The sequence below is a fragment of the Rhea americana genome, unplaced genomic scaffold (genome assembly GCF_003343005.1).
Source record: "Rhea americana isolate MKP2758 unplaced genomic scaffold, rheAme1 scaffold_85, whole genome shotgun sequence".
Taxonomy (NCBI): Eukaryota; Metazoa; Chordata; class Aves; order Rheiformes; family Rheidae; genus Rhea; species Rhea americana.
In genome coordinates, this window is record NW_028187034.1 from 3,378,753 (window position 1) to 3,450,153 (window position 71,401).

General features: G+C 43.2%; 2 protein-coding genes across 6 annotated transcripts; both read right to left on the reverse strand.

The window, feature by feature from the left end:
• Positions 1 to 5,341: 5,341 nt before the first annotated feature.
• On the reverse strand, positions 5,342 to 27,473 carry TOM1 (target of myb1 membrane trafficking protein). 3 transcript variants are annotated; one of them, XM_085323404.1, is made up of 16 exons: positions 27,329 to 27,473; positions 19,602 to 19,686; positions 17,836 to 17,914; positions 17,549 to 17,698; positions 17,301 to 17,435; positions 16,826 to 16,972; positions 15,690 to 15,806; positions 15,057 to 15,190; positions 14,322 to 14,355; positions 13,834 to 13,942; positions 12,721 to 12,841; positions 9,808 to 9,883; positions 9,279 to 9,341; positions 7,475 to 7,534; positions 6,840 to 6,876; positions 5,342 to 6,737 (listed from the first exon to the last, which is right to left on the reverse strand). In XM_085323404.1, exons 1-16 carry the CDS (start codon positions 27,378 to 27,380, stop codon positions 6,589 to 6,591), a joined length of 1,548 nt encoding a protein of 515 aa, XP_085179530.1. In that variant the 5' UTR covers positions 27,381 to 27,473; the 3' UTR covers positions 5,342 to 6,588. The 3 variants fall into 3 exon arrangements, with proteins under 3 accessions (XP_085179530.1, XP_085179532.1, XP_085179531.1); XM_085323406.1 differs by lacking the exon at positions 27,329 to 27,473 and adding an exon at positions 26,890 to 27,079; XM_085323405.1 differs by lacking the exon at positions 9,279 to 9,341 and having other exon boundaries at positions 27,329 to 27,472.
• A 718-nt stretch (positions 27,474 to 28,191) lies between these two features.
• On the reverse strand, positions 28,192 to 44,214 carry HMGXB4 (HMG-box containing 4). Of its 3 annotated transcripts, XM_085323616.1 has the most exons (11): positions 44,135 to 44,214; positions 41,692 to 41,797; positions 40,983 to 41,098; positions 39,541 to 39,619; positions 37,355 to 38,607; positions 35,667 to 35,748; positions 35,077 to 35,141; positions 34,690 to 34,795; positions 33,964 to 34,133; positions 32,600 to 32,722; positions 28,192 to 30,584 (listed from the first exon to the last, which is right to left on the reverse strand). In XM_085323616.1, exons 2-11 carry the CDS (start codon positions 41,720 to 41,722, stop codon positions 30,540 to 30,542), a joined length of 2,070 nt encoding a protein of 689 aa, XP_085179742.1. In that variant the 5' UTR covers positions 41,723 to 41,797; positions 44,135 to 44,214; the 3' UTR covers positions 28,192 to 30,539. The 3 variants fall into 3 exon arrangements, with proteins under 3 accessions (XP_085179742.1, XP_085179743.1, XP_085179744.1); XM_085323617.1 differs by lacking the exons at positions 40,983 to 41,098; positions 41,692 to 41,797; positions 44,135 to 44,214 and adding an exon at positions 40,567 to 40,593; XM_085323618.1 differs by lacking the exons at positions 40,983 to 41,098; positions 41,692 to 41,797; positions 44,135 to 44,214 and adding an exon at positions 40,451 to 40,560.
• Positions 44,215 to 71,401: the final 27,187 nt, after the last annotated feature.

Consider the following 71,401-nt stretch of genomic DNA (forward strand, 5'->3'; position numbering starts at 1 on the left):
TTTCTTGATTGATGTCTGATGAATTATCTCTTTTAAGAATATATATAATTTCAGAACTTACGAAAAACCTTGGCTGGCTTTGTGTTTTCTGCAAGCAACTTGCCTCCTGACCTTTACACACAAGCGCCAAGCTATATATGCAAGACTGAAAGCTTGTAAGTAATTTGTTTTCCAACTCAGAATATTTCAAGAAAAAGCAAGTGTCTGTTAATATAAATGGTTCTATATATTTATATATATTTACCCCTACACACATACACATACATATATATGTGTGTGTGTGTGTATGTATGTTAGAGACATTCAGTCCCTGTTAAAGACATTCAGTAATGTTGCATCTGATAACTGCTGTATGAAAAATTGCACAAGGTTCCTCTGTGGCTTCCATTTTGTAATACATCTGGCTCAGTTTTATGACAGATGTTCAGAATATGTTTATTTATTCAACATTTTAAGATGATTAAGCAGAGTTTAATTAGATTTTGATAGTTTAAATTAGCCATGGAATTTAAAGAGTGCCCTCATTTTCAGTTTTGTAGCAGAGATTCAAAGCAAAAAATCAGCATATTTTCCAAATATTAGTAACTTGTATGTTGATGCTACTTTTCTGGATTCTGTTGAGCTAATACCATATAAAATATTAGGCAAATTGTCAGATGATTTACTATCACAACTGTTTACATAATAGACTTGATGTGTAGCATCAGGTGGGGGCACTGAGTCACAAAGAAGCATCCTTTGGCCCCTGGTTCACTTGGGAAAAATATATTTGCAGAACACATACAGTTCAGGGACAGCACTGCACCAGCAGTGTCTGCAGAGGTAATGTGTACAGACAGTCTGTTTCAATGGTTATTCAATCGCTATGTTGCAATGAAATACATTCCCTTCTATTCTCTTCAAGTACATGCAAACTGTGTTCATAGACTGTGCTTTGAGAAAATAGCCATTTTATTACTTGTATATTTAATCTTTTCACTAAGTGCCCAATCTGACATTCAAAAATGTATGTGAAATTCATGATATTCATACAGGTTGCACATTATATTAAGAGGATACTTGTAAATAATTTATAAATGGGCAATAAATTATTAATACTTGTTATAAGTGCATAAGATGGGCTAAAGTGGCAGACCTGTTAAAGAATCCTACTTTGGTTTCAGAGGCCTCAGTTTGAGCCATGTTCTGAACTTCTATTTTAGGCCAAGCCTAATTACTTAAATTGAAATTTGGTTCATGGTCATTTTATGTAGCTACTAATATAAAACTAATATACTTGTGATATTGGCTATATGAGCTGTAGCAACAAGAAAGAATTCTCTAAAATTTGCTCATAGCCATAAATCAAAAGGACCAATGAAGCTCGGGTGGATCTTTGATTTTTTGATAAATCTATTACAGACATGTGTCCTTTGCATTGAATTCATCTAAGCATATCATAGAATTGCAGAATGGTTGAAGTTGGAAGGGACTTTTAGAGATCATCTAGTCGAACCCCCTTGCTCAAGGAAGGTCTCCTAGAGTACATTGACCAGGACCCTATCCAGATGGCTTTTGAGTATCTCCAAAGATGGAGACTTCACAACCTCTCTGGGCAACCTGATCCAGTGTTCACTCAGCCTCTCAGTACAGAAGATTTTTTTTCTCATAATCAAATAGAACTCTCTGTATTTCAGTTTGTACTCATTGCTTCTTGTCCTGTGACTGGACACCACTGAAAAGAGTCTGGCTACGTCTTCTTTATGGTCTTCCTTCAGATATTTATGCGTTTATATGTAAGATCCCACCAAGCCTTCCCTTCTCCAGGCTAAAAGTCTGAGCTCTCTCAGCCTTTCCTCATACAGAAGATGCTCCAGACCCTTAATAATCTTAGTAGACCTTCTTGTAGCCCTGTGCATGCCTCAGTAGCTCTATGTCTCTCTTGTATTGGGGAGCACAGAGGCAGGCACAACACTCCAGGTGTGTCCTCACCAGGGCTGAGTAGAGGGGAAGAATTGCCTCCCTCAACCTGCTCGCAGTGCTCTTCCTAATGCACCTCAGCATATTGTTGACTTTCTTTGCCACAAGGGCACATTGCTGGCTCATAGTCAACTTGCTGTCCGCCGTGACCCCAAGTCCATTTCTGCGGAGCTGCTTTCCAGTAAGTCATCCTCCAGCCTGTACTGATGCAAGGGGTTATTGCTCCTGAGGTGCAGGACTCTTCACTTCCCTTTGTTGAACCACATGAGGTTCCTCTCTGTCCATTTCTCCAGCCTGTTGTGGTCCCCTGAATGGCAACACAACCATCTAATATATCAGCCAGTCCACCCTATTTTGTAGTATCAACAAACTTGCTATGGGTGCACTCCATCCCATCATCCAGGTCACTGATGAATAAGTTGAACAGAATCCTACCTAGTATTGATCCCTGGGGGACACCACTAGCTACAGGTATACAACTAGACTTTGTACCACTGATCACAATGCTCTGAGCTCTGCTGTTCAGCCAGTTCTCAATCTACCTCACTGTCTGCTCACCTAGCCTATAATTCCTGAGCTTGCCTGTGAGGATGTTATGGGAGACGGTGTCAAAAGACTTACTGAAATTAAGCTAGACAACATCCACTGCTCTCCCCTCATCTACCCAGCCAGTCATTCCATCATAGAAGGCTATCAGGTTGGTTAAGCATGATTTCCCCTTTGTGAATCTATGCTGACTACTCCTGTCCCATATTTTCCCTACTCTATTTTTTTTTCAACTGATGCACTTACAAAAGCCTTTGTTATTGTCCTTGATGTCCTTCACTAGACTAAAATCCAGATGGGCTTTGCCTTCCCAGCCCTATGCTCGGACAACATCCCTATGTTCCTCCCAGTTTAGCTGTCACTGCTTCCACCTACTTTATACTTCCTTCTGATGTTTGAGTTTTACCAGGAGCTCCTTGTTCATCCATGCAGGTCTCCCTACCACCTTTGCTGGACTTCTTGCTCATTGAGATGGACCATTTTTGAGCTTGGAAGGGGAGATCCTTGAATATCAACCGGCTTTCTTGGATACCTCTTCCCTTTTGGGCTGTATCCCATGGGATTCTTCCAAGAATGCCCCTGAAGAGGCCAAAGTATGCTCTCCTGAATGCCAGGGCTCTTGGCCTGCTTTTTGCTCTGTTTCCTCCTCTCAGGATCCTGAACTCCATCTCATGGCCATCTCATAGCCACTGCATCCAAGATTGCTCATGACCTTCATGTCCGCAGTCAGCCCTTCCTTGTTCATAACTATGAAGTCCAACAGAGCACCACTCCTTGTTGCCTGTTCTATAATCTGTATCAGGAAATTGTCATCAATGCTCTCCAGGAACCTTCTGGATTGTGTATGCCCTGCTGTGTTGTCCCTCCACTAGATACTGGGGTGCCTAAGTCTGCCTTGTTGACCAAGGACTGAGAATGTGGGGCTACTTCTAGTTGTCTGTTGAGGGCCTCATCTACTTCTTCCTCATCAGGTGGCCTATAGCAAACACCCACAACAATGTTGCCCATATTAGTCTGCCCCTTAATCCTTACCTATATATTCTCAGTCAGTGCGTTGTCCACCTCTAGGCAGAGCTCCACACATTCTTGTTACTCTCTCACATAAAGAAAGACTCCCCCTCCTCACTGCTCCAGCCTGTTCTTCCTAAAAAGCCTGTATTCAGCCTTTGCAGCATACCAGTCATTTGAACTATCCTGTCATGTCTCCATGATCCCAACAAGATCATAGACCTGCAGCTGCACACATATCTCTAATTCCTCTTGTTTATTCCCCCTGTTACATGCATTAGTGTACAGGCATTTCAGAGAGACATCTAAGCATGCTGATTTCCCAGAAAGGGTGAGAGAGGTTTCCCCATAATGCTATCTTGTAGCCATTTCCTTGCTTATATGCAAATGTTTGCAGTGCACCCACTTAAGCTTTGTTTTGTTAATTACATGTTCACTTTTGTTCACATCAGTCTGGGGCCTTTGCTTGTCAACCCAGGGTAATGCTCCTCCACATGGCTGTTGCTATCAGTGAATTCCATCCACTGTGGCGGACCTAGGTGTTGGGATTGTTGTAAGGGTGATAGCAGAAGTCAGAGTCAGAGTAAATTGGACAAATGCAGCTATCATCTTCCTCAGGTTTTACTCTAGTGTTCCTTTGGCCAAGGATACTTTAGAGGAAAGAAAAACATATTTCAGCAAGCTACAAATGTGTAAAAAGACTTACAATAGAGGTTTGCAGCCCAACCACTTTCAAGTGTTTACCTATATTTGCTGCATGAAACCTGTGATAATCAGTAAGGATGAAACACACAGCTCTCAGGCTGTGGTCTTCAGTGAGAAAGTGCTTTGCACATTTAAACCCTTCTTAGGTGAGGAACATAGAGTGTTGTGGTATTGTAAAGTCCAACTGCAAAACGGGCTGTGAGAGGGGAAATATGTTGAGGCTCAGAGACAAAGTTACAACTTTTTTTTTTTGCTTCAGGAAATCTCCAGCAGTGTTTGACATGGAGTCACTCATGAATCAGGAAAGATCTTGGGGCACGATGCAAGACAGACCATGACTGGTAGCTCTCTTCTTTGTGGTGTCCAGCTGGGCTCCAACACAGTTGCTCTCACACTTTGGATGTTCAGCCTCACATATTCCTTTTTCTGGAGTATTTTGTCCCTATTCTCATGGGACTGAGAGAACAAACAGGGGAAGGGAAGGTCTAAGGCCTAATGAAATGCTCATTAGACTAGGACTTTTCTTCCCCCACCACCTCCAGCTTACAGTCCATGCACCCCAGCTGGAGAACAGCTGCTCAAAGAGCATTATAGGAAATCCCCAAGAGGCGAGCTGCTTCAGAAGGGAAGTGGTGGCAGAGGGGCTTTCTTGATTCTGCCAGAGCCATACAGAGAGTGCTGTGGTCACTGGAATTAGGAATGAGGATTCATTTTTTCCAAGGGACAACTTATCTAGAACATGTCCACCTTGGAAAGCTGGAAAAGCCACAAAGGCTCTGCCCATCCCCCAACCTCTACCCAAGCGATTTCTTCAAGTGATTTATAGACTGTGAGAGGTATTTGGACCTGATCACAAGGCAGAGAGGGAAAGGAGAGAAGGTAGCTCTCTCTTGCTATTTCAAGATGGGCAGGAGACACCTCTCCCAGCAGACTGCTAAAAAGCAGCAGCTAGTACCTGCCGTGACTCATAGCATGGTCAGCCCCCATGGTTTGCTTCTCTCAGCACCACAGTGCCTTTGACTTCCTGTGGAGAGAAAATGTGGCTGCATATTTGCACCCCTCTTCTCCCCTCCAAGGTCCTCCCCTCCCACACTGGCACATACAGCACATGCACATCTGCAAGGGAGGTACAAGAGTTTGCTCCTTTAATACACAATAAAAAAGCAACTCTTCCACATTCAGCAAGAAATACCATAAGCAGGAGCCCCAGGCTTGGCATCCTCCTCCCTTGCTGCCATTTGAAATTAGGTAGCATGTGCGGCTTGCTTAGAAGGGTTTTTCTCTTCATGTGCAGAGGAGCTCCTAGCTGCATCAGGGCTGCTGGCATGAGATGACTAATGTCTTAATCCACCTCTGTGCTCACCAGTTGAACAAACTACTCCAGAAACAGAATGTTCTCACTGGTATAATAGTGCCTACCAGAAGGGCCTCTTCCTTCCATGGCTGCCCTGGCATACACAGCTACCCTGAAGCAATCTTTAGCATTGGCTTGATCAGAGGCTCAGAAAGACTCCTCGACACCATGGCATTACATGGTGGAAGGCATCAGTGGAAGTGAGATACAAAAGTGAATCATATGGGGAAAAGAGGGGAGGAGAGTATAACAACACAAGAATTAAATTAACTGCAAGAGTTTGCTCAAGGCACATCCTACTCCATAACAGACATCCCCTTCAGCCCATGGATTGGGAACCATGCACAGCTCAAGCCCTGTGTGCAGCCATGGGATTAGGTAATTGGCTGTCTTGTAATGGAAATATACAGGTTGTGGGTAGAATTCTGGATAAACTGATGGGGAAGGGGAAGACAGGAAGAGGAAGAGAAAGGGTTGTGAGTGGGAAGGTGTTGCATACCACAAGTACTTGTGCAAGAGAGACTAGAGTAACAGGAACAAACTACCATTAGTGTTCTTCCTTTGCTAGCTTTAATGTTGCGGATCCCCAAACTTTCCAATCTAACAGTGATAGGCAGTGGGCTGGAGACCCATTCTATGGAAGGGGATAGGAAAGAGCCAGGCAGGAAAGATTTCAGCAATCTCTCCTTTTTCTTGGGCAAGAGTTGTGGTCACCTCACTAGAGAGATGGGGAGATTCTTTTGCTTTGTCCACATTGTACCAAAAGAAAGCCCACTGAACTTCCATGTTCTCTAGCAGCTTTGAAAAGCCCCCTCACAAGTCTATTGGGTGACATCCCTAAACACAACAATGATTATCTGGAATCTGAAAGCAGCTTAAAAATAAAAACAACTCAAAAGAAAAACAGGAATAGACTGGAGGAAGGGGACAGAGTCCTTCCCCTGCTGGCCCCTGGTCAGAGGCAAGCAAAACAACACACATAGCCTCTTACTCCACAGCACAACAGTCTGTAGTGTTCACAAGGCAAACATAGCATCATCTTCATTTGCCTGCTTCCGATGATGGCTAGCAGCAGGAGGGGAGACAGATGTCCCTGCTGAGGAGCTGGACAAAGTGGGTAGCCGGTCTGCAACTTTTGCTCGCTCTTCCAGAAACTTGTCAAACTCTGAGGAAAGGGCAGAGAGAGCATTAGCAAAGAGGGAGTCTTGTGGAAGTGCCAAAGTGCTGTCAGGAACAGCTAAAGAGAGAGGTTGGCTGGGACTCTTACCTTCACTGGTAACACCTTTCGCATCCTCTGACTCTCCCTGGGGAAGGAGAAGAAAGGCAAGGTAAGAGGCAAGGTAGACAAAGACACCTCCACACATCTGGTTCTTTGCTTGCATGGAGGAAGACAGGATGGTGCTCCCCTCCTTCAGCAGTACAGGCATGTTAGAGCGGCCCTGAGCCCTGGTTCTGTAGCTATGCCTCCTAAAAGGCTAATTATACTGAGAGGGTATCTCAGCCCCTGGTGTCCTTTGCTTCTCTTCCCATGCTCCCTCAAAGCAGGCTATGCCACACATAGCACACAGTGCTATGGCTGTTGTACACTGCCTAAACTGCAACCCCTCAACAAGAGGCAACTCTGACAAGAGAGCAACCTCCAGGAAAGCAAAAGTCATGGAGGTTTTCAGCAAGGTCAGATGCCACTAAGACGGAAATGGAGACATAGTCTTGGGGGCTGGGAGAGACTGGTGGCAAAGAGGCACTGTGTTAAGGATAAGGGAATATGAGTAGTGCTCCAGTCTTTACAGTTCTTGCCTGATAACTGTCAGAGCCTCCCTACAACTAGTTGAGACTTGCAGACAGATGTTCTGCAGCAGAGGCAGCCATGTAGGAGCCGCCTTGGTTCCACCAGTCACTTACCACATCAGTGGAAAGCCACTTCTCTATGTCTTCCATGAAATTGGCTTGGGGGACTGGCACCTGGGACAGAACAATGAGAAAGGGTTGAGGCCAAGGAAAGAGAGGATGTTCTTAAAACCCACTCCTGCAAAAGGAAAGCCCTACCTAAAAGCCAACCCTTTTGTCTCACCACGCAGTCAGCTTAGGCTCTCCCAAATTCTACCAGTGCCACTGCAGCTCTCTCCCTGCTACCAATGCCACCCTTCACCTGCTTCCTCCATCCCATCCACACCTGGACATGCATGGTTTTCAGGATACATGCCATTGAAAACATCTGAGGTTTTAGGACAGACTTTGGGGCATTAGCACTGGAGCAGACTTTACATTTTGGAAAAGAACCACTAGGTGGAAGTTGGCTGCTTATTGTCTGGCAGCCAGAGAACAAGAGATGTACTTTTCTTCACATTACCTGTCTTCCACAAAACACTGATTGACCCAGTGATGGTCTAATGTCAAAGTCTGTGCTGCTGCAAAAAACTTTATGTCCTAGGTTTGATACCATGCTGAGAGGGAAAAGGCATCTGCCTTACCTCCCTAGTAAGATCGTGGAGTACAGTAGTATCTGACATCACAACAAACTACAGAAATGCATACTTCAGAGAGAAAGTTCTCAACAATTATGGTAAATTTGACTACCAGTAGGGAAGAGTTCAGAAGAGTTTATGTCCCTGGCCAATTTATGTAGTGAAGAGACACCTTCTTATGGACAGAGATAACCCTGAAGGCAATCAAGATCAGTTCAAACCCCAGATCCTTTTCTCCAGTCACAAGCTTCTGAGCAAAGCTAAGCAGCCCTTGCTAGAGGCTCCACACGCAGATGTAGGAAAGGACATTTGTAGGAACTTATTTCTCAGCCTCTGAAAAATGTATAGTTCCCTTACTGTGAGGAAAACAGCAAGACCAAGCACAAGAGTAACATTTTTTTTTTTTTTACCAAGAAAAGGCAGATTTTCCCCAAATCATGGAGTAAGTTAGTTACTGTGACTGGCAGACATTACCACAGCAAGATAGTTACCATAGCTGGCAGATGGATGGGTGGGTAGGGAAGAGGATGTGTAAGATTAAGGAAGTTTCGAAGTGAACCGGCTTGATCTACCCAGAGAGGGACTCTTTGGGGTAGAAGTGTATCCAAGCCACCTGGACAGCACATGGGGAAACTTTCTAGAGCAGACATCAGCCCGGGCAGTGCTCATTTTAGGAAGACAGGTTAACAAGCATTAGACCTGGAAATGTGTCAAAGACTCAATGTACTTGAAGGGATACAAGTACAGGATTCCTGCTACCAGAGACCAAATTCAACAGCTTGAAGCCTCGAACACTTTATCAGTGTCCAGCAGGAGGAGGTCCTGAACAGGGTAAAAGGGGAAATTGTGCTTTCCTCCAAATGAGGAAGCTCAACCTGAGCAGGAGAGGCTCCTCAACAGGGAACATACGGCATGAGTAGCAGCAGCCTTCCCCAAGATGCCGCCAGTTAATGCTTCTGCCCTAGACATCCAACATGAAATGGACCATCCATAGCTCAAAGAATGGCACATACTCTTTTGGCCTCAGAGCTGCTATGGTTGTTCCCTACAGACAGGTTTACTTGAGGAAAGACTGACGCTCTGCCTGTTTTCTTCCCTGGTCTCCACAGACAAGGTTTGCTCTGTTTCAGTTTACAGCCTCTCCTGATGTCTGCTGTGCATCCTCATGTGCTGTACCAGTGCCATCTCTAGTCCAGCAGCCCCAGCTTCCTTGCTCCCTGCTGGCACTGCCATGATCTCACCATTCCTTGTCGCATCATCCAGTTAGTCAGTTGGGCTCCATCGCTAGAGACACCAGGCTCCCCCTGGTTGAGAGAAAGTCTGCACTGAAAGCTGCTATCACAGAGGGTGATGTACAGGGGAGGCAGTGTGTTCAGTGCTGGGGGGGGCAGAATGCACTATTACAGATGGCCCACCTCTCTGATTGCAGAGAGGAGATGACTGGACTTGAAAGCCTGCTAAACGGAACAAAATATACATTTCCAGGTAGAAATTTCCCTGCAGATATAAGGAGGCCAACCTGTTACTGAATGAATCCATTCCAGACTTCTCATACCTCTGGCAAAGTGGGGAGTTTGCTCTTCCCACCTTCAGAGTTTAAAGAATGGAGGTATAGATTACAGGTATTAAAAGCAGGTTAGTTATTGGGAGAGTTATCGTCAACCATGTTAAACATTTGATCTTTGTTCTAGCAGACTGAACATTTACTGTATTGGGAAGCAAGAAGGACATTTGCTACAGGTGTGCACTAAAGGCTCTGCTGCCACTTACCACTCCAGTGTTCTGCTGCCGGGCATCCAGGGCGCCAGCAAGTCCTTTGGAAGCTTGGGGATCTTCGTACTTCATCCTGAAAGCATTAAATTATTTAATGCACAGGCTGGTGAGCAGCCTGAGAATATAAAGCAGCAATTGCTGGACGTATGTGCAGGGCTGCTGACTGCACAGCCATTCATCTCTAGTTATCTGCATCTAGAAAGGTGTAGAACCACTGCTAAAGATATAGACTAATCTACTCACTGCAAAATCTCTGAGATACCACAGGATGGCCCTGGCACATTATAGGAGGATGATGAGGAATCGTATGAAAACAACCATCCAACATACTAAGTTACAGACTTAAAAAACTAGGTGCATCAGTGATACACATCTTACCTGGGGTTGACTATAGAGGAGAGAGATACATAACACAGACTAATCAGAATATTACAGCTACTATAGAAAGGACTCTAGCAACAAGCCCCCATATACTCAGCTGCCTTCACAGGCACAGTCACAGTCACAGCTCAAAGAGATATTTTTAACAAATATGACTCAAAAACTCATGGTAGCAGGGATTCACTGGCGTGCACACAGAAGGTGAAACTGAGTGAACAAAATAGCCCCACATTGCCTCAAGATCTCCAGATGCACCATTACGGTGACCTCTTTCCACACACTGACGTATCCCACCCATAATCTCCCTCATACCATTTCTGTTCCCCCCTCTAGGATGCTGCCACACATGCCAAGACCACACATCACCATCTGATCCACGCAGACTGGGGAGAACAGTCCATCCATGCTGGAAGAATGAAGCCTCTCCCAGAGACTCTCCATAAGCCTTCCCTCCAGCTGCTCCCAGGGCCCTCCTTGCAGCTCTGGGGGACCATCAAATGGAGCCATTCTTGTTGGGTGCCAGGGGCTTGGGCCACCGGCGCTCAAACTTCTCGAAGAAGTGCTCATCAGTGAAGGGGCCGCTGTGGACAATGGCATCAAGGATGAAGTACAATGCTGCTATCATGCTACTGATGAGAAAGAATGGCAGGAAAGGCTTGAGGTGTCTCAAGCATTGCTTAGCTGAGACATTCATGAAGCATGGGAGCTCAGGAACAAACCCCAGCTATCCTGCCTCTGTCTCCTGCCAGCACGTCTTGTCAGGGAACAGAAGGGGAATGGGTCTATTTAGAGGGAGGGAGACACTGAGAGCAGGGCTGGTGTGTGAAATGGGAACCCTAAGCCAGTGGGAGTAGAGGCTACCTGGCAGGAGAGCAAATGCAGGCAGATGGTGGGCAGTGAGGAATAAATAGAAGATGTCTCGTTGTTGCAAAGATCACAAGTCTCTGTCTGTTAAGGACTGCACCATTTTGAAGGGTATATGATTCCAGCCCTGCCCAGATCTCCCTCAGCCTCTAGTTGCGAGCACATACCAGCAGCTCAGATGTCAGCCCCAAATCAGGCACTGCTGGCTCCACTGTTTTTGTCCCAGACTGCCCCTGTCCCCAGAGTCTCCAGTAGACCCCACTCTGTACTGGGAGCACCCTCCAGAGAGTACCCCTGCATACCCTGATGTACTCTCTGAGTAGGAATTCAGAGCCCTGATTGAAGTAGTTCAGAGCTCTGAGTGGTAGCAGCCGTGTTCAGTAAATTGGCTGGCACTAGCTAAGCCCAGAACAGCTGTGTATGTGTTTAAGCATTACTTTCCAACACCCCTAACATGTTCCTAGTGTGGCAGTGTCACGGCCTAAGGAGAGGTATAGCTTAGTGACAGCACAGAGGACAGAGCCAGTGGGACAGGACTAGAATTCCCTCCTAGATAAGCCAATCAGATTCATGGAGACATAGCAGGGCTGTTGGCTTGGGAAGCTCAGTGCTTGGACAAGATTGCTAGGAATAAAACAAGATGTATGTTGGCCATTATCTAGTACCCTGCCACTGGTACTAGAAGCAGTCTGAGGCAGGGGGATGAAAGAAGACATCCTTAAGAGATTTCACCTTGCCACTGTCCAACTGTGGGACAAGGCAGTCCTGTGAACTGAGATCAGGAGCAAAGGTCTTTGAGGGCTGGAGGCAACTAAGTGCCTACTGGCTCATAGAGCCCTGCTCAGTAACCTATGGGGAATACTGGTTGATTCTGAGAGACAGAATAGATCACAGATAAGATCAGATGTAATCTCTCAAGTCAAACATATCTAGTTAGCATGGCTCTTGTCACCTTCTCCCAAAGTAAAGATTGAGGAATCCACTCTTTGCAGTATGGGAGAGATCTCTTCAGCTTAGATGGTACTGTGGAGATCCAGTTCTTAGATTATGCTTTATATGAGGCAGACTCAAATACATTACACACTCAACAGAGTCCACTTACCAATGGGAAAGCTGAGGCACAAAGACATGCCCTGCCTTGCAAGTCACAACAGATTATATACTTCCTGCATTCTGGTTCAATTCCCTGTACTTCAGGCTGTATGGATATTCAGGAGTTCTCAAATTCAACATCATCCCATTAAGAGCACAGAGCAACTCAAAAGTTCAGAGACAGACAAGAAAACTTACTTAGTCTCATTCCACACATTCATATCCAGATGTTTGAACCTCCCCATCACATGTGGCACTACAGCCCTCTAACACAGCAGTGAGAGAGATGCACACACAGAATACATTTCCTTCTCCTTAAACCCAGGAAGACTTTGCAAAGGGAAGCTGGTGGCAGCAGAAAGAATGACTGGGAACAGAGACATCATCCACTGTGGAGGTCAAACTCTGTCCTGAAAGGATGAGACTCTTATCGCATTCTACTGCCTCCCAGGAACTGCCACCGGTTGGAATCACAATCCCAGCTCTACCTTTTGAAGTGATGTATCCCTCTCACCCTCACCCTTTGTGAGAAGGCAGGGCAGCAGGGGCTGTCACAGGGGCTGTCACACTTACTCTCTACGCTGCTCAGCCAGTGAGCTGCCACGGGTCAAGGCAAACATGTCAAATTCTTCTTCCAGCTTCCCAGAGGTGTCAAGGGACTGTAGTCCTGCACTCACACTGCTCGAGCCTAGGTCTGCAGGAAAAAGATCAGGGTGAGCAGGCAGCACAAAAATAAATGGAAGGTTATGGGCTTGGAGGTGCTAGGAAGAAAGCTAGTGTCAGAACAGCCTAAACTGCCCTGGGCCCACTCACCTATCCTGCCCCTGGGCAGTAGCATGATATATGTGTTTGTTCAGTGTTGTGGGTGAAGTGATAGAATCAGTTCCTTTGCCTGCTCAGTAGATATTTTTAGCTCAGTCTCTGGCAGTAGCAGCATCAATTTACTGCACTGATTCTGAAGGCCAGATGTTCCTGACCACTGAAGATAACAAAGAGAGAATTACTTCATAACCTGTGGAAGAAGCTAACCTGTACTTTTGGCAAGCACCTCCGAGACAGATCAATGATTTTTCATCTGTCATCTGAAAGATCCACTGTGCTGTCTGTAAAAACTATCTTGCCAATTTTCTGTAGTTGCATCCAAGCTGTACTGAACATGCTTGCTGCCAACAAAAGCTTCAGGCACTGACATGTAGACTGATGCTATGTCCTGAAGGCTCCTTGGGACAGAGTGCTTTCTTGGTAGACACCCTGTCAAGTCTCAGTTCTTGAGAACAAGATGGCTGCCTTTGCAGCACAGCAGATCAGCTTTTCTTCTTCCAGACCTCAGTGATTAACCTCACAACACATAGCAAGAGAGAGGCAACCAATGTTGCGAGTGATCAGAGGGAGAGTAACTAGCACCCTTGCCCAGCTGGAAGGCCCAGTCCACAGCCAGTCTAATGCTTACATCCTTCTTAAGTCATGTCCACATCCCACATACCCTGAAGTGTGGATGCTGAAGCATATGCTTGGGTCCCTTGGCACATAAACAGGTTTCTTCATGAATTTGCTAGTTGACAATACATCCTTTTTCTCTAGATTATTCTATGAAGGTGGCTAAATAATTTTGGGAGGAGATTCAAAGGTGTTAAAGGATTCCCAAGACGGAAGAGGGAGTGAGGAGAACAATGTATGACAACATACTCATTCCAGCCAGCTGAGAGGAGAGATTGTTGGTGGCTTCAGATTGTCTCACTGCAGAAGTAGCACTCGGTCCCAGATCAATCAAGGTGTTCTCTACCTCATTTGGTATCTTTGGAGGAAAAAAGGAAGACAGTGAAGACTTTTTGAAGCTCAGACAGCTTACATTCCTCAATTCCGGTTTGTTAACACTGAAGAGGGAAGCCCTTCTAGACCCACCAAAAGATACTGGCTGGGGAGCCTCTCCTTGCAAGAAGGGGGACAGTGATCAGAGAAGTGGCTGACAATAGTGTCCCAGGGAAGAAAAAGCCTTGGTAGCTAGCCTTCCAGCTCTACTGGATGCTAGTAGGTCAGGTAATGGCTCAGATGCTGACACAGGGAGGTTACAGCTTGAAGTGAGGCAGAGTAAATCTCTCTCCAACTTAGCAGGACATAGCAGGACCTGCTGGATGCAAACCAGCACTCACAGAGCAGGAGTAGCTCTGAATTACCTTAACAGGCTGTCCGGTCCGAAGACGCTCAAACCTGCAAGAAAAGTGAGAGAAGACATTTCCATAATGAAAGCTTTCCAAGAGCTTATACAGCTTCAGCCCTGAGAGACTCCTCACTGAGGCTTGGTATAACCTACACTGTCCTACATATTAGAAAATGGTTCAGGGCCCAATTTCCCCCCAAGACAGGGGGCAACACAGCAGGACCCACAAAGCTGGTGTCTTCAGAGGCATGACATGAGGAAACTACTTGTGATCCTCCAGAGCTACTCCTAACCAAAGTGGTTCAAACCTAGCTCTCCTTCAGTCAGACCTAGCTCTCCTTCAGTCAGACACAGGCGACTAAATTCTCCTGACTTCACCCCATCATAAGAGATGGGTTTGGCAAAATGAAGAGAAAAAAGGGGTCTTGCCCCAACCTGGGCAAATTCTCTCTGTTCTTGTCTGCCTTGGAGCTAGAAAAACAGCTCTTTCCATGCAGTTCCCTTCTCCTCCTTGTAGGCTGGGCCACAGGGACACCTCTATATTGCCATCAACAACTTACACAGTGGCTTTGAAGGGAAAAGAGAAAAATAGCAAAAGCTGAAGAGTGGATCTATTCTCAAATGTGGATGATACAGACTGATACACATTGAATATCACATTCATGAGCAAAACAAAAGGGTGGGATATGAGGCCCCAAAGGGAAGTAAACTCCCATGGAAGAGCAAAGCAGAGAAGGAAGGAGATATGTACCTTTCGTAGCGCAGAAACACATTGTTGAGGTTGTCATTGATGAGGAGTAGCTCCTCGGTGAGCTGCTCATGGAGGACACGGGGAATCAATTCCAGTACACGCTGTTGCATGGCTCTGCATGTCCGGTTCAGCTCCTGCTCACAGCAAGAGGAAGTTACCATGAAGGTCAGGCCAAGGCTGAGCATTCACAGATTTGGAAGCCTGAATGGGACAGTCAGAGGCTGCTGGGGTCTATCAGCAATATTTAGGGGGAACAGATATTCGTATGAGAGGCTCTTCTAATGGAGGTAAACTGAGTCTGAGACTTACAGTTCCTGGTTTGTTCTATCCTTGCAGAGAACACATGCTTCTGGTGGAACATCATGTAGGAAGAAAGGCCCTCAAGAACTATGTAATAGCCTCCATATGAAATGATTCCAGCCTCAATAGTGCAACTTCCCTTGACCACTGAAACTCTACCTTCTTTTCGTCTCTCTTGTGCTGTCACTCCCTGACAAGCCCCACACTAAACTGTCCAGTGCAATTGTTCCCCATGCCTAGCGTAGATAATGCCTCAGTCTATTGAGTCATTGCTAAATGAAGCTCCATGTGCCAGCCCTCTGCCCCCACCAGCAGCTGCCTCCTGTTCCTTACTTGCAACAGTTCCAGGTCGGAAGTTTCAGCCTGGGCTGGCACCAGCTCTGTCAACATCTCTGACATCACTTTCATGTTCCCATTCACCACTTCCAGTTCACTGCGCAGTTTCCCAATCTACAAAAGGGAGTGGAAATCACTGCTCTGCCTAGGAAGAATGACACAGCTCTGAATGGCAGTGCACAATGTGTGTGAATCCATATAGCCAAAGGGAAAGGCCATTGGAGAACTCATTTATCACTGCTCCGTTTGGCTCTCAGGAGCACCCAGAAGAAGGAAGGCCATCAAATTACGATCAAATTCCTTTGATGGTAGCAGATACCAGGTGCTCACCCTGGACCTCTGTCCATTAGGCATAACCTTGATTTTTAACAGCCAGCATAGGCTGTGGTTATAATTCAAATCTCTCTCTCCCCAGCCAGCAGCTCTTGTGTGGCAGCCATACAAATCATCTTGTTTCAAAAGCAGCAGAAGAAAAATAAAAATGAATTAACATTCAAAATGTGAGTCTGGACTAAGTGCACAGTTGAAACATTTTCCCCCTGATTTCAGAGGCTGTTAATTAGCCTCTTGAGAGCAGTTATCTAGCCTCTTTTCTGCAAGAGAATGCAAACTACTAAAGGTTGGAGCAGTCGTGCTGAACTTGTATCATATGGAGTCAGGACAATGAAGAAGAAAAAAAAGGTTGTGGAAATGAGCGGGAAAACTCTGGCCTTTGGAAGTCCCACAGCCAGATGGGGTTGATTTATATAAAATCAGCAGTGAGGCAAGATAAATATAATAAGGAAACACCTACTAAACAAGCCCTTGCTGCCCTGCACTATGAAGATCTCTCTCCAAACACAAGTTTCTCCATTACCCACTTCTCTATCATCAGGGGATTCTCCCTCTCCCTCACCGCAAGAAGCCCTGCTTTAAGAAAATGTAATCACTCTGGGCTCATGGTATCCCAGCTAATCACCATGACTGTGATGCAGCTCTGGGGAGCCCTCAAAGTGATGATGCTTTTAGAGGAGCAGTCCCTTGAGCCAAGATGCTTGGGGAGGACCAGGACAGCAGTTTCAGAACAGCACTTGTGAAACAGTCCCCAAATGCAGGGACAGCCTGAAACACCACASGGCCCATGTTCAACTCACCTGCTCTGGTGTGGGTGTGATGGGCACATCGCTGGAAGTGCCTGTCCCCATGGGCAGGGTGACAGGATGGAGGATGGACTCTATCCGTTGAGAGGAGTTGACTGCAGGTGAGTTCTGTCCAGACTGTGAGTCAGAGCTATACACAGTCTAGAGAGAGAGGAGGAAATAGCCAGCATGACAGAGAGCGGGAGATATTAGACACTCACAACTGACAAGGCAGTGCAATTAGAGAAATGTTGATGCCAAATCCTCATCTACTTCCAGTAGGTCTTCTAGCTTCACTGCCTTACCTCCCCCCTCCTGCCCCTGCTCCTGCCCCATACCTGCTGCCCCTTTGACCACTGTGCAGAGAGGCTGTCCTAGAGCCCCTCACTCCCCAAAAGCCCTCTAATTGCTAGCTGGAGTTGCTGGGATCTCCTCATAGTTCCAGAATGGTAGCAGCTCAACTCCTTTCTTCTCAGAGATGCCTCCATACCCTCTGTGGTGTGTGAATGGGTGATAGCATGTCCAGGTCAGTCATGGGGAATTCCAGACCTTTCCGTCTCAGGTCTTCATAGACAGTGACAACACCTGTCAAGTCCGGGGAGCTCCGGAAGGCATCCGCCCAGGACTAGGGAGAAGGAGACAGTGTAGCTCATCACCATTTAAAGTACTCCTCTATATAGACACTTACAGACATCGTGCGCCCTGAGCTGGTGCACAGGCCCACTTTTCTTGGCTCACCTGGATGAGAGTCAGCACCTTGTCATGCACGATGGCAGGAGGATTGTTCTTCGGCAGAATTGTTCTCACCAGGACACCTTCTACAAAATCTTGGCTGGCCACAAAGACATGGAAGCGATGGCCACAGTTTTTAACACATGTCTCCAGAACCTACAAAGGCACTAGCATTAGCCTTCTCTGACTGTATGTGGTAGCCTTGCTGTCTTTCGATACCTGTGTCTTTGCAGCCAAGGACTCAGCTTTGCAGCAGGATATAGTGGAGCTGAGAAAGAGCCTTGACTACTCACCGTCAAAGCCAGCATAACTTCATGAAAGTTCTTATTCCCTACAATCCTCTTCTTTATGGCTCTGAAGGCATCTTTGGGCCTGAAGAAGAAATTAGGTGAAGAAAGATCAGCAGAAAGTTGAGACCTGCCTCTAGAGATGCAAAGCAAAATGCCCGCTGGCACTCAGAGTCTCCCATCATGTTTTCAGGATGGCTTGAAGCAATGAYTGTTAAAGCAGCTCCTGACAGTTGCTCCTTAAGAGGAGTGGAGTCCTGCTAGCGAGTGCTGTTGCCGAAATTTCAGGCCTCTGCGCTTATGTCAGCAACAATCCAAGGTGCACAGGATGAGACAGAAAACTAAGTAAAAGAAACACTAGAAATGTACTGCTTGGAGGCAGAGCAAAATCTCATGGAAGAGAGATAGAGGAATGAGAAAAAAAAAATCTTGGTACGGGGTAGAAGCAAAAAGGAGAGMGAGAGAACTACAATCATTCTTGTGTTGCTCACAGAGAAGCTGTTTGACAACACCTGCCTTGAAGAAAGGAGGCTAAAGAGAAGCAGAAAGGATGCAGTGACAAAATCTTGCCCATCTTGCAGGTGAACAAGCATTGCATGACCTCTCCAATCATTCTCTGAGAGGAAAAGCATTGTGGTCTCAGCCCACTGCACTGTTGTGAAAGGCAGAGGCAGCAATGGAATGTACTCTGCCAGAGCACAGAAAGAGAGGCAGGCCTGGAAAGGCAACAATACTGGTGGATAAGAGTGAGATTGAAAGACTCAGCTAACGAGGAGGGCAGGAATGCATCAACCTGTAGGGGTGCATGGCTGCAATGGATACGCATTAGCAGGGGAAAGGGAGAGCTCTCTTCATGCCCAGAGTGAGAGGAGGACATGACTGGGGTGCAGCTGTGTTATCAGAGACCCAGCACTGAAACACCAAGTGGTCACAGCTTGAGAACTGTGATTAGAGATGGGTGTATTTGCACCACAGGGACAGTAGGACAGGAAAGGTGGTGTTCTGTAAGTAGAGATGTTTGGCTTGGTGTACGTACAACAGTGAAGCTGGAGCTAGGCTGCTTGCTAATCCTATACAGGTCTCACTTGTGTCTTCACAAGCAAAAGGAGTGAAACTTATATTTTTTATTCCACCTTCCTTTTACATGCTGTTCTTGACATATTCGCTGTGAGAAGGCACAGTCCCCTCTGAATTCTCTGGCAAATCCCCAGGTCCAGAGTTAACAGACCTGACAGATTTCTGAACATCTTCCCTTTCCCTTAGGGAGAGGGGGATAAGGTCTCTCCCATCCACTTCGCACATTCTGAGTGACTGTGTATGAAAATGCCTGAGAGCAGAACCCAGCAGGACTTGCATAGTCAGAGAACTGACTAGCAGCCTGAAATTTTCCTCTCTCCTCAGTCACCAACCTGGAGATTTTTACATTCCCAGAGGAAAGGAAGAGAGGGCTGTGAAGGAGGAATAAATCAAAGTGACAGAATTTCAAATATGCTTTGGGGAGATGGGAGGCAAATTGTCTTGAATCAAAGTTTCTCTGGGGACCCTGAAGGCTTGTTTGAATGGCTCTCTATGCTCGTGAAGATTACAGGGAAGCTTCTAACAGATGCTCTGACAGCTTTAGTGTGTCTCTAGGTTTCTCAGCAGAGCCAAGTTAAGGGACTATGGGGTAACCTGGCTTACAATGCACAGTACCACTTAAGTCTAGCAATGTAGTGTTACAGAGTGTGCACTGGGACTTACTGCTGGAGGCATACTCTTGTCACCTCCCTTACCCTTCTTCAGTCTCATTAATGATATCACAGATCTCCATGTTGAGAGCCCAGTCCTCGCTCCGCAGGGATCCATCTGTCGCTCTCTCTGGAAAAAAGAAGCCAAGACAAGGCTAAGAGCTCTCTCACAGTTTGCTGTTTGGCTGTCATGAGTTGTCATGACACCTCAAAACCTAGTGTTGTTCTCTATGGCTTCCACCAGAAAACGTAAGTGCTATGAATCAGGCTGCAATGTCTGGGCCACAAAGTGCAGCCCACTAGGTGTCTCTACCACGAAGCGTGTGGCTGGCTGGGACTGGGAAGGGTGTGTGCTCAGCTACATGGCATGCTGTGGGCATGCTACAAACATATATATTGAAGGCTCTCTGGTGTCCTACACAAAAAGGGAAAGGGCCTCAGGAGAAAATGTGTAACTTCAGCTCCACAACAGGAGGGAAGAAGGCTTGTTTGCTTTGCTGTGGCAGGGCTAGCATAGGAAACCATAAGTCTGGTCTGCTCTCACTGTCTTGGATCTGATGTCAATAGCATCACTCTTGATTTGCACAAAATTAAGGAAACAAAAGAATCAACCTCCTTTTTACATGGGTCCAACAAAAATAAACAAGCAAACAAACAACCAAAACAATGCTTTCTGTTGTTGAACATTTTCATTTCTCCTCTGAACTTCTGGCCTCTGGGGAGTACAGACGTAAGTGGACTGCAGGCTCAAGTCCAAGCAACATCATTTCAGCTTTGACTATGTCCCCTTTAATTAGGAATTCCTGAATTGGCCTTGATGTTATTCATGGCAGAGATTCATGCAACAAACAGCTATTACTGAGAGCACCCATGCCTCCACCCTGTAATCAGCCTTGTCTCATTCCCAGCTAGGCTGGCTGACTGCTGCCTTTAAGGACAGCACTAGGAAAGAGAAAGACCAGTAGTGTAGGCAGGACCCAGGCACTCTCTAGATCATGAAGACACACAGTGATAAAGCAGATGGCAAGCAGAAGGAGAAACCTCCTTCCTAGCTTTTCCATCCTCTAGAATGCCCAACTTGGCAATCATACGAGAGATATAAGACTATCCAGACCACTTTAGCACTTACAAGGTGCTCTTCAGGAGAGCTCAGAGTGAGTTAGGTACTTAAGTGCCTGCATTTCAAAATTGCTCCCCCTGTAAAATCTGGTGCTGGCCCTTGATGCTGTGGGTAATCTACCCCTCTGCAGGCACCCTTCTCTGCAGCGCTATCTTTTCATATTTTTGATCCAACAGCTGCATGCTGCATTCCACAGATCTGTCTGTGGAATGAAAGGAAATGTCCATTCATGCAGTGGTACTGGGATAGGGAAAAAAAGATTTTTAATTCCTGCCTGGGTAAACACATCTATCATGGTTTGGGGTGTGCTGTTTTTAAGCAGCAGGCAGAAAACTATTTACAGCACTCTGCAATACAGCCACGCTGCCTTCATCTCTGACACGTCCCTCCCACAAATTACACATATCACAATGCGAAGCTACCTATACTAATCTTAGCATAATCCAGCTACCATCTTTTCTGCTGACTACAAAATATGATTACACTGTGATTACACTGATTACATTGTGGTGGCTACAATCACATGGAAGAAGGCAAACAAGGAAAGGAGAGTGGAGGACAAACAAGGGATGAAGTGTGGCAGAGCATTATTGATGCTTTTCCACCTATTTGAATGTCTGGTTACTATTTCTGCCTTGTTGTAATATCCTGAAAGCCTCTTGGTCAGGCGATGTTTTTTTTCACTTCAGCAATTAATTTTAAATAGTAACTCTAGTCTCTGCAGATCTAAGCTTCCTCACTGAGACATATGAGATAGCGTTGCATTGGGTGATGTGGTAAAGAATATCTAGGACAGTGGGTTACAAAGGAGCATGTCTAGTGCACTGGCCATATGCAAATGAATGGTGAAGCTGTGGTAATACATATGGGGAAAACTTTTTCCATGAGGGTTCCTTTGGGGTCAGGACTTGAACAGTAGCAAAGCTCCATGTTCTCTTCTGTTCTGGGATGCCACACACTCATCCTTGCCAGGTTGGTCAGGCTGGTCTGATGCATTTGGTAAAAATGGTCACAAAGGCGCACTTCACTTGCACTCTCCCCCAGAATACTGAGGAACAATTCCTGCTCAGTACACACATTAGTTTAAACTCCAGCCTAGCTAGACATTTCCCTGCACTGTTTGTTAGCACTGGCAATGAAAGACACAAATATGTCACAGAGGGGTTTGCTCTACTAAGAGAAAATCCTTCTCATCTGCATCCACCCACCTCTCCACTGAAGAAGCAGAACAGATACAAAAGCTGGGAAACTCTGAGCTACAGAAGAAACTGCAGAATGAAATGAAAATTGCTTCAAACCATGAAGTCTTTGTCATTCAAAAGTCTCTCCAAACCCCTTTCAACCTCATTTTCATCACACACAGACGTGAACAATGTCTACAAACACCCATGTCTTTCTTCCCTGTACTTGGTGTCACTCTGTAACCTGTTCCTCCCCTCACTCTTTTCCTCCTCCAAGTGCATTAGCCCTACCAAGGTTAAGGACCAAGTTTGCTTTTCAGAAAGGAATGCAAACTGTGCACACACTTTCACCTGGCCTACCACTTACAGGAAAATGAGGATTCCTCACATGTGACACATACAGCTTCAGCAGTTACCTTATAACGAAACAAAGATTCTGCTGCTATCACCTTCTCTCTGGCACTGGTCAACGAAAAGATGCAGAAAAGCAGCAAATCTGCCATAAATGTAATATACACTCAGTGAATAAAAAATAAAGAAGTGCAGAATTAGGGCATATGGAAAATAGGAATGTGACTGTGAAACATTTCCCAGTACAAAGCACTTGAATTTACTCAGTACAGATTAGCTTTGGGACAGCTGGAACTAATGCCCTTTTAATCCTCCTGGCTTCCAAGCACTAAGGGACTGTCCAAACTTAATAAGATATTTTGGAGTTTTCTCTGAAAATCCTCAACTTTACCCTTTAGTGAAGCCTGCAGAAGGAAAGAAAACAAACTTTATTCATTAGTCACATGAAGGCTCAAGATGGCTGGCCCTGTTTCATGAGCTGTAATTAGTACACAAGCTGCCTGCCTCTTAGGAAATCTGAGCTCACGATGGCTGGGAACAGTGACAAGATCCTAAAAACAGCAAGTGCGGCAGGCAGAGCACGGCTGCCTGCCCAGCACTCTACCTGGCAGGACTTACTGGGGAGTTTCTACTACTGTCTGCCAAAGAACTGATCCCAACCTGCTGCAGAAAATTCCATGTGTGTGGGGGTTATCAGCGAGTGTAGAAACGCTGTCTTCTTCAAAGCCTGAAACCAAATGGCTGCTAAACATCCAGAATGCAAGTATCCTCCATGAGGCTGCTTCAAAGACATATTATTTTGGCAGCCAGTCCAGCTTCTCGGATGTGATAGCATTGGGGTTTGTCTGATTCCAGTGTGCTGCCTCACAAATTGCTCACATCAACTCAGAACCTCTGAGGATTGCGATACAGGCCAAACTCATATCATTTGACTTTTTCGTTTCTGGCATTTGATGCACTCCTGCTTACTGTAACTAAGTCATCAAAACTATCTGGAGTCTTAAGGTAAGGAATAATTCTGAACATAGCATTTGTAATACAATGGATCTGTACGTTCCTCTGTGCCAAGCCCAAACTTGACTCTTGACTCAATGACTTTTCTTTATTTCTTTTCAGGTTTATTGTCTTTTGCCTTGTGGCAGGGGAGAGACCATTGTTGGACTTGAAATCCACCCATTCCTGCAACAGCAAACTGTCAATACAGTCAATAGTGCAGAGAAATACAAGAGTTAAGGACAGAAGATAGTAAGTAGACCCCAACCCCTTTGTTTCCACTCAAGAGATCTGAAGCATTCACAACCAGTCAGGCAGCTTCCAGGAACTCTTCACAGGTGAAATGCTCTCCTGTAGCTCACCAGAAACTACACACTCCTCCTCTAAGTAAGGCCCTTAGCCAGCATTCTCTACAATACTCAGTCTCACTATTTTTAAATTCTGCATCAAAGCATCACTTTCCCACCTATTTGAACAGCAGTTTGAGGGTATCAGCATTTCATTGGACATGACAGTGCAAGTCCAGTAGAAAGCAACACAAGAATCCTTTCCCCTTGCTTCCCTACAATTCATAATGTCCCTGGCCCAAATCATCATCCTGTACAAAGTCTCCTTGCTAAGAGTCATACTTTCTCTCCCCACAAGAAAACTTCAGTACAAACTTGGGAAGGACTCCATCATTCGACCTTGCTGTATTTCTCCTTCAAAGATGGAGGGAGACAACTTACTTTCTAGAGATAAGCCCCCAAACCTCATTCAAGGATGATGACAGACACAGACTTGAACTGATACAAGACTATGGGTATTTGAGTCTCTGAATTTCTCCTCCTGTTCCCTTCCTGTGAATCAGCTCAGACTCTCAGGGATCAAAACTCTTCAGAGAGCTTTCTTCACCCTTTTTTCCAGATACAGAGGGCACAAAGAATAAGGCAATGCTTACTTGTGAAGCATTAGCTTGCAGGGATCCATCTGTTACTGACAACAGCTGATATCTGCACGCTACCAATTCCCAAGATCCCAAGGTTCAACTCACAGAAGAGTCTAGGGACACCTGCAAAGTGGGACCTAAATGGCCATGGTGAGTTTTCTGGTGGATTGTTGTTTTATTTGCTCCTCTCCCTCCCTCACTGATAAGCAGAGACAATCTGCTCTCACCAGCTTCCTCTTCCCAGTCTCAACTTTTTGTGTTTCTCACGCTCAACTTCTCACCCCTTCCCAACTCTTCTTCATCTCTCTACTACATCTTTAGTTTTCTCACCTAACTGCCCTCACTTACTGGAATAACCAATCTCTGTCCTTTTTGTGTGGCTATAATTACTAGCTATTCCAAACTCCAAGCTTCAAGAGAGCATTCATGATGTCTTCTCCATTTTTACACTCTACAGTTGCCTTGTTACTACTAGAGTGCCTCCTTGGAGTTGCATTTTCCATTTTGAGGTTTTTCAGAGCTCCTAGCTAGCTAGGTAGAGGCCAAGGGGATTACCCTTTTGTGTGGAGAGTGCAAACTACGATGATTCAGCACTCTTGGAAAGTTCTCCACTAGTCAAAAGTTTTGTATTAAAAAAAAAAAAAAGTCATCTGTATTTCTCTTAGTTAAAAAGAAATATTATGAGCTAAAAGTAGAACAGAAGGAATTTTGTGAATAAATTCCAGGATTGAGAGTAAGAAGCTGGAAAATCTACTCCTCTTCAGTTGGCAACCAACTCAGAATGAGACAAATCACTGAGTTTATCTGAGCACCAGTTTCCATGTCAGCAAAATAAAGGAGACTTACTAGATTAACATCAATGAAGCAATCTGAGAACATCACTGGAGTGTGGCACAAAAGATTTTTTCATTTCATTGCCTTCACCTAAAGCTGTTTTAAACTTTATAAACTGTATCAAGGACATATGACTTTGCTGAAGTAATTTACAATGATGCAGTATACACCTTTTATAGACAGCCCAAAGCAACAGCACTATGCAGGTTTGGTGATCAGGGTTCTATAAGCAGCTGACACTGACCTGCCAAACAGCTTAGGGTAAGTCATGTTGGCTTCTCAAATTAAATAAGGAAGATAGCATTTATCCATTTCCCCAGGATGTTGTTAGGCAATGATCAAAAGGAGAAAAACATTCATATTTACAGCCACCAGCCCTTTTAAGTCCTCCACACATCAACTCCTTTCTCAGACACTGCAAGTCCTCCACTTCCAATCATAAGATCTCACTACTATCACACTTCCGGCATTAAGGACTCAAAATTCCTGTCTGACAACACTTTTGAAATACTTATTTCCACTTCTTCACTGTTGTGAAGAAACCCCTTCTTTAACAGAAGAAAAGCCTCAGGGGAAATCACTTACAATCTGGCTACTATACTGATCAAAAGATCTGGAAGGCAAGAAGTAATCTGTAACATCTAAAGATTACTTCGACTCAACCCAAATGCAAAAATCATATCCAGTACATTCACTTAGGGAATTAAAGAACGTTCATTCTGAAAAGAACAGGAGAATGCTCTTCCTGGAAAGAGTGATGTGACATGTGACAGCTGCCAGGGTGGTGGTGGTGGTGGTGGGGGGACGGGACATCAAATATCATCTGGAACTTCTCATTACTTAGAAGCTTCCCTGATATCTTTGACCAAAGTTATCCTTTCCCCACGTTGCTGGATTGCATCTCACCTATGTTGTTCAGTACTCTAGAGCGAGCCATGTCACAGTGCCCTATTTATTTTTGTGGCACTGCTTTGGGCAGCATGAGCCCTCCAAATAAGCAGGACTTATAAAAGCATTACCTACATCAGCTGCTTGCTTCCTTCCTGCCCCATACATGGCACTGTCTACTGTGTCATCCATGACACAGTCAGTATGCTACATGTATAGTTCCCACATGCAAGCACTTTGAAAACTATTGAATTAGGAATCAGATTTTCAAAGTGGGTATCACAGGTTGGCACTGGTGTTAAAAAGCAAGAGTGAAGAAGTATATAAAAATACAAATGGCCGTTCTCTATCACACATGCTGGAAAAATTAAACATGCGACATCAACAGCATTACTTCAGGCACAACCAGAAGGCACTTAAGACAATACAAGAGGGAAAGAAAAGAATCTTTATTGTAAGTATTTTAAGAATTGTATCTCTGTTTTGAGACTTTAGGAGAACTGTTGCTGTTCTTGTTCTTTCTAATTGCAGCATCTCTTTGTACCACCTTTTTTGATTACTTTCTTCCTCTATGTTCATCTAGTTAACCTGAGCACAGGGTCTAAAAAAAGACTTCATTGTCCATTTGCCTGAAAGGTCATGGAGTAGATGCCATAATCCTGTTGTTGATTCCATTTCCCATGCTGATATTCAGCCCTAACACAAATCCAGCGGTGCAGGGGAAGGTGCTTTCCTCCCCTGTGATGCTTGGGTGTGGCCCTGATCACTGCAGACCTTAAGGCTGGAAGGTTCAGCAGTGAGTACCGATGCCTGCAACACCAGACAAGCTACTCCTTCAGAGCAGAGGGAACATCAACCCCCTCCCTCCCCCCAGGAAAATCCCCAAAGAGCCTAGAACAGGCCTAACCCACCACCAGGCCCTCCAGGCTCTGTCATGGCCCCCAGGAAGCCCCTCTCCCCATGGAGAGCCCCCAGCCTTTCCCGCCTAGAAAGCTGATAGGTCCCCGCACCTGAGCCCCAGCCAATCAGTGATCTCACCTGCCTCCCCCTGTGAGCGCCCGCTCCCCTCACGAGGCCCTCATGCAGGTGTCAACGGCAATAGCCCCTACCCAATCACAGGCCTGGGCCACGGGAGGGGGCGTGGCTTGGACCACCACTGCTTCGGTCCCTTTAAATAAGAAAACTTCGCCTTGCCATCTCAAGACCCCCTCGCACGCGGATTGGCTAGCCGACGGAGCCATCCAGGTCTGGCTGCTCGCCATTGGTGGAAAGAGCCTGTCCGTCAAAGAGGAACGCTCCTCTCATAGGCTGGAGCCCTTTCAGGCTCGCCGTGGAGGCGGGGACGGCCGCACCCCCTCGGGGCTCTTGCCGCCGCTTCCTGGAGAAAGGGGGTCCAGCCAGCGGGCGAGCCCACCTCAGGGGCGCGGGGGAGGGCGGGAGAGGAGCGCGGCGGGGGGCGCGGTCGCGGGGGTCTCACCGATGCGCTGCCCCACGGGGGAGCTGAAGGGGTTTCCTAGGAGAAAGTCCATCGCCGCCGCCGCCGCGATCAGCTGACTCCGCCGGCGCCGTTCACGTGACGCTCGCGCGCCAGGCCGGGGCGTGCCTCCGAGTCCCGGCCACGCAGTGACGACAGCACCCCGGCGGCCGGCGCTTAACGGCCGCCGCGCCGCCGGCGGGGGCGGAGCGGGGGTGGCCGTTAGGGCGCCGGCGACCGAGTCACGCGAGCGCTGCGGACCCGGCCACCCGCGGCGCGGAGGGCCCGGGAACGGGGCCGCTCGCTGGGGCTGTTGATCGCAGCAACAGCTCCGAAAGGCCCAGGTACCACCAATTTTATTTTCCCTGCATGCATCTTCCCTACTGCATTGGGTATTATCTAGCCTCTAGTGGTACGACTATTTACAGTGTGGCACCAAGACTCGGAGGTGTTGCTACTGATGCATATTTTTTGCTACTGAATTCTTATTGAAACACTAGTAGAACAGTTTCCTCAAACGCGCTGCCGTATCTATATAGAATGAACATTACTTAGAGCTATGTTGAAATGTGTGAAAGCATGTGGTTATAGGCTTTTTATTTTTTCCATAGACTTATGTTGAAACATAATCTTACAAGAGTATGTTAGATGATATCTTTTCCTTCAGGAAGGTCTCCAAAATGTCAGTATTGTTTGAGTGATTTTTCAGCTGAACTGTGCTATTAGAAGTAGAGTAGTTTGCTCTTAAAACAACAGAGATTAAAGAATTTAAAATTAAAGGTGTTTTGCTGAGAAACACTAAATGCTAGCAGCAACAACTCTTACAAGAAAACACAGTAAACACTAGAAATGAATGACAACACTGCAAATGTTAAAAAAATTATATTGTAAGTACAGTACAAAAGTTTCTTTATATAATTGTAATGTAATCCGGATCAAACAACACGGAAATAACAAAAATATAAAAACTGCTAAGTCTCACCAAAGTTTTCCCTCTAGTACCAAATACCACAAGATACAGATTATACAAAGTGTACAAATTTTAAATAAAAACACAATACAGTAGGGTTGTGTGTGTTTTTAAACTCTTCAAGAGTTTTCCGTTGTACAGATGACAAAGTTAGAGCTGATCCCCTTCTGTTTCTTAGAGATCTACCCCTCTACTACAATGCTCTCAGTTGTAAAGGGCTGGAAAGAGCCAGACATTTTTTGTGCCACTCCCAATAGCAGATGCTTTAGTAAGGGCAGGGAATCACAAATTGAATTAGACTGCCTCCCTCCCAGGCCTCTTCCCAATTCCAAAATCTCTGGGATTAGTCATGTATTGTCAAAACATGTATTCTCTGGTCTGAGGCTTCAGATAAGAACTTACATAACAGTCTGAGAACCTTCTGCTTCATCCACTAACTTATTGAAAAAAATGTAACATTGAACTGAGAAAAGCTCAGTAACAGAGAGACTGCTGTGCACTGGCACAGTTGAGGAATACATGGTAAAGATGAATGGGGGGAAAAACCCTCCTGCACATCTGAGGATTTAATTTAAATATGATTTGGGACTTGGTCATAATGAGGGGCAGCTCGCCTTCAACTGCCCTGAAAAAGAGAAACTACACTTCAAATTGGAAGTAGTCCAAAAGTGCTCTTCTATCATTTTAAAACCTTTGTGTTATAAAGGCTGGAGATGCTGGGGTCAAATTTTTTAAAAAGCCTTGTATTTCAGCTTCTACCCAGCTTCATAAGACAGTCTGTTTTTTTACAAACACTTAAAATCTTGCTGTTGTTCCCCCATACAGAGCCAATGTCTGCTACTGCATATATAGCTGATGCCTGTGGGAAGTGGCTGAGGCACACCTGATTCATATTTTCCACACACTGTTGGTGGGGGGAGGGATTTTTGCTTTTAAATTATATATATATATATATATACACACACACACACACACACAGAAATATACAGGATAAATTAAAATCTGTTACAGATATTGGTAAAAGTTAAATACACATGGTATGAACACCACATACACATACATACAGACACACAAAAGCCTACATGAGAATCAAGTGCTCTCCTGCATCTCCTCTTTTAGGGAAGCAGAAAACCAAAATACCAAGTATGTGGCTGGAAGGAAGGGGAATCAGTCCAATCAACTGACATGTGCCTTGCTCAGTCATTACTGCTTCAAACTAGTCATTAGTCACTGCCTCACAGCAGCACCATGGCTCTTTCAGTACTTCTGGTGAAAGGGATGGGATCAGTGATCTCAGAAACTCAAGTCCTCTGTTCACAAAACGTGCAAGATGAGCAGAGGCAATTCAGGTTTCTCCCATCTGCTGCCACTCTCCTCTCTATCAAAGTGGGCTGACCACGCCCTGGAAAAATCAGCAGGAGGTTCATTCTCACAAGCCACTGCAGTCTGTTGATATCTCATGCTAATGGCAATTTCGATGCAAGTCCACAAGAATAAATTTGTTGGCATCTTCAACTTTAAACCAAATGTAAGCAGACAACTTTCAGTCATAAGTCACTGAGGGGAGCCTGGAAGTTGTGACTGAGAGGTGAAGACCTCTGTATCTTTTATCAGCCATCCAGCTTTTCCCTCAAGCAGTAGATTTTAAAATGAAGAAGTTAGAAACAAGGCTGGTGAAGAGTTCAGTTCTACTCCTTGGTCCAAAATAAATTAGCATCTCTAACTGCCCTTGGAATAATTAACCTTCCCATCTTAAGCTGGAAGGTATATCAGGAGGTCATCTTGTCCACCTCTGCTTAAAGGAAGTCCAATTAGAGCAGGCTGCTCAGTCAATTTTTGAGTATCATCAAGGATAGAGTCCACACCCTCTCCGGGTAATCTCTTCCACTGACAACCTTTATGGTAGTTTTTTTTCCCATATATCTATACGTTGATCATCTGGCTGCTTCCCCCACTAACAGATCTGAATTTAAGGCTAGTATCTCAAAAGCTTTCTGAATTCCTCATAAAAATACTTTTGGATTGGAGTACACTTCATCCACCAACAGAAAAGGGTTCTCTCAGCTTAACTTCACAACTTTTCATAAAATTAATAGAAGTCAAATAGTTACAATCCTATGTATATACTATACAGATATAAAACGTTAAAACCCTACACACGGAGCCCTTACAGAGTGCCGGCGTAGTGCATATGCACACAAGTCAGTTATGCAGAGGTTGAGCATGTCCCAGGATCTCTTCCTGTCAAAGTCCAGGCATGATGTAGGCAATGTTGTCTAGTGTGTTTGACTGAGAAAAGAAATTTAATATTGTTTAACATCAGATAATGACTCAAAATATCTGAGAAATGATACAGATGAGGATGGTACTAAGCATCTTCATTGTCTCATAAGTTACCATATGATGAGGCTAACCAAATCTGCCTAGTCATTATCACCACTGCTAGGATAATTTGCATTCTTAGAAATATGAGTAAATTAAACATAAAGGTAGCCTCAGTCTTTGGAAGCAACTACAAATAAAGAAAATGCTTAAGATTTTCCCTCAAGTGACCTCTTCCTTATGAATCCCATGCTTTATCTTTGAATTTTGAGCAAGCCACATCAGCCAAATCACAGCAACCACTGGGAAGACTTGTGATGCAGRACTTGAGTAAAGTGATTTAAGTAGTAGAATACACATAAAAAACCCCCAACCTTTATTCTACATACACAAATCATTTATGAAATTCTGCAGTGTAAAAGTACAGAGAAAAAGCCTCAAATACACCTACTAATAGGGTGTCAGATGGGAAAAACAAGTGGTCTCCATTTTTCCCTGCAAATATTAGAATTCTGAAAGTAAGAGTCCTCTCTACTCATATCAGAAAACAAGTCCCAGCAGTTTTATCTGTATGTTCTTCAAATGTAGTATATCAGCAACCTCAAACCTGTGACTAGATGGCTGAAAGAAACCTTAATATCTGCCTTTTCATTGCTGAAGAAAGAGTAGCTGGATTTGTACCAACTGTGATTCTAGAATTCAGCAATGCCACCTACTGACTGGAAAGATAAATTACATACTACATGCAACACTGGCATTGAAAACCTCATCCATGTTTTAAAACACAGCTATCTTATTACATATCTGATAGTAGAAATCAGAATAATTTATTATCATGTCTGAGTACCAGTTCTCAGAAGTCAATGGTAAGTACCTGAATCCACCAAAAGCTCTATTGCTCCTTATAACAACAATACAATGATCACATTTCCAAGATATGCACCATTAGTCATGTGGAAAAGGAGTGTCATTGCTCTGAATACATTTGGCAAGCAAGAAGGAAAAGAAAACTATAGGATGTTTTTCCATGGCTTAGGATGGAAACACCCTGCTGACTCAGCTTTTGTGTTGACAGCCACTTTGTGGGAGCTAACAGCCTAAGCTGTCACATTTTTGCTGTTAATAATCTTTTCTCAGCATGAATCAATGTTTGAGCTGTCCCATAAAACATGCCAATTCATATCCTATTTTATTATTCTGTCATATTTGTTTTTAATCTCTAATTTATTCAGTGTATTCAGACTATACAGTTTTCATTTTTGCTTTGCCTGCTCCTCACCCCTCATTCTCCACCTTATTCATGGCTCCCCTTGGAGTCAGGATTCTGGGTTCTTTTTGTGCTGTTGCCATGTTACTCTGTGTCCACCTCATGCTACACTGATGCAACAAGCTGTTGCTAAATCTGATCTCAATAGAAAAGGTAGAATGAACTTGTAGCTATTATCCGGTTCCTTAAAACAGAGACTATTTTTCTTTCCTTTGTGAGGGTTAGAGCCACATGTAAACTCAGTCACATTAGGAATCCTAATTAAGATGGCAAGTTATTTTTTATGCTGCTAAAGAAACCATGTGTGCATACAGAGCAGCAGGAATGGGATTTTTAATTCTTATGCAAAATTAGAACTTTCAAAAATAGTGGCATGTGTATAGATGCTTTATTTGGTTCAGATGGATTAATAGAATCACTAAAACAGAACCTAACACACATTACAGCCAATGGAACAAATGTTACATCAGCTTCCCTTGAACCTTTAAATTTTGTGTCTTTACTGGAAAAAAAAACTGCTGTACAATAATGTACAGCAGTAATATTTTAAAGAATTTTAAGAAATATCCCTCTAAAAACTAAATGATCAAGACAATTTTCTTATCTTTGTAGCACTGGAGTTATAAGTGTATCATAAGACTGGTTTATCAGAAAACTCCAGGTGAACTCCACTGAAATTAACAGGGCTCAAAGGGAAATAACCACAAGGACTCACCAAAACTTGCTTAGGGCAGCCATTCAACTCAGGTAGCTGCGTTGTCAGACATGCTAATGGGCCCAAAGCACAGATGATAGAATCTAGAAGTACTGATAAACTTCCTGAAACAGCCACCATTCCCTGGAAGTAAAGAAAGGAAAAAATGGATAGGGACAAGTAGTGGAAATCACAGTCATTTCACAACTGTATTGATTCTCATGCAAGTAATATAGGCTCAAACTTGTGGTCATATAGTTTACTTTCATTATTTATACAATAGCAAAAGTACACCAAGCACTTCAATACAGAGACTGCTGGTTCAAAAAATTTAAGAGTTCAATAGGCAACAGGCATATGTAGGATAAAAGTAGGGAATAACAGAAAACAAAGTCAGACACTTAATTCCATAATTTGTATAATGGAGATTTTTGCCACTTCCTATCATCTATTGTGTTAGCTACATGTGCCCTAAAAGGCAGTATCGCTGTTGATAGTTTTATTTTCAAAGCCTAAAGAAATGCTAAGGATGTAAAAAATGCTTTAGTGACTGATATACTTCCAGGAAAGGGAATTATTTGCATGCTTTTTTGTGAAAGAGGGGATTTTTACTCTAGAGCAGCTCCTCCGAAGAATTAATTAAGTCATACCTGAAACACAATACAAGCACATTTATTTTACTGTTGATAAAACAAGCAAACAAAGTAGGATAAGTTGATCACGTTAGCCACTAAATTGACTCGTATTTAGTATTTGAGCAAAATATGTGTTCTCCTTATAGCTAGGCCAAGTTATGAAAGTGAGCGTGTGTGAGTGTGCACACGTGTGTGCACGTGTCTGTTTACATGAGYGTGCACACATCTGTATGTATGTAACCACTATCCTCTAAGAGTAGAAAACGATTAGGATACCACATCCATGTTACCAGGTAAGCTGAAACATTAGAAGCCCCTACCCAAAGCACTGGCAACAGGAAACTGCCAGAGAGCAGGAGCATATGCAAAAAACCATCTTGGTAAAGGTTTTCTCTGATAGTTTTCTCAGAAGTCTTGACAGAGTAACAGAAACTGGATCAGACACTGGCAAAGACAGAAAAGGAATACTAGATCCAAGATGAACATATAGTAAGAAAAGACTGAAGAGTTTGTTGAGCTAAGAATTGCCCTTAAGGATCTAGAGTTGCAAGCCAAGGACCTGTCTGATATCTACTGTATACTGACAAASAAGGCTTTTTATTTCACTGAAAATTAACAGCAATACATCAAAGAAACAGAACACTTCATCTTTCTCTTCCTAGTACAAAAACATTGGCTAATTTTTTAGGTAAATTACAATAACATATGGATTACATGAAATTACCAAGACATTACTGGTTCCAAACTCACCTCTGTTTCCTGCAGTCTGTGACCAATAAGGCTCAGAGATTCCCCCAGCAACTGTAAGTGCGCAGCTACATCAATAGGATCTGTCTCGGGGACTTTGGCCGGTGAGGCAGACACCACCACAGTGCTAGAGGGGGATTTCTTGAGAGGGGAAAGCACACCTGTTGGAGAAGCTGGAAACACACCAATTAAAACTCCATATTGTCTTCTCTCATTCTTGTACTTACAATTTATTTACATAGTAAAGTTCAATCCCAAAAGCAGCAGATGCTTATATAGTTCTGTGCATCTAGTCCTGCAGTCTTTGAAGTCAAAACTTCCCTTCTACATGTGCAAAACATCTATTCCAGCTGAATACAGTTTTATAGGTTGGCCAGATTTGGTAAACAGCAATGCCAAAATAAGTACGACCACGTTTTTCTCTTGCAGCATACTAGTCCCACTCCAAGTTCCCTGCTGCCTCTTCCTGTTTTATGTTTCAATTCCTGAAGCACAAACAAATCCCTGTTCTTCTAATTAGAATTAGACAAGGGAGTTTGGGGTTTTTTTTTTGAAACAGATTGACATCATTCTTGGGTTYTGAGTAAAATATAGGTTAAAAAAATGCCAGGACTTGTGAGAAAGCAGGTAGTAGTGCGAAGCAGGAAAGGACCTCTGTTCTTTATTTCACAGGTAGTCCTACTTCCCCTTTCCAAAAAAAGACTTGAGCAAACAAGGCATAAGAATTACCTTTTATTTTTGGTGCACCATCTGAAGATGATGCCTTCCTCTTTACAGTGGTGGCCTCTGCTTTATTCTGTTTGTGTTGCAGATACTGAGCTTTTTGTTTCCAGACCTGCAGTTATCACAGTATGAAAAAAGATATTCATAACATCAGGTAATTCTGTTACCTGATGCCAAAACTTGGAGGCAGAATGACTTTATGTAGATAATTGGTCGAGCAATGCCATGAGGATAAAAGAGATGCTTTTATAACCATAAAGACAAGGTTACCTTTTTTTTCTGTACTTTAAGAAAAGAGGAAACATTTTGTAAGGCATGGTGGCAATGCTGCCAGCGTGTTCTGACCTAAGCTCCTAGTTAAATCATTTTACAAAACATCTCACACAGACTTACCAGTTTATCCTTCTCAGGTAGCTGCTTCCACACTTCTGCTAGTTTTTTGCTCAGCTCTCCAAAATCTGGCAGAAGAGAAGAAAAATGTTTAATATGTATGACATACTAAAATGAAGGAGAGAACTTATGAAATTTATGTGAATGTTGACAGAGGAATAATTGGCCCATGCATGTACATTTAGGAAACAACCTGTTCTACATCAAGGACTCTCTGTCTGCCTGAGAAACTATTTCCAGTGTGTTGTTTCATTACTGACTAAAATGAGAAAAGCTGATATAGGGAATATAAGACCATATGTACATACAGAAAAGTGATGAAATGAACCAGCAGAGACAGGCCTGCAAGTAAATGAAAGGGAGAACTGGCAATTTTTTTATCTAGATTCATAGCTTGGTTGAAATATAATGAAATCAAATCATGAAATCAACTTCTAATCTCTTTGCTGTCTCTTTTTCAAAAAAAAAAAAAATGGGTATTCCTCACACTCCATCAAAATTAAGAGTTTGGTATGGCACAGAGAAGGTATGTCCTGATAAATAATCTGACAGATGTATAATCAACAGAAGACAAGGCTAGATTATTCTCTCACCTATCCCAGGATGTTCAGATACAATAGTTGTACGATATTCCTTACAGAATACTTGATATGCAGACATGTTCTTCTTCTTTGGCTAGTCAGAAAAAGAAAAGGAAACAAAGATTTTTAATTAAAATGATATCTACTTGAATTAATAACTAACAAAGATTAATTATATTAATATATTAACAATAAATAATAATTATTAATAAATTGTCATTTATAGAAGTCGAAGAAAGATACTGTGCTTAGATAAGGAACCAAAAGAAGCAGTGTTTTAGATGTGCTGGCTGAATTTAGTAGTTATGAAAGCACAGTAATGAGCTAGAACTAGTCTTAACACAAGGCTTATCTTGCAACAACTCTATCAATGCATTTCACTTCTAACTCACAACTTGCTATTCTAAATCCACAATCAATATACAACTCTGCTAATATATCTCAGTTTTAAAACTTAAAATTAAAAAAAAATCTGTTATACTATCTGCAGTACCTATCGTAGTCCTGCCAAACGATTTCAGTCCTCATTCCACTGTTTCTTTCCATTCCTTGCATGCCTACAAAACATTTCATAGTGGCAGGAAAGTAGATAGTAGAAGTATAGTGATAGCAGAGTCATAAGCAGCTGCCAAACTGTGATCAGAGAAAATTTACCAAACAGAATAGAGTAGGGTTGAACAAACTTGGGCTACTTCTGCCCATTTCCTGACACAAAGCAGCTCTTGTCTACATAGATATACAGAAACTGTTTTTCCATATCTATACACTTACACAGCTAGAAGTATGTAATCTGGAAATCTCATTCATATGCTAGCTACAGTTTTTCCTACTCATACCCTTGGAAGTTAACCATGAAGACCTGATTTTGTAACTACAGGACAAAATCGAGAATGTGGTAGTCCGCAGAATTAGAACTTCATTTTAATACAGGAAAAAATGGGGAAGTATCTTCACACTTCAGGGTGGAGCTCGATGCCTTTTTACAGGAACTATCATGATGGACTAGATTAGTGCTAGGCTTGTCCAAACTCCTGTCTGGCAATAGCTACAATGAGTTACCTTTGAAAATGACATAGTTGTGGCATAATCTATACCAAGCAAATTAAGTATATTTTTTTCAAAGGACCTGTGTCACCTAAAGACTGTCCTATTCTACAAAAAATAATGATTTATATTACTTTTGTTAGAAAAATAAATCAAAATAGCCAAAACATTTAAACCATTAATGCTGATATTGGTTATATATAACAGTTTTAATATAACATGGCTCTGTAATGGAAAAGGCACTTGACACAATAAAATTATTTTCACGACAGTGAAAATTAGAAATACCTTTAAACAGAAGACAAAACAAAGTAGGAAGAGGGTGTAGCCCTTACTAGGCCAGTTGTTACTGCTGAAAGAAATTACACAAACTTTTCTGCACATATGCCCTAAAAATCTGTTTAACATTTTCAGTTCCAGCAGTTAGCCTAAAAAAATACATCATTTCTATCATTAGACTGTCACACACCCTCCAAACTTTGTGGTTTCTGCAAGCTACTGCTTTGAAAAATTAGATTCTGAAATAATGGTAATGAATTCCTTGATGACTTCTGCAATATTAAGCAATATTAATATTAATGATAAGTAATTATCATTACTCAAGTTCAAAGTCTCAGGGTATCCCAATTTCTATCTTTCCTCTTATTTTTCCTTACCTTTTCTTTTTCTCTTTCCCTTTCCTTCTCCTTCTCCTTTTCTTTTTCCTTCTCCTTTTCTTTTTCCTTCTCCTTTTCTTTTTCCTTCTCCTTCTCCTTYTCTTTTTCCTTCTCCTTCTCCTTTTCTTTTTCCTTCTCCTTCTCCTTYTCTTTTTCCTTCTTCTCCTTCTCTTTTTCCTTTTCCTTCTCTTTTTCCYTTTCTTTCTCCCTCTCCTTTTCTTTCTCCCTCTCCCTCTCCTTTTCTTTCTCCCTCTCCCTCTCCTTTTCTTTCTCCCTCTCCCTCTCCTTTTCTTTCTCCCTCTCCCTCTCCTTTTCTTTCTCCCATTTCTCAGCTTTTTCTTTCTCCTTGTCTTCCCTTCTCCTCCTCTTCTCACCCTGTCCATCTGAGTGAAAAACAGGAGGTGGTGGAGGAAGAACATAAGGAGTAGTGGTAGGGGGTGGTGGTGATACTGTTGCTTCTGTTACTGCCACGGGGTGTCCAGAACTCCTTTTAGATTTAGAGTGCTTTTTCTCTCTGTGTTTCTCCTTGTCTTTTTTTTTCTTGCTTTTTTTTGACTTCTTCTTCTTCTTGATTTCCCGGTAGGAGTCATCTATCACTAGCTCTCCAGCCTCCAACTCCCCACCAGAAGATGAACCAGATTCTGGTGGTGCTTCCAGATCATATTCACTCCCATGGCCCTCTGAAATAAGGGAGGTGTCAGCAACATTCCCCTCGGAAGGTGGATGTGGGTCTGGAGGTGGCTTGTGCTTCTTCCGGGTTGACCTCAGGAAGCTCGGCAGTTCATGACCCACAAGGAATGTGCCTTGCTCATCTCGAGCTGATTTCTTTGAAGATTTCTTTGCAGCAGCTGATGGTGAAGAGTAGGGGAAAGACTCACCATCTGCTGCACTGCTTCCTTTCTCCTTTGGCGAAAGGATGAGCTTCATTTTCAAGCCATCAGGTTCACGGAGAGTAAATGTCTCTGTGTTCACATACAGAGGTTTCATTTTTTTAGATTTGTGGTAGCTGCCATCATCCAGTGAATGCTCCCCACTGCTTCCACTTAACTTCTTCTTGTGGTGCTCCTTTTTGCTTTCAGGATGGCCAGAGGAAGAATGAGATGATGATTTTTCAGAGGTTTTCTTTGAAGACTTTGAACTAGTGGCCAAAGGTGAGGTGATAGATTTGAGTAGATCCATGGTTGTATCAGCAGAGGGTGGGCTGGAAACTGCTTTTTTCTTCTTCTTTGATGGTAGATCCAAAGGCGAAAGATCTAAAAAAGATCAACAGAAATGTACATCAACATGACTCCTTTAAAGACAGCACTACACTAGCTTAAGAATGGAAGAGAGAATCCTGCAATAGTTATGATTATAGCTAACTGATCTGCATCCTGGCTTAAGGACAAGATCTCTGAAACTTATTACCACCTCAGTGCATTCTTGCTGATACAATTCAAACAATTTAYGGAAGAAAGACAGACGAAGCAAGTTCCTGAAGTTTTGTCTGATTCAATTTTCTATCATGAAATAGCATATTTTGATGAGAATATACCTTTTTGAATCTGAAATATTACATCTCAAGTGCAAGGTTTTCTTGTTACTTTTAGTCAAGGAGACACCAATGAATTGAAAACATGAACTTTTTCATTCTGAAAACAGATTTTTGATAAAATTTCAATTTGTAAAAATATTCCAAAGACATGGCTTTCTTTTTGCATTAGGGCAAAAATAACTCTTAAACCTTTTAAGCCATTATGAACTGAATTGTCATTTTCTTGTCAATTTATTACCTATGAGAATAATGTCTTTGTATTTAACCTGAACCTAAACGCATTCCTCTTATGCCTTGAAACATTGTATTTCTACAACTTCAGAAAAATATGTACTATCTGCAAGTGAAATCACAGCTTGTAATACAGCATGTAAAGAAAGAAATACAAAAGCCAAAAGAAAAGGGGGATGGAAGCTGTTTATTCCCTCAAATGAAGCTCTCCAACTAATGAAGCTAAAATCTGAAATATCAGTCCTTATCTTTTGCTATCTGGTACAGTACTCTGATCAGTCTCTGATCGCTTGTTCTAAAACAGGTTGGTGTACTTTCCCTCCTAAAAGTGCTAACCACAAAACTTGATGCTGGTTGATGAGCCCTCTTTCCTTAAGGTCATGACTAGTTAGCTCCTTCCCCTGCCTGATCACCATCTTACCTCTGTAGCTGAACTCATCGGAGGAGTGCTTTCGCTTCTTTTTGTGAGGTTCTGTCCCCAGAAAGACAAGCTTGCTGTCCTAAAATAAGAGCAGAGAAACTGCTGAACAAACAAGAGAGAAATTATAAGAGATTCACATGGACTACTGCCATAGAAAATAATTTGTAAGAGTTATCAGAGTTACTGGTTCTAATGCCAAGGAACCCTAGTCATGGACCAGGATCCTTATTCTAGATGCTATGTAATCAGAGGAAACATTCTTTGTCCCCAGAAGCCCAAAGTGTAGGTATAAGGCAAGAAACAATAAGCAACAAACAGATAGCTAGGAGAATACAAAAAAACAGTATTAGTCAGCACTGGTTTCAGCACATCAGCCACCTCACTGGCATCAAGCTTTCTGTAAACATTGTAGCAAAACAAGAGTGTAAGAAGGAAACTGAAAGATGACAGATTTCTTTTTAGGGAGCTCTTCCCAAATGAAAGGAGCAATACAGGAGAAAATGTGGAAGAGCACATTTTAAAGCATTAAGAAAGGGCAATGGAAGCCAGCATTTGGAGATCAGCTGATGAGTTGATCAAAGACAAAGTCTACATATTACTACAGCTAAGAGATAACTAAGCATGCATAGGCCACCAAGCCTTGAAAATGAAGGTGAGTAGTTTGTATTTAATATGCTGGAGAAAAGAAATGAAAGGCATAGGGAGGTGACAAGTAAAAAGATGGGCCAAAAAATTGACCTCCAAATCTCTTGTCACCCAACTATAATTTGTTGTTTGACCAATTTACAGTCTGAAAATGATGCTCCTCTGCAGAATTCTATCTGCATGGTAGAAGAATAAGATTTTCATTTAAACTAGAATGTTTTTTCTCACATTTAAAAAAATAAAAAAACAATCACAAGATAGTCACCTTTGAGCTGACAGCAGAAATTTTAGCTCAAAGAGGAAAGTTTTGAAGAAACTTAAGTTGTCGCTACATGATTTCAGTGTTAAGGCCCCAAGGAGATGAATAGGGCAAGTTCATACCTCTCAAGAGCTATCGTTTCAGGCTGTCTGCAGAATCAGGAAGACAACAGTGCATCAGTTAATGTTTTATTCATTCTTTGCTGGCTATTTATACAATTGCAAATTCTAAAAATCCTATTTTTGTGTGTAAAGTCATTCATGCTATCTCATGATTTGCAAGGTTCTGCATCAAGGCTAGAAGACCCCACTATCCTATTTCCTGAGGCCAGAAAAATCAAGAATCAGTTGTACTTGGGATTGGCCCTCTCTTTTTCCCCAGAAAAGTTATTGAACATTACAAGACATTTAATTAAATGCTCTTGCTATCTTCTACAGGAATTTCTACATAGACAAAACCAATACACCCTCCAATCCCATCTCATCCAATTCCGTCAGTAACTTTACACTTTCAACCTTTTCTCTGAGAACTTCCTGACCTGGGCTGCTATCTCCTCCTCTTGTAGCAGATCCTCGTAAGAGTGTTTTCTCTCTCGCTGTTTCCTGCCAGCTGCCAGGCCCACGTCATCAACACTCCGGTCACTCTCTAGGAACACTGGGAATTATGTAAAATGGAGGAAAACAAAGAAATGAAATATTAATTTAAGGAACAACAGATATATRGTCTATATATAAAATACGACAGCAGCAAAAGCTGGTGCAGGGTTATGCATAAAACCCAGAAAGTCCTGCGGCCTAAAAAATAACGTGCTGTACTTCCTAACCACAGGAATAGGGCTCAGTGCTCTAACGCTACAACAGAAGTACCCAAGATTTCATTTCTAATCCTTTTATATTTCTTCCTAATGACAACTGGATCTAGAAATGTTGCTACAACTTAATCTCTATCCCTGGTCTCCTGTTCCATTGAGCTGACAGGGAGAAACAGGCTGCAGTGGTAGAATACTTAGTCAAAGTCTTCACATTAAGAAATACCACCCATTTCTCTAAAGTTCTAATCCCAAACTTTACTTCTGGAAGTCAAGGGCTCGGGACCCTGCAGAAACTTGACCAGATTAAGGCAATACCCTTCAATGAGCCACAAGAGACTAGCTTTCTCTCCCCACTCTCTGACTCCATGGCCTAGAAAGGGCTGCAGAGGGTACCCTTTTTTTGGCAACTCTCTCTGAGATTATGAAGCAGTCATACCTTCTTTCTTCCTGGAGTCATCATAAGCCATGGTGGTCCTGCAGGAGCCTGAGAATGTGTTGCCACGTCTGGGCTCCTTCCCCCGTTCCCGTCTACAGGAAAAGGTCTGAGAAACAGAGAATGAAAATAACCCTCCCAGAAAGAAAAATCATAATGGAATATGGGAAACTTCCTATGAACCAAATGAAGATTCTTTGGAAGATGGTGGGAAAGGAAGGGAATCTAACCCCTGGTCTGTTCATGATCATATTTCAGGCGTGACAAAAAATTTTGTTAAATTAACTGAACGTAAGGGGAAGACAGTTTTCTTTTATTTTTCAAAAGGTAACAATATCACCTCTTCTTTGTAAAATCTCCACATCATTGAATGAATTTCTTTTGAAAAGCATAAAGAATGTGAGAAAATAGCTAAGTTTTATTTTTAAATGACACAAAAAAATTGAAACAGAACTTGTGTCAAGATCCTTTTTGTCAGGAGCCACTGTTGCAAAGAGTGGGATGTTTAAAGAGAAATTCCAAACCCTTGAATCTCAGATGAAGTGAAGGAAAGGAAGAACTCAGGTAGGAATCAACGCATCATAAAAGCATTATTTCAGATCTTTGGAACTAAATAATTGAAGATTTTGGAGTGAAGATATTCATCTTTTCTGGTACATTTCCAGACACTACCACTGCAGCCATTCTGAATGTCAGCTTGGGAGAGGGAGCAGAGGAAAGTATTCTGTTTCTGGGGGGACTTTTGCTGAACCCTTAGTTCCTGCCAGCTCACCAAGTTCCAGGTCTCCTCTAAATGAGTCATTCTATTCTACAGTTGCTGGTATATAAAAGGACAGTGCCATTATACAGTAGTTTCACTCCAGTTCTCTCTGAGTTTTTCAGTCAGTGACCAACTTAACTTGAAAAAGTCTGACCTTCTGATAACCCAAACTGCATTTAAAAGTGCATGTGTGCATACGTGTGTGTATGCACATCTGCAACTGTTAAATCACAGAGACCATGCAGCTAGTTCTAACTAGCTGATACAGTAATCTCAGCACGTTAGTTACATTTGAACACCTTGTGCGCAAGGAACTTACCTTGCATACGCTTTTTGTATTCCTGCACATACACAAATTTTATAAGTAACTGACCAATGCTAAAAACTATACAACGTATTCAATATGTTGTTGTTTCTTAGGTAAAAGAACAAAACCCCAAATAATTCAAGCTTACAGGTACACAGGAGATATTTTTAAAAATTTATAAAATTCACAGGGTACAAGTTAATTCTTCATTTCTCTAATATTTTGGAAAAACATCAATTACAGTGTTTTTGAAAATAATATTCTAACCACTATAAATTGTTGCTAGTAAGCAGAATTTATGTATATACACAATAGCACTGGGCTTTACAGTTTATTAAAAAAAATGCCACTTGGTGGGCTTACAGTATTGGACCAGCTCTTGCAAACATTTCAAGATGTCCAGTTCTCTGTTGTCATACAGATTTCAGTAGGAACATATGTGATAGTAAAGTCTCGTGCTCAAAAGGATTAAGGCTTAATCTGGATGCTGCTCAGTAAAAACAGAAGATGGTCATTCATAAGGGGATGACACTTAGAAACTAAGATTTTTTTATAGCTATATGCATAGATTTTATTCTCTTTTTAAAGCTTAGCTAAGTTGTCTGGCAGCTATAAAGGTTCGTAAATAACATCCTTGCCCAAAGGGGCTTACAGCCTAGACTGCTAATACTACAAATATAAATAATATTCTTAACTTGTCTTCTACAAATTCTGATTAGATTCCAGTGCCTTAAATTCTTAGGTTAGAGAAGATATCACACACGCTCAGTGGGCCAGGTCTCTCCAAGTTCCTAGGTCCTTAATACATGTGTTTGCAGGATCAGGATCACACGTGGCTCTTCTGCAAACCCAATGGCACTTTCACATTTCATTCCTCCAAACGAGTTTGCACAACCTTCTCGTGACAGGCGACGGTAGCAGGCTCCCACTTTTCCTTGCCCAACTTGCCGCACGCATTTCTTCCTCTCTCCGGGAGCCGTGATAGAGTGGAGACCGCGCTGGGACTTTCGGGGCAGGTGCAAGTGGCAGACGTCGGGGTCTGTCTTTCCACAAACACGGTGCCCGCAGGCAGATAGCGCCCCAGCGCAGAGCGCCGCCAGGCAGCACAACTGCCCCGCCAAACAAGCCACCTGGGTGGCTGCTCGCTGCCACAGCGCGGCCGCCGGACCCAGCCCGCAGCTCCCTGCCTGTGGGGCAGCCACGGACCCGGGCCCGCGCCCCTAACTACCTGCGCGCGGAGCCCGGCTGCGCATGCGCGCTTTTCCCGCTGCACCCCRCTGCCACCCCGCCGCCTCCTACGGCCGCGGTTCGCGCCCTTCCCGCCGCCTCAGTTTGAACTGGCCTCAGCCGCCCCCCCTCCCGCCCGCGTGCCCTCTCACCCGAGCGGGCTCCGGCCTCACTCCAGCCCGCGGCTCTGCCCCTGGAGCCGGCCACGCGTGCCCCCGCGGAGGTAGCGGCGAGCGGAATGGGAGCTGCCAGTCCGCCGGCGCCGAACCGCGGCCGCAGCTCCGGAGTGCGGAGGTGCTGCCGCCACCTCACTCCGCGCTGCCGCTTCCCGCCTCGCCGCCATAACCCGCGGCCGCCATCTTGGAGTGAGAGAAAAGACACCCCGCCCCGGCGGCAGCGGCAAGGTGCAGCCAGCCGAGCACCGAGCCTCTCCAACGAGGGGAGGCGGGGTAGGGGCGCGCCGAGCGTACCGATCGTGCGGGCGCTGTGGGTGCGGGCAGGACGGAAGGCGGGGATGTAGTTGTTGCTGTCGCCGTGTCGGGTAGCGGTCGCGGCGTGTTGAGCTTTTCCCCGCCGATGCCCCGGGCTCCTGACGCGGGCAGGGTTCGGTAGGAGAAAAGTCTCGGAGCTCTGCGGGACGGGTGCCTTGGCTGGTTGTGTGCCTGGTACCCGGCACTAACACACCGCTGGGCTCCCGCCTGAGAAGGCAGCGTGGCCTCACCACAGCCTGGGAGGCGGCGGGGGGCAGACAGCTGCCGGTGTCTTCTCAAGGGCTCGTACATTCCTGCAGGGGATTCGAGAGAGAAGTGAAAAAGCTCAAGAGTGATCTGACCAGGAAAAGTCTTTTCCCCTCCGTGTTAACCTTTCTTCACTCTGTTCGTTAACTCTGGAGGTTTGACAAGCTGCACTTAAGTCTTACCTGTAATCCTATTATCTCTGTTGATGCGGGGGTCTGCTTTATACAGATGCCAGTGGGAACTAGCATGACTTTAAGAGACTGCTCTCAGGCACTTGCTGTCCACATAGTACAGTTCCCAGACATGCCCAAGGTTAAAGTGACTTGACCCGAACAGACACATCAGTTTCCCTGCCCTGACAGATCTGCCTTCTGGTCTTGCTAATATTTTTGTGTCCTAACAAGTGCATAATGACAATGATGATGATCTGAGTTTCTGCAGGGCCGACAGGAACCAGAATGGCCTAGCTGTGTTACACTGTGTGAATGTATAGCTTAGTCCAAAGTGAGGGTTACAGCCTCTAATTTCCCCAGCCACTATGCGCAGATCAATGCCTGCAGATGCAGCAGCTGTAACGTATCAGAGTAAAACCCACCAGCTGTGAGGACGCATGCAAGGTCTGTGCAGATGTTCTCATGCATGTATATACTCATGCCTGGTGCTGTTCATACTTTCTATAAAATCATTCCTTACTTTCCAGTCCATAACACAGGCAGCAGTTATGGTCCTCACTAGTGGGACAAATGTCTCTCCACAGATGTGTGTCCAGAACCTTGCTGATATTGACGACATTGCCCAAGACCTGCTATTTATCACAGATTACTGATGATGCTTTTAGAGGTTCCAGTGATAGGTCCATACTCCATTTGACAAAGCATTGAGTACAAGAAAACCATGGCTTCTGTCACCAGAATTTTAGTCCTGAGCTTCCTTGCTGGTACTACAGACTGTATGGAAACATCAAATAATTTCCTGGAGCAAATGAGCATGACAGCCTACAGGTCAGGTAGAAACAGTTGGGAGGAAATAAGGATAAGATTTTAACATGGTTGGAGTAGGCTAGGTGCAGTCTGAAGGAGCAGAGGTACAGACTGATTTGAAAATCAAAAAGCTTAAATTAGCCTTGTGTTTGAGGACTGCAAATGTTTGACAATGGTACCTAGTAAATATATAGGGATAGTGTGTTTAATATTCTGCACTCTAAAAAGAATTTCAGCTCCTCTGCAGTTTAATGGTTTTAGCACTGGATATTTCAGAGGTATTAGATAGTGTCAGTGATTGCATGTGGAGGAGAGAGAATGAATTTGCAGGTGAGTTTGTGAAAATGAGCATATAGCAGGATACTTGTACATAAAACCACTGAAGCACGAAGCATTCAGATCTCCCCTGCTGAGATCCATCCATGTTCCTCTCCTCCTGCAGAATACTAATAATATTAATAGTACTCATAGGAATATAATATTGTCCCTCATACTGCACTTTTCAGCAGTGCAGGAGGGCTCAGAAAAAATTCATTTCAGTCTTTCCCATTCCCCAGGGCTAATAAAGTGAGTCATGGGCACTTACTGGCTGCTTTCGAACAACTTAGCCTTTTCCTTCTCTAGAAAATCCAAAGATTCCTTTAGGACTTACATCTAAACTTTAGAGGTCAGAAGGGAAAATGTCAGGACATTGATAGCAAATTTTAAAATAGTCACAACCTCTCCAAATGAGTAACACCTGGCAGAACTGTATTGGAAAGGTCATCATGACGGAGTAGGAAAAGCAAACAGTCCCCATAGTTTCAAAGACCTGAAGTGCAGCATTAGTTAATCTCACATTATTGTGAGAATATTGCCCATTCCTTTTGTTCTGAACATCCTGCATTCTTTGACCTACATGCCAAAGAGAGAGACTGCTGAAAGAATTCACAGTATATTCCTTCAGATGTCTAGTTGGCAAAGACATACACGTTGTATGATATACTGTTGCCAGTGCAGAACATTTTGGGATGTGGGTATACTTATTTATGTTTGATGCAAGATTAATCGTGTGCTAAAGGCTGCTGCCCATTAAGGTGACCAGTATGGTCTTGCTATTCCTATATATATTCCTACCTGTACTTCTCTTCATATTTTCTACTGCTACACTACTTAAGACACAAATTTCTAGATTCTCTTTTACTTTCACGCTTGTTTAGTACTTAGCCTGGTGGGTTCTCAAGTGAATTGAGTATAAAAATAATTGATATTAACCATGAGTACAAGCCTACAACCAAGTTATGTACAAAATTAAATGCAGAACTCAGAGCTCTATGAACAATTGCCAGTTCTCCCTGCCACAGTTTGCAACTCAGAAATCTCTTTTCATTCTTGACCCATTTTTCCATACTTTCTTCCTAAATTCACGGAGAATTTGGCATTAACTGGAATAGGACCTGAATTAAATCCTACCTCTCCACCAAAAGCCTGCTTTGTTTTGCGCAGACGGTGCTACTCTTCTCTTTGTACACTACAACACTTGTAAGTTACCAGCTACCAAACTGCCCTTAAAAGGCAGCACAGCATATTACAGTTGGGAGGTTCTAAAAGAAGTAAACACATTTTAAAAGGCTTATGAGTATGAATATGGAGGAAGTGATTTTAATGTGTCAGTGGAGTTCAGGTAAAGTAGTGGTTATCACATCTGCTTTACACACTGAAGGTCCTGGGTTCAAGCCTCAGTGGAACCAACACCAGGAAATCTTTGGGAGTTTGGACTAGATGATCTCCAGAGGTCCCTTCCAACCTTACTGATTCTGTGATTTCTGTGAAAGTAGATATTCGATGACAATTACCTCAGCCCTATAATTTCACTAGTCTTATTTATAAGCAAAGCTACTGAGTCCTGTTTGAATATAAAGACTTGCTTCCTTAGAGAAGCAAAACTTCAAAGAATTTATCTGCATTGTTTCAGTATTGGAAATTTGCTCAAGTTACTTCCCATTTTTCTTCAATTCCTACAGGAGGCATTCATTTTCTTGTCTCTTCATCTAGGAATATAGTCACTAATGAAGCCACAAGTGTAGGTGTATTCATTTATAGCATCAATACAACAGTCTAAATGTTCCCCAAGCCACAGCATCTGTCTCTGTGGACATATGCATTATCTCCCTGTTGCTGGTGCTGCATGTTCTGTATCCTTACACAGAGAGAGGTAAAGCTGGGTGGGAGGACAGTGCCCTTGTCCATCTGGAAGGGAATCAATACAGCAGGATTAATGGAGTCTAGAGAGGAAGAGGAAAGCTGAGTTTGGCTGGCCAAAAGGAAGTAAGAGGTACATGTGTGATATGCCTAAAGGAAAGATAAAATACAGAGAATCAGTGTCAGATTTACCTTTTTTTCACTAAGGTTGATTTCACAGCTCGGCACATAGCAGGAAGAAAGAAGTGGTTTAATCTGAGTTTCATGATGCCATACAAAGCCTATTTTAGTGCTTTTCCTGTTCAGCTCTTTGTCTGTACCTGTTCCTTGGGGTTTCTGCTGGTCTCTGCTGAATTTAGCTCCTCACAGTGCCAGTCGCACAAAACTTAAGGCATTCAGCTGTATCTGGATTCTTGTTTTACTTTTCCAGCATCTGTTATTTTACTTCTTTCCTCCTYTCACACCTTAACTCTCTGTATCACAGCCCTCCTCTGCAGAGGCCATACTGCCCTGTTCCTCTCTTTTGAGAAAGAGTTACCTGATCTTTCACTTGTAGGAAAAAGCCCGCAACTCTGGGCTTCTTCTTTCCTACATTTTTTTCGCTGCTCCTGCTTATGACAGAGCCACTGCTTCAGCATTTGCCCTGTGCTGGGTACCAGATAATATTGTAATCTTAAGTTTTACAGTCAGTGGAACAACCACACAAAAAAAGGTGGAGTTAAACCACTAACCTGGTTTAGGTCAGCTTGGCAGCTTAGATGCATATATAGTCATTGCAAAGTTGATGTGGTCTTGCGAGACCTCCCTGTGAATGTCCAGATTGTGGAGCTGTGGTGCTCTAGTGGGCTCTCCATGCCTTGACTAGAGGGATTGGTCTAGGATCTGTGGTTGCCTACCAGTAAACTCCTGTCTTCCTCTCAAGCCCCTCAGTGGGAGAGTTCTTCACCAGCCAATGCATTTCCTGAGACATTTCTCATACTTCATACTCTTTGCTGCCAAGCTAGGGGTCTGAGGACAAGAAGGTGATCAGGAGTAGCCAGCATGGATTCACCAAGGGGAAATCCGGTTTAACCAATCTGATAGCCTTCTGTGATGGAATGACTGGCTGGGTAGATAAGGGGAGAGCAGTGGATGTTGTGTACCTTGACTTGAGCAAGGCTTTTGACACTGTCACCTATAACATCCTCCTAGATAAGCTCAGTAAGTGTGGGTTAGATGGGGGGACAATGAGGTGGATTGAAAAGTGGCTGAAAGGCAGAGCTCAGAGGGTCGTCATCAGTGGCACGGAGTCTAGTTGGAGGCCTGTGGCTAGTGGTGTCCCCCAGGGCTCAGTACTGGGTCCCATCCTCTTCAACTTCTTCATCAGTGACCTGGATGAGGATAGAGTGCCTCCTCAGCAAGTTTGCCGATGATACCAAGCTGGGAGGAGTGGCTGATACACCTGAGGGCTGTGCTGCCATTCAGAGAGACCTGGACAGGCTGGAGAGCTGGGCAGAGAGGAACCTCMTGAGGTTCAACAAGGGCAAGTGCAGGGTCCTGTGCCTAGGGAGAAATAACCCTAGGCACCGGTACAAGCTGGGGGCTGACCTTGTGGAGAGCAGCTCTCCAGAGAAGGACCTGGGAGTGCTGGTGGATGACAAGTTGACCATGAGCCAGCAATGTGCCCTTGTGGCCAAGAAGGCCAATGGTMTCCTGGGSTGCATTRGRAARAGWGTTGCCAGCAGGTCAAGGGAGGTGATCCTGCCCCTCTACTCAGCCCTGGGGAGGCCTCATCTCGAGTACTGTGTCCAGTTCTGGGCTCCCCAGCACAAGAGAGACATGGAGCTACTGGAGAGAGTCCAGCATAGGGCTATGAAGATGATCAGAGGGCTGGAGCATCTGCCCTCTGAGGAACGACTGCGAGAGCTGGGCCTCTTTAGCCTGGGGAAGAGAAAACTGAGGGGGGATCTTATCAATGAGTATAAGTACCTGAAGGGAGGGTGTTAAGGGGACGGGGACAAACTCTTTTCAGTTGTCCCGTGTGACAGGACAAGAGGCAATGGGCASAAATTGAAGCACAGGAAGTTCTGCCTGCATGTGAGGGGGAATTTCTTCACTGTGAGAGTGACRGAGCCCTGGACCAGGTTGTCCAGAGAGGTTGTGGAGTCTCCTTCTCTGGAGGTATTCAAGGCTCGCCTGGATGCAGCCCTGTCCGCCATGCTCTAGGTGACCCTGCTGAGTGGGGAGGTTGGACTAGATGATCTCCAGAGGTCCCTTCCAACCTTACTGATAGTATGATTCTATGATTCTATGAAGCAGATGGGCAATCCATTCCTGCTTGTAGAGGAGCTGCCGGAGCTACTTGCTGACAACAGGGAGCATAAGAAATAGAGAAGGGGATGTGTGCAGAACTCATTTTCATCAGGCACTGACAAGAAAGAAAACAGAAACAGGTTGCAGGCTGTGGTGGCTGAGCATCTGCTCTATATAYACCCAGTATCAGGGAAATTACAGTGCAAGGCAGGACTGTGCCATTCTGCATACTTAAACATGAGGGCATATTGAAAACAAAAAAGAAGAAAAGAAAAGGAAAAAAGGCCTTAACAGAGATATCAGAGTCTACAGATGAGGAAGATCATACTGGCACATCAACAGAAAAGTGCTGCCACCTGAACATAGGCTACCTGGGGTTGCTACAACTGCGAGCCTAAACAGATAGCGCTGGCAAGTAGTTCAGAATATGAAGTTGATGCGTGTGAAGGTGGTTCCTGCTRCTGTCTCACTCATAACTGGTGGATGTTGTTGAGAGGTTGTGAAATAGTGATTGGCTTTGAGCAAATGGGCTTTCTGAACTGTGCGGGGATCGTCATCAGTATGCACAGCTCTGACCTTGATTGTGTACCTGCCTTGTAACCAAAAATTATATCAATCATGAAGGTGTAACTTAAATGTTTGTCAGCCATACCTGAATGTAAGGAGAACCTCACTGACACCAGTTTGTGAGCCACCTACAGAGGTCATAGGTCATGTGCTCAGGTGACCTGCATTTGATGCCCTGTTGGAAGGAAAGACAACCCTATTCTCTTCAAGTAATGTAGACTTGTCACTTTTGTCGATTTAGCCTGCATACTGCTTCCCTGGCTAAGGATATTGTAGCTGGAGATCAGAAGTCTTGGGAAGAGCAGAAGATTTCACTATATCTCTGAGCGGTTGTAAGTGTTAGCAGTGTGTGCAGAGATAGGCTGGCAACAAGGTTGGGCTGCCTGCAAAAATCTTGAGATGCTCTTTGGGCTAATGTCAGCCTCCTGACTATGGTGTGCTGTGATCTGTGGAGTCACTGCAAGGATAAGAGCAAAGCTGACATGTGGAGCGGGTTCAGATGCCAAAGTTCAGAGCAATGGCAAAGGCAATAAGAAAATGCACTGGGCTGGGACTAAGTGAGTTAGAATAACAAAATCTACCTTGTACACCCACATACATTACAGAGCGGTATGTGTGAGGAGAAGTAGTGCTATAGTAGGGCATTTTGTATGTGGCTGCAGTTTACACATCAGTTAATTTGCATTTATTTCAGGATTGTGGAACTAGATAAGATGATCTGAGTCAGTAAGTGCTATTCCCCGCTAATGCAGGCATACTGTCCTGTAATCTTTATTATAATAAACCGAGCTATCTTTATCTTAAAAACAGTCAAGTCTCTGCCCCCTACACCTACTGGGAGGCTGTTCCAGAATCTCGCTCATTTGAGAGTTAAAAACCGTCTTCTGATTACCAGCCTAAATGTATTCATGGTTAGCTTACATCCATTTGTTCGTATGCCAGCTTTTCTCTTAGCTAATATAATTATTGTCTCTTGTTGATATTTATACTCTGATGTATTTACAGAGAACCGTCATATCTCCTCTCACTTTGCTACTCATTTTGCTAGGCTAAACAAGGCATGCTCTGCTAATTTTCTCCTAGCTGGCAGGTTCTTTGTTCCTCTCCCCATACTAGCAGTCTTGCTTTTTGCTTGCTTCACGTTCAGTTCTTCCCTGAAGCTGGGTGACTGGTGTGGTTTGCACAGAGGTCTACCCAAGGCCTTCATTATGACCCTCTGTCTATGGCAAATGCTTCCCTTTTATGTGAGGATAGAAGAGCTTTCTTAAGTTCTTAAAAACTTCATTTTCTTAAAAACTTTGAATACAATGTTCTGATCCTTCTTTTTGCTTCACACCCAATCCGCCTAAGTTAATGATACAACCACAGTAATGTATGGTGAGAGGTAAAATATGCGTGAAAAAGACTGTGTTGAACACATTTACAGATATCTGATTGCTTGCAAGTCATAACATGTTATAAAAAGCAATGCCAGTCAAACAGACTGCATTATACTTTCTCCTGTAGTCACAGGGAGATGGAGCAAACAAAAACATTCACAGCCTATTCACAGCTTTTTTTTTGATGAGGCTGTAGAGCCCAGTCGGCTCTAGATTTACAGTGTGACAGCAGCACATGCGTAATGTGGAGGAGGGACTGTCATGCCAGGTAGGTAGCACCATGTAGTATTGCGCCATAGGGTAGGCTACCACCGTAACACTGGAGGCTTTGGGATCCTGATCATCACTTGGGAATGGGAGCTGACCTTACTATTTCTTCATTTCTCCAACACACCCTAGCTATAGCAAGGCTGCACCATGTTCCCTTTCTTCTTTGTATATCTTTTCATTCCTGTACTACTTTTTCTCCTGATGGTCAAGGTGCCTATCAAATGTGCATCTATATTCACTCATAAGGAATCATCTCTAAAACTTTTCCGTCCTGACTCATTTTCTCCAAGGGGCAGCACAATAGTATTATCTACCAGCTCCTTTTTGGTGGAAAGTTTACAGCAATTATTCCAGTAATTATGCTAAAGAGCTGCAATAGCCTCCTTCTTTCTCACACTCTTGCTTGGAGTCCAGCCTGGGTTATTCATGATGATGGAGGGAGGATGGTGAAAGAAACCATGGTAGTGTCATGGCTTCAGTTTCACCTGGAGTCTAGTGTCTGTTACCTTTGCTACCTCTGCTACTTTTGAGATCTTCAGCAATGCCTTTCCTGTCTTCTGTCTGTTACCAAATAGACAAACTACTCAAAATTACTCAGAAATGCATTACGAAGTATGGTGTTCTGCATGCTGTGCATGGCAGTCTGCAGTCTCTCAACCTCTATACTTGAATGAGTAGACAGGTGGATGCCGAACATGCAGTTATAACTCTTTTACTGTTTCAGTGTAAACACTCTTTTTACTGCTCTCCATAAACTGGACAGCTTGCTCTTTGACTTACACTTTTTTGAGATAATATTGAATTTATGTTTAGATACTACTGACTGTCTGACTTACTTAAAAATTAACATTTGCTGAATTGTGCCTGACAGATCACAAGATCTATTGCATTTGTTAGATGACTGTAGGATGAAGTCACAGCAATGAGTAAARGGGATGTGATTATAATATTTTTACGAGGAGAATTTTTATTCTGGTTACTTGGCTTTTGCATGCAGGGGCACACATGATGGTGGAAGGAGCTTGGTATGCTAGGACTTTCCAGGAATCTTCACTCAGAGCAAAGGCAGAAGCTGTAGGACAGAGCCATCAAACCACCTTTCACCAGCTGCCTCAAAGCAACTAGTTCTTGGCCTTGGGATAAATAAAGCTGGTCAGGGACACAACCAGTGGCTTTTCTGTGTGGTTACTGTAGTGTTTCTTAATAAACTTGCTTAAAGAAGTCTCACTTTTCACTGTGATCAACAAGCTGAACTAAATAGTGCCTCCAGCTCACTTTACTGGTTTACAGGAGAGTCTAAAAATCTAGACCTGTGGCACTGTGACATGGCATAAGAGAACTATATGATGGGGAAGTCTACAGTCTGGGCTACAGCTGTGCTAATACTGGGAAAGAAGTAAGAGTGAAGTGGAGTAGACTAGGGGTGGAAAGCCTTTGTCAGTTGAGTTGCATTTTAACTGTGCTTTCCACCAAGCAAAGAAGCTCAGACACAAAGGACTCCTAAAGTTGAGCTTGAAAGGTTTGGGTGGAGGCAGCATTGGGCTGAAGCATAAGTAAAAGTATGGGTTAAACCTGCAATGAGAACACCTTCAGTGTAATGTTTATCTGAAAAGCTACAAAAGAACTTCAGATACTCTGAGATGAATCGGAGAGGTGGAGCTCCTTCAGCTAATAGCTCACTGCAATCAGGCAACAATGTGTTGAGACCTCCATTTTTCCCTTAGGTAATGTCCAACTGAAAGTTGAGGGTTTTCAATATTTGTCCGGGAATGCCAGAACTGTAACAGTCTCATTAGAGCTTCTGGAAAGTAGTTTTGACTAGTCTCACATAGATCCCCAAATCCAGACCCTGTGCACAGCCCACATGGAAATCAGTTCTATACTATGTGGGGAAGCTGACTAGTTCTCCCAAGAAGACTGAGGGGGGGGATCTTATTAATGTGTGTAAGTATCTGAAGGAAGAGTGTCAAGGGGATGGGGCCTAACTCTTTTCAGTAGTGCCATGCAACAGGACAAGAGGCAATGGGCACAATCTGAACCACAGGAAGTCCTGCCTGAATATGATGAGGAGTTTCTTCACTGTGAGAGTGACAGAGCACTGGAACAGGTTGCCCAGAGAGGTTGTGGAGTCTCCTTCTCTGGAGATATTCAAGGCCTGCCTGGATGCAACCCTGTCTAACATGCTCTAGGTGACCCTGCTGAGCAGGGAGGTTGGACTAGATGATTTCCAGATGTCCCCTCCAACCTCAACCATTCTGTGATTCTGTGATTCTGTGATTCTGTATTGGTCCTGAGAATAGCACACAGACCTTTACAGCACAACACAATGAGAAACCTGCGAAAGAATATGGTGTTCTGCAGTTAAAGTTTTAGACTAGGAGATTCCCAAACAAGAAAATCTGCCCTTGTTCACTTCTGTGAAAGATACAATAYTCAGTGTACCTATGTAGAAAGAAGAAGAAAGATAGTATCAGTGAGCATCCGCAGTCATAACTYGTTTCTCTTCTTAACAGTACCAGCCTGGTAAGGATATTGAGTATTGGTGCAGCGCTTGGAGCGCAGAAAGAACGGGATGTTTTTTTATGGTGCTAAATTCAATTCACGGTTAAATGTCTCAGGTAATGGAGTCTTTTACCACACCACTTGAGAAACAATTCCATAGTCTGCTAGATTTCATAAGCAGGGAGTTTTCTTTTTTATTTAGTTGAGCTGCTTGCTTTCTCTGAAGAAATAAAAGGCCAAATAAAAAGCAAATCTCAAAACCTCCCCCACTGAGTCTATTTCTGTTGTTGCTGTTTTCTTCACATTTTCCTCCTTGAAATGCATTAGTTTCCAGTTGAAGAATCCTGAAGAAAAGATGATTATTACGAATAAATTTGCAAATTAGCATAGCTCAAAAYGCCCCCACAGTAGTGTTCTAGTAAAATGAGTAAGTCTGGGCTAAAACTTCTATATATTTATTTGGATTATTCTATATTAGGATTTAACAATCCTATTACTGAGATGAAATTTAGGACTCTTTAGATAAATTTATCCTGGAAATAGCACTAGTAAATTGTAAGCTCTGATGGGTGGGAGAATGAGGACAGCAGCTAAGATCAAACAAGGATAAAAGCAACAGACATTCTTCCTTTTCTGTTAAAGTTGCTTGCATATTTTCAGTACATTCAGCAATTTAATAGTTTTTGTGGATGGACAAAATTAGTGGTTAAAGAGAAGCAAGGTGCATTAAATACAGGATGTGGGATATTGCAGTGCTATTACACAAATCAATCCAATGCCTTCAGCAGGAGTTTTGTGTTCAATTAGATCACCTCAAGGGAAGAGGAGAGGGAGACTGAGAGTCAAACAACCGCAAGGAGCCCACATATGAACAAACAACCATATGGAGAAAGATTAAAACGTTAGAAAAGAGATGCAGAAGAGAAAGTGTAAGAAATAGTACAAGGAACAATGCAGGAAAAGTAAGTGCCTGTTGATCACTGTTTTTTTTTTTTGCGAAAAAGGGAGAAAGAAGGGCTTATTGGAGAGGAAAAAGACTACTAAAAGGAAGCTTTCTTCCCTGTAATACAAAAAGAGGCAGTGGAAATCCCTGCCTGTGTGTCCTGGAGTCCAGTATCAGMTCATAGCTCTTAACAAGGGTGGAAATTTCTCTTGCTAACTCTAGTGTATTTAGTGTAGTTTCAAATACATATTTTTAAAATACTGCAATTGTGGAAAGCAGAAATGTTCCAGAACAGAAATTAAAACTAGATTTTGAGAACTTGTCAAGAAATGCTTCAAGAAGACAAGTGATCATATAAATGTCATTTGCAGTTTCTTGAATTTTCCTCTGAAACAGCTACAGCTGGTYGGTCACTGCCAGTAACATATCAGCAATATCTTCTGGGCTGAACATGGATTTACACATTATATGTTTGAAGACATCCAAGGCTGGATTTTTCACTATATTCCCATCTTTATTGTAGTGAAGTTCACAATTTKTGTGCATATTATCCAGGGCTGCTAGTTACTGCTACCTGCCAAGATTTACAGTCTTTCCTTACCTCAGATGGCTACAGAAATCACCAGATGGCAGCAGAGTCATTTCTGGTCCATTCTGACCCTGAACTTCTGGTCACAGCTGCATGTTCTGGGGTGCTGGTAATAGCCACAGTTCCAGTTTTGTAGAGCATACAAAGACAGCTATCCCTTCTAAGAAAATACCTACCTCTTTCTCAGCAAGAGATTTATGTTTTTCTTTTGGAAGGATAGGTTTTAAGAAATAATTCCCTATTTTTCTCCAACATTGTCCTATTTAAAGCTTGCAAACATGGTGAAGTAACCAAATAAGAATTCTTATTGATACCAGGGATTTGGCCCATCTGTGAACTTCCACAAGATTAAGGGCTTAATTCTTATAATTTGACAGTGGAAGGAATCGTCCAGACTGGTAGTATTCTATGCATTTTTAAAGCCCTCTCTACATTGCCAGAGTTGTGGAAAAGTAGTAAGTGAAGATGAAAAATAGAGCATTTATTTATTTACACACACAGACACTCACATATTTAAGGCTGCGAATGTTGCCTTCCTCATTCTCTCTTCTGCTTAACTTTTTACCATGTTGTATTCCAGCAGGATTTGGAAGTCCAAAACTGTTTGAAAACAAAAGTAGATATTCTATTTCATTATGAGCCTATTTTGAAGAAGTAGTGGACTGAATACATTCCGGTGCAATAAACTTTGTTTTCTCAAAAAAAAAAATGTTAATCAAACAAAAAGTAAGTGTTATCCACTATGCCCACTCTAAACATTTTCTTGTAATTCATTTTTAAAGTAGCCTTAAGGATTTACTTGACAAAATCAAAGATCAGGAAAGAAAATCTTATGAGAGGAAGAGAAAATCTTACGAGAGGAAACTTTACATTTCCATAATGCTGTCAGCTGCCACTATAGAGACAGGTATCTATTACCTCTGTTTATACTGCTGCTAATTTCATTTATTGCAACTTATTCTATAAAAGTAGACAGTAACTCAACTGGTTAAGAATGATTGTAAGAGGGGGAAGGAAAGTACATGGGAGGAAAAAGCAGGAACAGAGTGTGTGTGATGTACTAAGGGCTGAAATCAGGCACATTTAATGACCAGTTTGCTCAGAAAATGATCTGATCCAGCTTTGTCCAGGGGAAAACGAACATCTCATGGTGTTCCTGTCCAGATTGCAGAGAAGATGCAAAATCCAGGCTTTCCACTGCATTCAGTCTAAGGAGTTATCCAGATGGTATTTTGCAGGCAAATATCAGTGAATTCTGCTCTTGCTCTGAACCAGCTGACCCAAGCCCCAAACTGGAAGATAGTTTTCATACTAATAATCTGAGACCACATAGCCAATCTCTCAGCATCGTGTATTAGCTTGAACTCAGTTTTGTGCTCACCACTGCTATTCCATGTCCAGTCTGGAGCTGGTTGTGTTGTGTCAGATCAGCTCTTGAACAAGTTCGTATCTGTTTGCAAAATACCACAAAGATGTACCTGGAGACAGATGATGGGATCTCAGCCCTATGAGTGAGATTGCATCCCTGCTTGTTAAAAAATATGGTCTGGCTCAGTCAGACCTCTGCTTTAAGRTAGCAGTCCTCAGCATTCTCATTTGCTGAGTGGAGGTCTGGACGTTCTCTGTAGCACACTGAAGCCTCGTGATCAGAAGTGTGCTTTTCTTAAGTACCTTTCAGGCCCCCTTAGAAGTAGTTCATGAGCCTCTAGAGGTCCATAAACCAGAGGTAGAAAAACATGGCCCTGGGAAGTCTGAGGGATATAATCATGAGCTTACAGGTAAACGTGCTTAAGTGCTTTGCTGATCAGAGACAAACTGCTGAACTGGGGCCTTGGGAGCTGCCTTGCTACCACAGTTACTCCCTTTATGACAAGAAGTTGATCTTCAAATAGAGGTGAACATTTTCTTGTTGCAACATAACCTGTTTTTGTGGGGGAAAAGGAACGAACGAAAGCGTCAGTAATACTTTGTGGCTATCTCTGCTCAGGATAAAAATAGCTGGGAGCAAGACAAAATTGACAGCATTGTCACTGTTGTGCTGAGACCACCAGATTTGAATAATACAGGGGATGAGGCAGCTGAAAACTGAGCTGTATGAACCAAAACACCAAACGAGAAATAAAAGCAGGAACAGCAGGAGTCCAGCATGTGCATTGGTGATTCTGGGCAAAGAGAGACATGAGAAGTTTGCATGAGGCCAGCCTGTCAGCTTTCTGGCATCAGAGAGTCCCATCTGAAGGCTCACAAAGCAGTCCGTGGGAAAGACCAGTCATGGGAGCAAACTTAATAGCTGGAATCCCCAGGACTCATCCCCAGCTTTGCCTTGAGATCAAAGCATTAGTTGAACTAGCTTTTGATGCCTAAGCTGCTTCAGATATGAGCTTAATAATAATCCATGTTTGAAAAACAAAGTTGGAACATGTTCAAAAGTCAGCCTAATTCACTCTGGTTCTGGCCCTGTACCGTTTAAATTGCTGGTATTGAAGGAATGTCAAGGTGCTAGCCATAAATTCTTCCTGTTGCAGGACTACACTATAGTAATTTCTTACTCTACCCAAAGGGAAAATGGGAGACAAAAAAAGTGTTGACTTTAAAAGGACTTTTTATTTAATACTTCACATGCTTAAAGTAGACTCATGSAGAGCTCTGTTGAGACTCCTACTAAAGACTTTAGATTAAGAAGAAAAAACAAGTTGTTGGATTCAGTGACTCAGGGTCTCTGGTAATGTAGAACTAGCAGGGCATTGACTTACAACAGGCGAGAGMCTAGGGCAGAGTCTGATAGCCCATATCATGAGTAAACATACAAAAAGTTTTATAAAAGTGCTAAAAGATAGTGGGTTTKGTCCTTAATGTTTAGCTGCTCAAATGCCACTAATTTCAATGGTTAATCAGAGGATTAAAACCTCTGAGGATCTGCCATCTTGCACATATATTTCAACCTCCTAACAGAATGAGGGAGCACAGACAAATTCTTTCAGGTTCTGCATACCTCAGTTCCCATAACAGTTTTTCCAAATTCACATAGTCAAGCAGGCAGTGCAACAGCATTACAGGAAGAAGAGGAAACCTTTCAGTGCATGGTAAGAGTTGACAAGTCTGAGCGATAGTGTCTTAGGAAAGAGGATGCCAAGTTGTCTGTGGGAAACAAAAAGCAAGGCTTTACAGTGGATGAAAGAGTGACGCTGTCGTAGTGATTGTTGAAATGCAAAGGAACAGCGTGCATGACAAGTTGAAGATTTCTCAGTGTGCAATATGTACCAAGAAGAAAAAAATCACTGGCTATGATTTTGATCCAAATTGCTACTCCTCAAGGGCCCTAGCAGAGCTATTTATTCTGGATAAAAAAGCAAGAGCTTTCTTGAGAACACAGTTGAAGTTTTGATCTCTGAAAGCTTTGATCATAGGGCTGATTTCTGTCCACTTCAGCTCAAGTTAATTAATGTACAGAACAATAGCTCATGACAGCCTTTCTGATACCAACAATAAACTGAACTGGATTTTACTTTTTATGACTGCCCATCAGAGAGCTACAAATCAGAAGTCAATTAGCAGTACAATTTAATGCATTCAAATGCAACAAACTGCAAAAATCAGCCACACAGCAGGTTACAGGTAACATCACACATTGCATTCAAATAGCTGTATTGTCAAGTCTGTGAAAGTCCATGAAGTTTGCCYTGAAGTGCCATTCTGCTCTGAAAACTAGACTCTGAAAAGTTCACTGCATGGTTCCATGTTTATTGCATTGCTCTATCCTTATCAGATCATACTGTTTAGAAGCAAATGCTTTCATCCTTCTATTTGCCAGCTCAAGGTGGAATCAGAGAGGCAAGCTGGATTGTTTTTCTATATCAGCACAAAGAAGATAATTGTCATACATATAATTTCATCCCACTGTGTTTTYTGCTATGCTTGTGCAGTCCTTGTTTTCTCACCCAGTAACACCACTGCTGGAGCATTCACCACAGTGTTTGCCATTATAGAAGCATACTTTGCCTTTGCTGCCCAGTGTCATTTTAAGTTAACACGACTGGTCCTGCAGTTGCTGTAATGTCGTAAGCTGTATTTCAATGTAAGGCAGCTAGCAGATTGGTTAGTGAGTTAAAAAGTTATGGTATAGCCTTCCTTCTTTTGATGTCCATTCTCAAAGGTCTCTCTGGCCTTAGACTTCCAATAGGCTGGTGAAAAACACCTTCAGACACCAAAGGGTTTCTTCTGCTTATGCATGTGGTACAATGCCACAATCCTTGCCAAGAGATAAGAGGCAAGACAAATGAAGTGAGATGCAGAGTATTCAACACATCAGTAAGAAATTTCTGTGAGAAAAGCTGAGATAAAGTTTCACTGCAGTGTGATACTGCTTTGTTTGTTCCTTTTCAGTAGCTGCAGACTGAGTCTCATTTACTTTTCCTGCATAGCTAGATCTTTCCCTTCTCCATTCTTTCTTCTTCTTTTATGCAAGCAGTTTCTCTGCTCAATTAAACATGGTGGCACCTATGCACATCTGCTGAGGATCTGGCCCTGTGCTCAGAAGAGAAGTCCGCAGGAGACAGAATGRGGCTGGGCTGGAGGAAATGCAGCCTGGGGAGGAGGAGGACTCTGTGAGCACTAACACAGCACAGTTTCCTTGGAATCTATGCTTTGCAGGGGACTGTAAGTTGTAGCTGAAGATTTTCCCAGGGYTGGGGTATCCTCAGGTGCCTGTTCGTTATGGATCCTTCCATATTCTGTGACAGTTAAGCTCACTCTGGAAAATTTTTGTCCGTTGTGATATGCAAGAGTCTCTTTCCATCACTCAGATGGCTTTTTTTTTTTTTTTTTTTTTTTTTTTTTTTTTTTTTTTTTCATTGACTTGTTAAAACATAATAGTCTTTGACTTCCCTATTTCCAACCTGGCTGATTATCAGTCAGTGGTGTTCAGAAGCTGCTGGTATGGAGGGGAGGCACAGAAACCTAAGGTTTCATTAGTCTCGTTTCCTCAGGAAATCAGGATAACATGTGCAGATTCAATGAGTTTTCCATCAGCTGAGGAGATGGTTTATAATGCTGATGCATCTGGTTTCCTCTGACATGCCTGTGGGTCACTCAATCTACTTTTAACTAAGAAATGGTATTAGTGAGCCATCTTTGCTTTTCTCAAGTGATCTTCACGATATGCTTCTTTGTTTTCTTCCTAATCCATCTTGCAGTAAGGGCATGATCTTGTGTGGGGTTATAGCTACGCTATCTTAATAGAAACAATTATGCTTTTTGTTTTAATTAATAGAGAACCCCGCGCTCCCTTCCAAAACTGTAGGATATATTCCTTTTAGCTGTAGCACAGCTCTCACTGACTTAAAGGTCAGCTAGGTGTATGGTAGGAAGCACCCAGGCTCCTTCAGGCAACCTCACATATAATTCCATGGGAAGAGAATCCTGCTCACCTCCTCCTGGGRCTAAACTGCTCAAATCCATAACCTCCAAGGGAAAGGAATTAACTCAGAAATAAACTCTGCCTTCAGATACAAGCTTCTTATCTGAGTATTGAGCAGGGACTTTGTGCAGGAGCCCCTTAGGAGGTACTCTATCACATGCTTTCCCTTGAAAGGGAGCATTCAAGTGGTAAACCCCCAGCATCACACAGCAGTACAGCTTAAACTAACCTACTTGTGAGCCCCAGCTGTGTTAGGCAGGATCCTTTGGCTGTTGATACTGCTTTGACTCAGGGAATCCTTGCCTTTGCGCCTTTGCTGTTTTTTTCTTTTTTTTTTTTTTCCCCCCATCTGTAATTGTAATGGGTAAAGTGCTTCTGCTGGGCCTTTCCAGACTCAGGTGGAGCTCAAGAACTGCAGCCTTCCTCAGCCACCCCAGCTGCATGAGCTCTTGTTTTGGTAGCAAAGCTCCTCCATGCCCTTGGTGGCTGTACAGTCCATAATGTTTGCTGCATGGCTCTACTTCATCTTCATTTGCATAAGCCTTCCATTAAAGTACATTTTCCGGAGCTGAAAGAACAATGCAGTTAATCCCAGTTCATCATTTATTTTGAACTTTTCTCCCAGCCTCCCTCTTGCAGATCCCACTGTGCAGTTTGTTGATGCAGGGCTAGCCTGTTGGCCCTAGCACTGGCTGCAACTCAGCAGTGAGGGAAGCGATGCTTAACACAGTTGCCCTGTTTTAGGCTACTTTTCTCAGCCAGCTCACAGGAAAGGGTTGTAGCTTAAGGATCGAAAGGCCCAGTCTGCATCTTTCGTCAAGATCAGGGATGGAAAGCAACTATTGGGTAGGAGTGGCAAGGAGACTCATTGTCCTTTCCCTTAATAGTAGTTTAGAGGGTGGCAGCAGAGGGCAGTCTCCTCCCTTTATATAATTACAAGAGAGAAAAGGAAAAGAGAGCCTTTTCTCTGCWTAAGTGGTCAGAGGGGGAAGAGCACACTGCAGGGGCAGAAGTGCCAATTCTCCCCTTCTTCATCACCAGTGCAATAACCATTAAGAGGATAAATGATGGTGGGGAGTTGAAGTCTAGAGAGGCCTCTGCTGCTGGACCAAAGAAGTGATGAAAATCTACTGTGAACCTGTAAGGAGACACAGGAGGAGAGAAATAAACAGTCTGTGAAGACTGGAACTAATGAGGCCTGGTTTCAATAAATTTTTGTCTCACGGTTGATTGTCAGCTCCAACTGAAACTTCTCCTGTAGTTGCAGCATTTATAAGTCTTCTCAGGTGTATGTGCTCTCTTGTGTCTAATAAGTTGTGAGTTCACCTTGCAGATTTTACATCACTTGGGACACAGAGATTGTCCTCTACCCAGACCTGTTCTAATAGAAAAGAAAAAAAATCACTTAAGCCAGTCATCCCTTTGAAATTAAGTTGAAATTGTACAGTGAGTTCAAGGGAGTGAGGGAAGGAAAGACAGGCAGCTGTACACACACACACACACACACACACACTGATACCTCTGCACAAAGAACATAACTATGTGAATCCTGTTTCCTTAGAAAATCTGAATCAAAATATCTGACCTTTCAGCAAGTGGAAGATGGACTAAAACACTCTGAGAGCTTTGGAGAAGTAAAGCACTGTGCAAATAGGAGGCTCAGTCTTTCTTGTCCAGCTCCCATCATTGTTCAAGGAAAGCAGAAATGCCACACACGATGCCTGAAATCTCCTGCCAGCATCTAGCTCCAGCTTCTCCCCTGCAATTACCTTTTAAATAGGAGAAAATTGTTTTCTGCACTCAATCTCTCACTGCCTTCTTCTTCTTCATCTTCTTTTTTTTCATAAAGAACATGAAATCACCACTGAAAAAGAGGGAGAGAGGGAGAGATTAATTAAGAAGCTTGTATTCCAGTTTGAGGCTTTCACTGATAATCAGAAACTGCTTGAGTTGTGCTTTCAGGAGTTTGTAATATGAACAGAATCTCTGGATTGGGAGACAGGCTGTAATTAATTTCTCTCTCCAGGACGATTACAGATATAAATAGAAAACAAAGACAGGCAAATTTCAGCAGATGTGCCTGTTTTGCCTGTACTCTATTGTAATGTTGCTCAAAAGCACATTATTTTCAACTAGAGGTCAGTGGTTCACAAAATGAAAAGGATATGTCACCTGATTTCTAGGGGTCAGTATTCCTGGCTTATGCTGGTGTAACTCCTGCTAATCATCACTTTCATCCACTTTCAGGCATAGCAAAGACATTTTTTCTCATCTGTGTACTCTCAGAGACCTGTTCCATGGAGGGCTAGTAGCAGAAACTAGTTAAGTTGGGTTAATTTGAGCTTTAGTATAGGAGTACTGTAGAGAATATGAAGCCTTAGCAAGGAGATGAAAAGCAAGGATTGGCAGAACCCTCTGTATGCTTTTTAACATCTCAATTTTCATAGGAAAAAAATAAGTTTCTTACTGTTAGGGTTCCATGGCAAATTCCAAAAGAAAGAGCAAGTCTAGTGTTGCAGCATTGAGAAAATTTGCAGACATTTTGAGAGAGCAGTTGTGGGATACGAACTGCTCCAATTTGTTTCAGTAGGTAACATCTCCACAGCCAGTGAGGACACTTCTGGGATCTTCAACTGGAAATTTTTCCTTGCTGAAGAAAGCCTGGGGAAAAAAGGGAGAAGGTTATAGCTACAAGGTCCATGTGTTCTTCTCTGAGGAGACCCAGTGGTCTATGCAATGTTTCAGGCAACATGCTTTAAGATAGCAGGGGTGTAGCACTGAGTGGAGAACATGCTGTAAGTTTCATTTTCCAGGTTGGGAGGCATAATAGTCTGGAAATGTGGATCTTCTGTAGGCCCTCTGGTCCAAAGTCAAGGGAAAGCCAGTGAAATACAGTCAGCTCTTAACTAGTGCTCTTCATCAGCAGCCATACAACATTTTCCRAAGGAGGTCAATAGCATTTCCACTATTTTATAGAGAGACAAAATGAGGCATAAGAAAACAGCAATGCACTCTCAATTTCTCCTAGCTGTAGACACTGTGCTTTCTATGACCTACACTTTTTTCTGATCCAAAAATCTGTACAACTTCCTTTAAGGGCAAATAACCCCAACAGAGCTAAACTATGAGCAGCTTCCAAAGTAAGTTGATGCCACACGAATAAAAACTATTCCCATTGTTCTCTCCATGCTGTTCAAAGCAATATAAATTTCCACCTCTGGACACATGTTAGTAGTAGGAATGAGAGGATAATTCACTTTAAAAGCTTTTTTCTGACTTTTATGTAGAGATTTTATCAACTTGTTCTTGTACTGACAATCTGCCTAAAATTTTGCTTTGAAAACAAGAGTTTTTGCAACTCCTTTAAAAAAAACAGCAAGGAAGCAGTAGGCAGGGAGTGACTGAATATGCAGCAGACTTGGTTCCAGAGGAGAATAGGAAGAATCAGGCTACTGTGTGTACTGTGGGTCAGAACTCATTGTCAGGTAAAGAAAAATGTAGGAGATATTGAAAGGTCCAGAGAAGGTCAATGWAGAGAGAAGTGTCATTGAATTTATAGATGATGAGAGATTTCAGGGACATTTTAGGCAGAAATGATGACTAGTTAGAGGGAGACTTATCTGAGACATTCACAATGATTAAAGATGGAAAGTGAAATTGATTGCTTCTTCCCTTCTTTTTTACTTTTTTTTTCTTAACCCTGTCCTGCAATGTGGGAACAAGAGGTCACTCACTGAAATTAAGGGGCAGCCACTTTAGAACTGATAAAAAGAAATCTCTTTTTTTTTCCTTCTTAAGATGGTGCATGTAGTTTATCCATGGAATTTCTTGTTCCTCTCCCTGAGGTCATAGAGGCAAAGGCTGTTGCTAGATTTTAAAGAGGCTAAGCTAATTTTACAATCCTTCACAATATTTATGGCTACCTGAGGCAAGGCAAAGGGACAGGAATTGAATTACATACTTCGGGGCAAAACCTCAGTGCTCCTTAGCCAGGATAGGGATCTCTCTGCCAGAGCGTGGCATGGTCTTTTGACATCTGTTCACTGAACAAGTAGCTGGGGTGAGTTTAAACATGCCCATCCCTGTGCCATGACATCACTTCTCTGCCAAGGGTTTCTGTTTCACTGTAGAGGCATCTGAAGGGAACATGAACTTTGAATCATCTTCTCTCATTCTCAGGATAGTATCTTAACAAAAATTGTCTTTCACTACTTAAGCCGTGAATTGGAGCACCCTTTGTCTCAGAATTGTTAACTCCAGCAAAGGTTGGAGGTGACGGGGGGGACATCCCTTCCTTTAACCTGCTACAACTGCATTGGGTAGAACTTATTTGTCAAGGTCCATATTTAGCTTGGGCACTATTATTTATCCAGTGCTCTTCCCTCTTATGCAGCAGGGACAAGTGTTGCAACATCAGGAACACCRGCATGCAGTTCCACTATTGCAAGTCTCTCACTGCAGTACACTGTAAGAGCTATGGATGGCTGCAGATCTAGTAGAGCAGTGTTTCTGTAGCCAAAGAGTTGCTCTGGGTAGAAGGGTGGGCCTAGGACTGGAATATGCATGTCACAACATTAATGTACTGATTTGCAAAGTGCTCAGAAGTATCAAACTTTTGTCATACTGACAAAATGAGCTCTTTAGCAAAGTAATAAATACATGCTAGGCCCAGCATGTGGCTCTTGACTGCTCTCCAGAATAACTGAGCTCGGAGTTCAAGCAACAGTTTCAGCTATCATGGTTGCCTTGTCCTTGTCCTTTCTTAAGCAAGGTAGCAACCATTATGTTCTGTTCTTTGGAAAGGAATGGTTTTATTATTCATTGGCCATGAAGCTCTAGCTGCTTAGAAAAATAGTGAATAAAGTACAGGGAAGGCTGTAAATCTGCTCTGATGTGTGTCCCTGGATAATTCTGCCAAGGATGAAGAGCTAGCCCTTTTGACAGCTTAGCCCTAGGGATAAAATTATAGCCTTCTAATATGCCACAGATACCTCACCAGGAGTAAATCGTGGTCTGGGCTTTTACTTTTGGGGCTGGGATTCAGTTTCCTTTGCAAGTCTATCTTCAAAAGAAGATGGTGATGAAACATGTACAGTTTTTTCAAAGAGAACCTGACCTGCCGTGAAACACAGATTAGAGACATTTATTAGCACTGAATCTTCATTCAGGGGAAGCTTTACTTCCACCATAATGCCAGGAAAATCCTTGGGCTATCAACATCAGTGGTCATGTCCCTGTGTCCTGGAGAGCCATTGACCATTTCCAGCATTATGAGAAACATAACGCTACTAATACAATGCGCTTTCCCAGATATCTTTCTGAAGTGAGTATTACCTGCCAGCACCCCTGTTATTTCTTTTCCAGCTGGTACTCTTCTGGCTTGTCCTTTTTTTCTGCAGCATCTATGTCTAATAGCTAAGGTTCTGTATTGTTCTGCTCTGCCACAGGACATGTTTTCCCACCTCACCAGTCAAAACTCGTAGAATAATGTTATTCCACTGACAATGCTGTCAGCTCACTAAAACGCTGCAGGATGTTCCACAGATGAACTCTCAGTGATCACTTTAGCCTTGAAAAGCTGTCATCTTCCTGGTTGCATGCAGAGTTATGGGGGCAGCATCCCTGTTCAGTGATACATTTTTCATATACTGATCTTATTAGGACTGCTTCCTGCCAATTGCTCCAATGGCTGCTTTCTGCAAACCCTTATTCCCATCCCCATCACCCAGAGTACCATCCTATCCTTCAGCTGTATTCACCTAACATAGCAGGGCAGACTTCTTGTGATTTTTTCCCAAATGCCCACATGGTACCTCCATCACYGAGATTACTGTTGATCAGGTGGAGCCATTTTCCATCTGGACTACAAACCTACACACAGAAGAAGGATTATTAATAATGCATCAGTGACTGTGAAGAGCTGTGATAGGTGACAGAAAGTAGGAGATGAATACATTCAAATCAGCATCCTTGGCAGGTATATGAAATATTTTTGTGCTTGAGATGGAACCTTTAGCACTATACCACCAATACCYCAGACAAGAGATCCAGTACTGATACTGTCAGTCAAATTTGATTTTCTCCAGCTTCCTTTCACCCATCACTATGGTGTATGAGCACTTTTTATCAAGCCATATCTCTAGTGTCTGTTGCAGGTGGTTCTTTTCCCTTTCTTCTATTTCTAGCTCCAGGAGAGAGAAAACAAAGTTAAAACAAGCAGAGAGAGAGAGAGAGGAAGAGAGTGGGTGCATCTGTGGGAGCTGTGTTACAAAGGTGACTGCGCTAAACTGACAGCTGTTTAATAGTTCTAGCTAGACCCTCAGTGCTCAGGCAATCAGCAAATGCAAAAGGTAGGAAGAAAGAGATATCTGACTGCAAAGAAAATTGACCTTATATATGCAAGTGCAATTACTTATGAGGCTGTGATAACAAAATGAGATGTAAAGTTTTCTAAACAGCCCATCGATCAGGCTTATACCTTTCTTAATCTTTTAGTCAGGAAGGGAAAAATACTTCTAAATCTGAATTCTGCCTTCACAGCCTGAGGCCATGCTTTATCTTATGGGTAAGAGAAAGTTTTTAATGTCCCATGATCCTWTAGGCTTATGTTCCCCTCTGATCCCCCTTCTTGGGAAGGATTCCCCCTTTCAGCCTGAAGAATCAAAGCACTAAAGAGCAGTGTGGTTGAAAGGTCCCTAGGCAGGCTGTGAGTGGTGAATTCTTGAAAGAAGGTCATAACAAATGATTTGTGGATGATCTACCTGCCGGTAAACATATTTGCACAAAGCATTCACTAAATAATTCTGAATAATGAGTGCAGGTGCTAAAATCTCCATGTGTTTGTATGCATTTCATGATCAGAAATAAGAGCTTAAAATTTGTCACCTTAAGTTGATCACAACAGAATAATCAGCATGCTTTGCTSTGCTCTTTCATTGCACTCTCAATTCTGTGCCTGAATTGCACAAAATTCTCAATATAGTTAGCCCTACCTGTATGAACCTTTTAACAAGCCACTCCTCTAATTCTGCCAGCCAAGAGAACTCAAAAGCAGACTCACTGCAAGACAGGTTGGGCTTGAAGAATTAAGAGTGAAAAATAAACCCTCTCATGGCTCAGATTCATAAGAGACTGGTCATGGAGGTGACCAAATGCCAATACCATGTAACAGTAATCTGTAAACCTTTGTGAAATGAACCTGTTGCATCAGTAGTCATACTGGTCAGCCCTTGAATCTTTTTCTCCTGATTTTACACACAGCATTCATGCCACATCCAAGTTCTATTCTGGGATAAGCTAAGTAGTTTCTTAGGGAACATGGAATGTGAGCTAGTGGATAGTATCACAGAACAGACCTGACCTGTGTTAGGCCTGTTCCCACAGGCCCACACGATGTCTTGTTCACAATGGCTGTATACCTATCATGCAGCATCTTATTAACAAATTTGCATCTAGCAGGCTRTGAAACATCTTTCTCGTAACTGTGAATGTATGAGGAGATAGGATACATGCAGAGAGGAAGAGACTAGAGCTCTGGCATTCTGCTGATGGGAATACTCCCTGGTGGCAGTATGAAAAGACAGTAAATAACTTGGCCCAGGCTGGCTTTGTGTGAACCAGTGAGCTGTGCTCGTTCAGATTCAAAAAGCTTGGGCTGYATACACACGTGTGATGGAGAGGAACCTTACCTGAATGAGCTGAGCGCTGCTGCTCATCTGAGGCTAATGTGAATGAGGAAGACCACAACAAAGACCACTGTGATCTCTGAGCCTCCGTGGTTGGGCCCTGCGGTTTTTGGCCTCTTTAATCACAGATAGTTGGTGTGGTTTATTGAGTCAGAGTGGTCTCTTTGCACAAGGCCTCTTTTTTGAAAAGCCCTGAACCTAGTGCTTGCTCATGCCAGGTCAAGGAGATGAAATAGTCCAACYTATCATCAGCTGATGGATAGACAGGACTGCTGCAGCTATGGCTCTGACTGCTGTTTGTGGAAGTGGCTACTGGGCAGGGTTCTGGGTGGGACATCCACCCTGTCCTTATGGTCAAAGGTGAGGGAGTGGACTGTGAATCACAGCGGTACCAAGGACACTTTCCCCTTCCATACACTAGAGGTAGTGCTGAAGCAGTCCTCCTTGATCTAAACCTCCTAGAAATAACAACAGCAGCTAGGGGAGGCATGGCTGTGCAATGAGTGCAAAAGACGGGCTGAGGGCCTGCCCTGGTCCTGAACAAGCACAGGTGGTCACTGACTGTGTATGGGAGAGATGAGTCAGGACCAGGGTATATGTAGTGGAAATGCACATGGTTATGGCATGGCTCTCATGTAATGAGATGCTCTTGATGAAGAACAGTAGAGATGCTACCTGTCTTCCTCCAAGATCCTGACATGTCAGGAGAATGGCTATGAGYCAGTCCTCACCATTCAGGAAGATGTATGGGGCATATATATATAAAAGCCCCTGATTTGCTGATTAATATCAGGAACCAACACATATACTCTTGCCTTTTGTTTTTTCCTTTTCAAAATTGAATTTAGTGCTGGTGAGCAGTGCCAAAAAGCCTATAAAAGCCAAAATAGACTTAGTCTCTGTGGACAAATGTATACAACTCCAAAAGACACTGGCATCTGCTGTAGGAGCAGTTTGAGCAGTCTGGTCAAGAGCTAGGCAGGCCTGGTGACCCAGTAGTGCCTTGACTCCAAAGGATCCTCTCCATTAGCAATAATTCTGACCACTCAGTGCTAGCTATGGTATAGATATGTCCAATTCTGCAGATCCTACAAAGTCATGTCAACATYTTCCTGTGGCCAGCAGTCAACAGATATCTCGTACTACCTAGAAACAAGCAAGAGGGAAATGCTAGGAGTATTTTAGAGGTAAGGGATGATGAAGACTGATCAGCGTCCTACTTCTCCATGGTGAGAGGAGGCTGGTGTAACTCAGACCTTCAGATAGGGCTGGGGTGACTTAATTCACTTCCCATCATGGCTAGCTTCTGTACCAGAGCAATCACACTGGCATGCYTCCACTGAAGGATAGCTCCTAGCTTGGACTGCGCTTCAATTGCTTGGGAGTTTTGACTCAAGAACTGTGGCTTCTGATTAAAGACCAGAAGTGGTAACACACAGGTCTAGAGAATATGGAGATAAATGTCTTTGCTTGAACTACTCTAGCATCTGTACTGGTGCTGATCAGTAACTCTACAACAATCTAGAGTAGCTGCATCTCTGGTTGACAGGATGAGACTCCCTGAGARGGCAGTTTCAAGCATCTGTTCCCTGGATTTTTACAGAGGATTGCAGTTCTTAGGGCTGTCAGCTTGGCATATTAAAGGGGTCCTATATGCAAATGTAATTATACACATAAAACCCCCTGAGAAAATCTGAATATTCTTGAATTGGCACAAAGACTATAGACTATACTATTATTGAGTTTGAGATGTCTCAACCTACTGGCCATTGCATTTCAATTATCTTTATGTGCATTTGGTGCCACTAAAGTGAAATTATTTTTGCTGATTAATGCCAGGAACCAACACATATACTCTTGCCTTTTGTTTTTTCATTT

Bases quoted from the DNA above. Each gene is read 5' to 3' on its own strand.
- TOM1 (XM_085323404.1), bottom strand. From the start codon at position 27,380: ATGGACTTTCTCCTAGGAAACCCCTTCAGCTCCCCCGTGGGGCAGCGC. The intron at 7,535-9,278 runs GTGAGATCATGG...GTTCTGTCCCAG, and splicing joins GGATGATGCGACAAGGAATG to GTGCCAGTCCCCCAAGCCAA. The intron at 6,738-6,839 runs GTAAGAGTCCCA...CCCTTTCCTCAG, and splicing joins GAAAGGTGTTACCAGTGAAG to AGTTTGACAAGTTTCTGGAA.